Here is a 71,153-nt window from a genome sequence, read left to right on the forward strand (position 1 = left end):
ATGACGGACGATTGAGATATAAGAGAACATCAAGAGAACCTTATTTGACTTATGAGGTTCTGATTGATGTAATCACGTTATCTAAGTGACAACACAAATGTATACCAACGGCCCATGCACGCAGTAAAAGGTGGACGAACATGATATGACGAAGGTTAGTCGAATATGGATCTTATTACATACTGCATAATCATGTCCAGCATTACATTATGAACAGTTAGTACATATCGCGACTTACAACACTGAGGTTATTTAAACCAGTCAAACTAGAATCCTTCACGTTCGTACAGAGATAAAAACACAATGATCCCTTTAAACGTGATTTAATGTAGCCGAGACCTACATCGGCGCGACCTTCGGATCCACCCTAATCGCGAGGGCGACGCGTTCGCACCCCCAAAAGGTACCCTATTGTGTCGGGTGTCGGCTTAATCAGTTACGTTTTGAACCAATAACAGAGTTATCAGGGTGGTGTAAAAGTTTGCGTGGTGGGGACGAAGTAAGGGTACATCCGCGACCTCCAGACTGCTCGTAGTCGGCACAAGGGCGTCACGATGCCCTTGCATTGCCCAACGTCCGCCCTTTCGTCTCTACACATTGGCTGCACGACTGATTTTCTAATGCCTCAATTGTCTTTGTGCGATCCGTCCGATGGTTAAACACATCGCAGTCATAAATATGTCGGCGGCATGCGGTTTAAGCTTGTTTATATGCAATTTGGTATGGTTAATTAATTATATTTTCTTTATTTCAGTACTTAGGATTTTTTCTTTTAAGGTTTGAGATATATAAAATACTGTCATTTAAAAAATGCCTTAGCCCTGACAGCAATGTGGAGATCGAAAATTATCACATAAGGCTATAGAAAATAAATAGAAATTATATCAAATCTAGCCTCTAAAGTAAAAACCCTCTCTGGTCATTCGGTAACAAAAAACTAAAGCTCAACTGCCCAGCGGGGTACGGAAGAATTTAAAATACGAGCCAATAAATAAGACCCTAGGTATTCAAACCTACAACCCAACCACATACGCATTGCGTGATAACCTCAACTAATAAAATGGCTAAAACACGACCACAACAAAACATCATTAAGGCAACACAATTGTCATATTTTAACGTCAGCCGAATAAAGCCCCGTGACTGCAATCGGGGAGAAAGTAACACAGCATTATAAATTCATATTGTGAAATCATATCTGAATCATCGGAATGAGAAATTTTTTACACGCCGAAACAAAAGCTATTTTAAAATCGTCATTAATTAGGTGTTTTAATACCTCGTTATTTAGCAAGGTTTCTTTCAACATATGGTTTGCAAGTAAGTGTGCTATTGCATTTCGTAATATTGTGAAATTGCCATGCGAATTCCCCACCATACCTTCGATTTATTTTTAAGGAACCCTCGATTCCTTTGATGATAACTAACAGGAGCGGATCGAGTGTAAGGGAGGCTAATTCTAGCTTAGGGGCCTGCCTAATTAAACAAACAATTACCATATTATCAAAAAATATTTTTAACGGTGTAGGTACGCGACGTGGGAACTAAAAGGGGACAGTAAAATATGTTGCCTTTAGAATGTCAGAGACACACAAACAGCAATTATAAGGAATTATTGTGAATTAAATCAACAATTGTGGTTGTGTTAATTACATATACTTTACTGTTATAGGTAAAGGTTTTTGTCTCTTTATTTGAAATACGGCTTAGATGAAGATTTAGAGCCCTAAAATCCACGGAGCCTTAGGCGACAGCTCAAAAAACAACTATATCGATCCACGCCTCGTACCAACTGGCCACCTATGCACTCGTCTGCAAACTTTCTACAAAAAAAACTATTTGAGATCAAAAAATTTGCAAACAAAGGCTTAATTAAAAGAACTCTTAAGCCATATTGCTTACGTGATGCTCGTACTAATGCTCTTCGATTGCGTGCGTTCGTCAAATCTCAATAAAGTTTCATCTAAAAATCGGCAGCACGCAGACGGCTTAGTCCAGCGCTAACGAGTAGGTATCCTAGCGTATATCCTTTACACTGGATGAATTTTAACAAGGGCACGTGCCACCGGCCACGCTACTGCGTCGCATGGGAATTATTTCATTTGTTTTGTTGAATCTAAATCGTTGCCTACTTAGCGTGTCTAAGAAGCTTGTAAAATACACTACACCAAGCTCTTAGCACCCGGTTGCTAAGTCGTGTTATTCAAATAAGCTGGATAATGATCCAATAACTCTCTAGTAATGTGGTTTTTGCTCAGAATAAGTACTAAACGCGTAACTACTTCAGAAGCTGAAGCGCGACGTAATTTTATATTTTATACAAGACTAAATGTAAACTATTTTAACGTCGTCGGATAAGACTGCATCAGTCTTCAAATATAGCTTACCCACAGAATTCAGATACTAATAAAAATCGAAATAAAAATCACGAACAACCAAGAGTGAGTCAAAAGCACATTAGAGTTGTACAAACTGAAAAGGTGATCGCATCGATACACGTCGCGGTCATCAGTCGTCACTCGTCAACAATACGTCGCCCGTCGAGATAACGTTTCGCAACGTGTCCGCGGCGAGTGGCCGGTGTTGTGCAACGGCGTGGACGTCACTGCGCTCGGTTCCGGCTTCACTTTCGCGAAACACTTTCACCGGTCGGACGGTGGCTGGGCGCCGACGACGGCGACCGATAGCGTTTGTACTCCGTACGCCGCATCGGCCCGCCTATTGTCATTCCGTGCGCGAGCGCACATCGCACGCCCGATATCGACACTAACAATAATTATGGACAACACTATTGAGAGAGTTATTGATCGAGATCCATAAATAAGATTTGAATACTTTTAATTTGCTATTCTAAAATTATTTTAAGTTTAAATGTCACCTTTTGAAAACAATTGAGCTAGTTTTCCCATTTTACAAAATATGGCAAATATTTATAACTATAATCAATTGAATCAACCCCTTCGTCCTTCTACAGGGCGTTGGTCAGTCAAACATCACGAATATAAAAAAGAATAAATGAAAGTCAATTTCTAAATTGAAATCGTGTACAATACAATACCGAATACGTGAATACCAGACAGTACATAAACTAGTTAAACTGATATTATTCCAGTATTTATGAGCTATGTTAGGCAAGTCACGCGTAAACGGCATTTTCTATCGACATTTGTCAAATATTGAGATAGTTTACGTACAAGAACTCTAGACACAACTCTTTATTACATTTGCAGACGAATGAAATTTGAATGAAAATATTAGGCCATTGTTTTCTTTATTGCTTTTCATATTGTGTCAAAATATGGCCAAAATTAGACGTTTCAGTTTACCTGTGCACTAGATCTGTATTCTATACATAAACTGCCTAAAAAGAGTCGATTTCTCTAATAAAGATAAACGTAGTCGGGTTGAATTTTAGTCACCACTTAATATAGAGAAGACTATAGGTCATTTCATTCACGAAGACTATTCCACTTCTTAAACGGGGGTGTTTTGGGGACCCAAGCACTTTCCCCCACGTTCTCCATCGTATTGTGCGTATGGACTTATGCTACCCACACACATTATAAGCGATTAGGTAAAGTAGTGAGGCGTGTCTTGTTGGAAGAATTGATTTATGTAACGATGTTTATGAAACTGACATCACATTTTACGCAGTTGATAGGTCAACACTCATGACAGTCGATAGCCGCGACTTATTTAAAAAAGAAAACAAAATAGACCTTGTACACCCATAACAACTATCTCTCATCTAAACAGCCGTCCCCGTACCGCCAAGACTACAGACAGGCCGATATTAATAACAATGTAACATGACCATATCAGACTATTTCCATACGTGTACATTCGTCAGAGCTATCTTACTAATCATTGATGATCGCTCGTCAAATCTGATCCACGTGAGCCATTACCAGAGAAATATATTTCACTAAATAACCTACAAACGACTGCCTCTGTGGCGTAGTTGTATTACGGTACGACTGCAGTGCTGAGTTGTCGGGTTCGATTCTCGGGTTGGACAATGATATTGGATTTTTCTACTCGGTATGAGCTCGGAGTCTGAAATTTGTGCCCGATATGGCGATAGGCTCGCCCCCTATCACATTTTTAGACGGTACACACATGGCGAAAAACAGGTGGCATGGGTTCGATTCTCAGATCAACCAACACAAAGTGATTTTTTTAATAGATTCATCTATCATGTTTAGTGACGGATATGAATTCAGTGAAGTATGCATTATTACGCTTTTGTCTGATCCTACGAAAATAAACGCTTATGTATGTACCTACCGTTCATACTTTTATTGTAAGATTTATTATGAAATGCGCAAGGTCAATTGTGTTGAAGCTAAATAATTATAATTACAGACTTGTATTATTTACTGTACCAATGCTGGACACAGGCCTCCTCAACTACTGAGACGGATTAGGCCTTAGTCCACCACGCTGGCCTATTGGAAGAATTCACATACCCTCAAATTTCCTATATAAAGTTTCTCATGTATGCAGGTTTCACCACGATGCTTTCCTTCACCGTTAAAGCAAGCGATAATTCACAATGAATACACACATAATATTTTAAGTCAGCAATGGGTTTTGAACCTGCCGACATTCGTCTCGGCAGTCCGCTCTCCCAACTAGGCTATCGCCGCTTTGTGTTGAAGGTTAAACAATAAAAATAATTTCTTGTCTGTCCATATTCGACCCAATAGACTTTCACCGGCAAATGAGTCACAGAATAAATGCTTACTCAGAAAACGCAATTTCTACAATAACGTTGCAAAATATTCAGCATACATCAGCACCTCTCGATTCTGATAAATTTTTCGTTTTCTGTGACTTATGATTCGGTATTGCTTTTTTTACGAACGAAAATAAAATAAATAAAAAGTACGAAACTTTTCGCTTAGGTATAAAATGTTAGGTATTAAAGTTATTGCTAAAAGAACTTATGAAATTTTTGCAAACGCGTCAGTAATACATTCGATCTTTAGACCTACAAGAAATAGACTTTATAACCTTTAACATTCTTTAATTTTATTATCAATTAAAATTCTTTTATTGCTATACGATTCTTTTCTTATAATCACGGTTAAACCCAAATTAAAACAATAAAATTTTATAAATTTAAAATAAACCGGAAAATCCTATAATAAGTAAAACATAAACACTATACTTAATTATAATTAATTAATTCATTTTATAATTTAAAGCCATGAAATGCATTGGCATTTATTGAAACGTATCTCCGGTCACCTGCAAGACAAGGCGAGTTCAGATTGTACAATTGGTTAAAGTCCGTTTGTTGGCAGGCAGAAGGAGAATTTCACCAGTCCGCGCGTGCCCAATACAACGTATTGCGCAACCAAATGAAGCAATTTATTATTACTAACACGCAACGCGGTAAACGTTCGAGTTTCTTATTGTAAAGCCCGGATCACGCTGTGGCGACATCGTGACGCCAAAAAGTCGCTTTTGTAGCCTACATTAGATTGTAAATTGATTTAAAAAAAATCTGTATAACGTTTGCACCTATGACTGTATTTTGAATTTCAATTTGATTTTATGAAGTATTAACCGGTACGTGACAAGCAAATTAAGGACTATAGAAGGCGGCCTACGATTGTAAAATATATAAAAAAAAAAACATATTAAATTCTAGGAACCCGTAATTAGAAAACTGCAAGTACTCATTGCAATTATTACTTCCAATATATTTTAATAGCCAAGGTTTAATAGTCTTTAAAATATGACACCAGAACGATCAGTGACATCTCAAAATTAAATGAACCTTGCAAAGCGTATTTTGCAGTTAATGGAAATCGTTGTACTGCTAACTACCTCAATGTGTATCAGGTTTTACATTCCATTTGAATGGCGAAATGATTTTGAGTCGGTTCTAATATTTTTAGTATTATATTTATTACGATTCATAAATATTTGAATACGAATTTAATTTAAAATAATATATTTATAAATGAAGACAAACAGTATGTTCATTACAGACGAAACGAGTACCAAGATTTTACGCAAACGTGAATTTTTACGTTAACGTGTTCACATAATGATACCTATTTCGTCAGTCTCAATATAAAACAAGTATATAAAAGGATTTACGTAATACTATAAAGACTTAACATTAGTGATGTGACATTTATTTAATTAATTATTGTTTAGAGATTCGCATTGAGCATCGGAATGTTTGCCGGCAAATATGACAGTTACATGACATTACGCGTGTCACGGAAAAATAACCTTATTATGTAGTATATAATAAGGTTATATTCCGGTGACACGCGTAATGTCAGGTAGCTGTCATGTTTGCCGGCAAACATTCCGCAGGTAAATGGGTAGATTATCGTACTAAAACAATTCTAAGTCGTAATCCTAACAAGCACAAGGCTTAATTCCGATTTTTCAGATGATAATTTAACTATAATTAACGTCATTAATTTTTAAATCGCTGACTCATCTTACTCACCCAAAAATCTTACTAAGCACATTAACACTAGTCCGTCGATGTAATTCGACATCATTTTATATAAACGTCTATCAGGCGACGTGTGACGTCTGACGTCCAAGTGCCAGACAAAGCCTGATAATTCACTAAAAATGAGATAATTAAGTAATGAACTGAAATTTTAAATTTTTCTTTTTATATCGAATCATCTTCTTTTCGTATTAAAACTATAAGTTTAATTCTTACTAGAAATATTATCTTTTTAACCCCTTCATATAAAACATTAGCTCTACATCCCGTCATTCTCGGGGCAATGATGAAAATACTATACGGAAAAATGATCCATATACACATCATAAGACCGCGATCTTACGCATAATTCAACGTATCTTGAGCAATAAATGATCAGCTGCATTACTAAAAGAACCACGTTCCGCCACTGCCATGTGTGGTCAAAGCTTTATTAGACGTCAGTGATAAACCAGACTTGCTACGTCCAACACGTCGAGACGTTGGCGTCAAAACAATAAAGCGCCAGACAGTGTTTAATCTCCGCTTGACGTCTGATCTGACCCCGCACTAACTGGCCTCCGCTGTTACACTCGAGAAACGTATGATGAAAGTAATTGAAATTGTTTATTGAGTAAAGCCAAGAGGCAGTGTAGTTGTTTTTTAGCACGTAATGTTAGTTAAAAATATGTGCGTTTAATTGTCTTTGAAAGGCTGTGTATTGAGTGTATTTTAAGGGATTTCTATGTTAGCATTAATCACGCATGCGCTCCTTGGACTGTGCATATTATACTCAAATTTAGGTGATAAAGCTAGGATTTTTAAACATATAATATTCGGAGCACAACTTGAGCACACTATCGCATTATGAGAGATATTTTTGTATGTAGTGTAGCTGTACTGCGTATAAAAAAAGACCCAATAATGCGAAAATGCGCTCTAGTTGTGTGATGAAAAAGAGCCCACAATGCGATAGTACGCTTAAGTTGTATGCCAGCTCTTATAACATCTAAGGCTAACGGAGATTTTGTAACACGCACAACGACTTTTATATTGAAGATAATCATCTCACCCGCTATCTACCACTACTGTTACCCTTTAGTCTCTAAAACAATAACTCTAACAACATTCGTGACTGGTTTCAGGCTGACAAGTCGAATTGCGCGTAGTATTATAAGGAACACGGCGACGAAAGTGCTTGTAACAGATTTAAATACAAAATTACATTGACATTTCTGTGTTAAACCCTACTGTACCTGTGTACAGTTCAGCCAGAGGCGAAGGACTGCGCACGCAACGAACGAGCAAAGAATTTCCTCACCGTTACTCACAAAATTGTTCATATATTAAATGTCAAAGCGATTGTGCGACAAATATCTATGAGTATCTATAGTATTTTGGCAACGGCTTGGATGTCTCTGGCATTGCTTTAGTCCATTGGCGGCGGATGATGCTTACCATCAGGCAGACGGCTTGCTCGTTTGCCTACCTACTAAGACAATAGAAAAAACTGCTTCTTGTAAGTTGTATTGATATTCTTTACAACTATGGCGATGGCTTTACCTATCTCCTTATAAAGCAAACATAAACAAAGTTGGTCACACACACACATTGGACACGTAGACAATTTAATGGCACTTATGAAACTCCATACTGACATTTCTATGTCCAAAATAACTTGATAATTTAACAAGAGCGCTCATTCTATTCTCTATGTCTAATATCTATGATTTCATCAAACTCTTAGCGGTATGTGTGACGTTATGCCACATGTCTTTAGAGAGCTTAGAACACCGACAATGTGATAACAAACTGAGCCCTTCCAGCCCGCGATATTTTAATGCCATTTGACCGAGTACATCTCGAACCCGTAACAATCTGTTTTCGATAGATAATATAATTGTATTCTTTAATGGCATACTATTTTAAAATAATAGAAAGGATATCTCGGGTTCACGATCAATGTTACAGGTCATTAGCAAAAACTTTACACATTCCTTCCAGAAGCCGGTAATAAAAAAAAAACACATTTTAATACAAAACATCAAGGGGAGAATTTAGACTTATTTCTATGTACTCTATAAAACATGTAATATTATCTTTATTAGTACAATCACACGTGTAAGTTAGGTACTGTTTTTTTTATTTTATTTGTGGGGCTCACAGCTATCATTAAGCAACAAATATAGGACGAAATGAACACGAAAGATAAGCCAATTATGACCCACCGCAGCGAGCGTTTAAAATTACTTAATCCTATCGTCTTGAATTCTAAAAAATAAGTTAACAAAAGTTTACTAAATTCCATACTAAAACTTAGGTTATTTAAAAATATAAAAAAAATAAAAAAAAAATTAACGCCGAGTAATTATCAAACCGATAAAAAAAAATTTAAACTAACTACCTAGTCACCTTGATCCTCCATAAAACTTAGTCAAAGCATTTCTCTTACTTACAAATAACCGCATAGTTCAACTGATCACAATATCTATCAATGTTGAACCGTGCTCGTTTCGCATTCATAGTTCAATAAACCTTCGTACATATAAGTGGTTTGCGGACGGACAGAAAGACAGCCCGACAGACAGACGCTCCATTTTATAAATGAAGCCTATATTTGTTTATAGACAGCTACTTAATGTATATAAAGCGTTATCTTCAATAAAGGGCTCGTATATTGAGTGATTTATCATCTAAGTAAGTTAAGTGCGTGTGACTTCGACTCAAACATTAAGAAGTATTAGAAATTTTACTCGAAGATATTATATGTGTAAATAAGGAAATAAAAATTATGACTATAAATAAAAAATCTAATTGCATTCCGTGTACTTTATATAAAGTCTCTTCATCTTTAATTTTACGTAGGTTAAGTAGTACGTTTTTTTAGCATGAACTAAGAGTAAAATTTACGACAAAATATGTTCATTAATGGATCTTACACGCCAGCGATCCGCAAACGAAATATTTATAACATCAAAATGGACCTTTTTACATTTCATCAAACATCTTTCAATTGTCACACGATAAAACCTAATCTTGCCGTATTTGAACGAATATTTGCATTATTCGGCCAATGGTACAAAGTCGATATTGCTTTGGCCAAAATGCGCAAACATAACGCCGAGCTACTGCCAGCATAAACTTTTGTAAGACAACCAAACATTGTCAAAGACCACCAATCAACAAATCCGGCGTATCGAATCGCTCCCACAACAGTTTCTCCCACAACGGCCTCGCCAACAACGAGACAATGCCGCGATCTTCTCACACTTTCCAACTGCATTGTAACAATAAACATTTCATTTAAGAATTGGGCGTATACCGCAGATCAGTGTCAGGGCGGTGGGACAACAGGGGCCTTCGAGAAAAATTCCTTTTCTACGGTCGTTAGCGGTTATAAAAAATAAATTATGAGAATACCATGCCATAATATACTGCATTTATGGTGCAGCCAATTGTTTATTGTTATGTAACAATATGTTCATGCTGTGACAGCCTGGGCCCTTATTCTGTATGATAGTGTAAACGCGTAACGCGGCCGTGTTATGTTATCTTCGAGAAATGTGCGTGGAATGGTATTCTGTAAGTCAAATTTCTATAGTCTTAAACATGACGCGTTGTGTTACGTGCTTGTTACGCACTGTCAAAATAACGTGCGGGATAGAGAATAAGGCCCCTGTAATTAAAACAGCACTGCAGCAATTACTTACTGAATTGTAACAAATAACTATGTAAGGTGTATGTTTTGTTGGGTGTTCAAATAAGTAATCAATTTAATTTTTTCTTCTATACTTCAAGTTGTGTTAACATACTTTTTAACACAAGTAATAGTATATTTAAAAATCAGGCGTCACAAGTCTGTCGTATTACAGTGATTATTGCAATTTGAAATTATATAAATATGTTGTATACGCTATGGTTCTATTAAATAATAAAAATAATAATATAAGTCACGTGATCAAAGCGAACGACTATTCGTTCGTACTTATCTATGATAGGAAAGATACTTTAGAAAGAGAATAAAAACGTCTGAGAGAATAAAAATTTGTCCAGGGCTAGACGTATCGTTACTATATTGAAGTTGGAGAAATCAAGCATAGTTTCATGCACGAAAGTACGCCCTGGTACCACATTGTTTCTGCAATGCAAGTATGTGATCGAATGAAGCACATTGTAATTAGGGTAATCACTTGGGACATAACATTTAATGTTTAGATAACTATGACAGTCTAATACAGTTTTGTAATTCAAATTCTAGGCAGTTCAGGCGTTCGCAGATGCGTTTACCATCAAACGAACTTCCATACCTCGTTATTAGTTGTACAATAAAAAATATTTTATCATTAGAATACTCCCCATATTCTATTTGATCGCGTTTATAATAAGCAATGATATTTTTTTTATCAATACTGTCGATCTACCGCCCGGCCCCTGACCGTCTCTGTGTTCACAGCACCATAGCGACAGTTTGCACTGAAATCGTCGAGTAGCGAATAATAAACTCCGTATTAAAAACTTTCATTTATTGTTTACGGAGGCGTGAAATGTACGATTGTGATTGTCGCGTCATTATCACGTTTTTGACAATTTTATTGTTTGGACGTCGTTTTGGTTAACAAATAGATTTCTTTTGAAAGCGTATTGGTAAAGAATTCTTAGACAAAACCGTTTTTGACGTATTGAATACGTCTTTCATCTGAAGATATGTCGAAAACCGTGTAAAGTAAATGGGGGTTTTAAATATTTGGATATTCCAAATACGTTTCTTCGTATAATCATATTCCTTATCAGATTTACAAAGAAATCCTTAAGGGATAACATAGCAAATATGGTAATAGATTCGCAGATATCAAAAATATATTTTTTTCTAAGAATTTTGACCTCTTTACGTGGTCACAATAAAAAATGCAACAATAATTTAAAAAAAACCACGATTGCAGGAAAACGTAAAATCCAATTTCACGACTACTTTCCGAATAAAAATTAACTGGACCAGTTAAAATTTATCTCATTTAAAAGTCGTGATGTCTCAAGAGGAACTAAATTTAATTTATTAGGTAATGAGAGCGGTGCTCATTTAAATATTATTGTGAAACGCGCCACGTGGCGACATCTATATTAAGTGTTCGGTACTCATTTCATTATTAGTAGAGGATAGTACATATTCGTGTCAATAGATGGCGTTGATTTGCAAACTCTTTAAAAACAACAGACTTATGAAATAATTGTTCTATTATATTTAGCGTGATTAAAACAGAAAATTTAACGTCTTAAAAACTACAGACATCGCAGCCACAGTGGTATTTCATTAAAACCGCGTCTTGACCGTTAAAGAAATACAATGACGTTCGAAATTCAAAATTCGAATTTCAAATAAAAAAATAACCGCCTCCAAACAAACAAGCCACTTACCTTGCAAGTTGTCGAGCATGTACGTGAGCAGCTTGGCGGTGCCGTTGGAGTCGTTGTACAACGACAGCATCTCCTTGTTGAGGGGGTTCCCGTGCAACCCCAGCAGCTGCAGGTGGAACAGACGGCCGAGCTCGTAAGGTAACGCGCGAAGGTAGTTGTTGTGCAAGTGGAGTTCTCTGCAATGAGATTTTTTTGACGTTAAACTATACTGATTTGAGTTGCGTATGAAACAACTTACTTATTTTTACTGAAATGTTAATTTCAGCAACTTCATTTTTAATAAAACGTTACTAACATGTTTTTTTTACGAGGGGGTTCGAATTGAGCTGCCACAACTACGATTGGTCGTTAAACAAAGCCACTGTCCAACTGCAACCGCAAAACCGTACACTCTCCTATTACCAGACTTAACCAGCCAAATCTGCGGAAACCTTTTTGTTTTATAAAATTACCATGAGGCGACCGAAGCATTCGTCTGATAGTACAAGATCGCGACTGAACAAAAACAGCAATACTATTAAAATTAAACTACTTTTCGGATTCTATCGCGATTTTTTATATTTTTATTTTCTCCCGATGCTTCGAAGACTTTAGAGCCTTCATGGTCATGGGACAATACCAGTACTTTTCATAAAAGCTATGAAATATAATACGTCTTAATGTCTAGAAACCAGTCAGGCAAGACGGCAAGAAATAGAGAGCTTATTCATTCAACTATTTCGACTATGGTACCAAGAAAAGCAAAATTAAATATATAATATTTTTTTCAACATTACGTATAATTTAATAAATAATAATATAAACACTAGCTTTGTTACAATACTGCCTATTGCCGAACACGGACACTCTCTACAGAGAGGGTTTTATGCCTTAGCCCGCCACACTGGCCTGGTGCGGACAAACTTCACATACCCTCGTAATTCTTATGGAGAATTCACAATATTTTTTTAACCATTAAGCGAAATATAATTGATAAACAATAAATGCGTAACTCTAAAAAATCAAAAGTGTGTGCCTCGGGTTTAAACCTGCAAACATTCCTATTGGCAGACCGTTCTATTTCCAACTAGGCTATCGTTTACGAATAATTGATTAGGCACGAAATTAAGACTGATTAAGATATTTAAATCTTTGTATAGTATATTTCCTTTATAAGTTTGTTATGAGCGATATCATAACAAAGCAATATTGTTATTACACATTATTTTACGAGCAAGTATATTGGAATAATTAAGATAAATATAATTGTTATTTTGATTTTTATTTAACTTATATAATAAAAAATATTCACAGTATATCAACATTAACTATCACACGAATTATAAAATATCTCCTTACATGGCCCTATCCCAGGCCAATGTAGTCAACGCAACAGTTCTATACATATTATAAAACAAAATCCCCCTTTCTGTCTGTATGTTATCGATTTTCTCAAAATCAACTGAACGGATTTTTATAAAATTTTGTATGGAGATAGTATAAGACCCTGAGAAGGTTATAGGCCACTTTCTATTGTAGCGGAACAATTATCCTAGAAAACATCACAAAGGCGAAGCCGCGAGCAAAAGATAGTTTATGTTATAATCAAATTAATCGTTAAAAAATATAGCACTTACACAGTCGACAAATTATAATCCGACAAAATCAAAAAAATGCACACGATTGCAAAAAGTTATCATTAATAACTCGCATTTATGTAAATCTTCCAACATCAACAACGCATTCCTAACGTGAAAACATTCATAGAAAGATTAATGATTGCAAAATCCAAATCTGTCTCGTGTCCAATAACAATAAAATTATACACACAAAGTTATTAAAATGAATGTTCGATTAAATTACTAAAACAACTAACCGTGTACAAATTAGCATCAATGTTTGGAGTTTGCAAAGTCGTTCAACTTTTCCTAAAAAGGCATCCACGACATTAACTAGAGACCATTGTTTCGTGAAGCAATTATTCACAATCTAAATGTGTCTATAGTTATTAAAATAATTATAAAACTTACGTGTTGTCATTATGAGCATGAGGATATAAATTTGATATGAAATTAGGAAATTATCGGATTTTAAAATTGATAATACACTTGATTAATTGTCTATTTGTTTCCTACTTTTGATGTTACATAAATGTACTATTTAGTGACAGAAGCTAAATTAGTTTTTTTTCCGTTATTTACGGTAAATGTCAATACAATTGCATTGACCGACCGCCTATTCATTTCCTCTCATACCCTTAAAATATATTTATTTACAAAATCCTAAAGTCCTATATAGCTTTTCTATACTTAATATTTTTTCTTTTATCACTGTTAATAGCAACTATAAGAAATATTATAATGTGAGCCCTTCTGTGCTATCTTATCAACGTCTTCTATCATCTGGGTTTCGAGATTAATTAATCAAGCGTAACGACCTAAATATTACTTTTTTAACAACTGTATTACGCTTCCCATTTCCGCGATTGATAACAAACTATTATTTCATTTCATAATCCACGAAATTATTGTAAAACTCAATGATGACTCAAAAATAGTCATCGACTAAGAATAACATTACTGAAAAATCAACGCTTTATATCAAACAAGTCATAAGATTCGCAAATACGATAAATATTAGCGATTTGAATGGCAACGCAGACGAGGTATGTGGGCACGCGATCAAGGTTGATGAACCCGAGCCAGTTATGGTAACTAACTGAATCGAATTATATTTGTAAACACGGCTAACAATTCGTATTTTGCGAATTTCAAACAACCAATGTGTGTCGAATGTTATCGCGGTTATGATCTGAATATCGTACCAATTACTGTAAACAACGCTAAATAAAATTCATAACACCATTCTATTATACGCCTGGGTACAAGTCCGTCTATGTGCAAAAGTAGTCTTGAGATATTCGCATGAGGTCACCTCAGTTCGCTCGAAACTGCAATGACGTCGCCTAAACAAGACAATTTGTTTTTGTTACACATATTGTTCACAAAATTGAATTTATCGAGTCTAGCAAATATATTAATTTTACATTTCTTTTTCCCTAAAATATAGGTCCGATTCGACTTTAATCTTAAACTTAATATTATTTTTAATCGACATTAAAAAAGGAGGTTCTCAATCCCACTGCATTTTTTTATTTTTGTTAGCTCAAAACTTTTTTACATTTTTTGTTCCTCTACAATATAGGTCCGACGCATTATTAGATAAATATGCATCAATAGATAAGTCAAGAGAAATTGGCGATTCTAAAGGTATAAAACCATTACAATATAAAACATGGATCAGTTTTAGAAAATATGTAAGTAACATCAAGACCATGATAAATTCAGTTTAGATAATTTGTATTTAATGTAAAGCTAAATTGCAATACAATGCAATATGAACACGTTACTTTTAAGTACATCTTATATTTGTCTTCTGAATGTATGATAGTGACAGGCCGTAAATAGCTTAAAGTAATAGCTAAGTATACATTACTACTCTCAAGTAAGGTCTCTTTTTCATGGACGCATTGACCTTAGCATTTTTTTTATCTGACCCCTCGAAATAGCCGTACGCCGTATCACCGTACTCAATTTTGGGTTTTGGGCAAAATCTCTAAAGATTTGATTTAAACCAAAAATTCTATGTGGGTAATCCCAATAATTCGACATAAGTACATACTTTAGTATGAATATATTTGGTATAGATTATCGGACGGCATCGTGCGCCTTGCCTCCACCAACCCACGATCATAAACACCATCTTTCACTTCAAAGCCTAGAAGTTTCAAGTAGCCAATAAGAAGTCTGTCTACGTCGCCTCGCGAACACTGAAATTGGACTATAAAGTAGTTGTGACCTCGTTCGGGTATCAGCAAAGGTTACACGGTTAGATTGACGGTCGGCGCGTCACGACGTGGCGTGCTAACCGTCTTAGATACAAAACTAGCGTCATTTTCTCATTTCCTGAATTAATTGCAAATTTACGGCTCACAAGTCTTGTCGTCAATTTCTGTTAGTTCGTTTACGTCTACTTCTACAGTCTTACTTATAAACTTGTTTTAGCGTTAAGGGGTTAGGAATTGCTTAAATAGCTGTCAAAAACACCACCGGTTTCCTAGTTTAAACCTTATTAAGAGGCAAGATGGTGGGTTTTGACTTTACAGCTGATCGAGGAAATTTGTGTTTTAACTAAGCATAGCTTTGCGATTCTTTTATAAGTAAGGCTGCTACTGTCTAGATCATTCCTACAATGGATTTCTTCGAAATAGTCTAGTGTTATTTACTTCTGTTTAACGTATGTTTTAGTTTATCGATATAAATGTTTGTATGATTCGCTATTAGGTTACAGGTTTGCGATTATGATCTTTCTCGACACTCAAATATAATACTGGCGCATATGAGGCTAGGAATACGTGCGTACTTATTTGCAATTAGTTGCTCTCCTGTCTCATTTCGTGCTATTTGGTTGCTTAGTAGAACGAAATCAACCGATTCTTGTTTATTCACATCGTAATCTAAATACCTTCCGACTAATGTTCTATTGTTTAACATAAATACATAACATTATAGATATTCGTAATCGTTGATATGATTATGTACAAACAACATTTGTTTACTTAGATAAGGACAGATAAATTGTTATTATGGATACGGAGTACTAGGAAGTAATTCGTATCAGGTAATATTTTAAAACATCTTTTTATTTTTTTATTATGCCTACGTATTTTGTTGGTGACTTTGATTAAGATATGTATCTTAATTTGAATTATATTTTAGCTTATTGCATCACATATCAGATGAAGTAAAAAAAGTAACTACTGGACATAATAAGACTTAACATCTCATGTCTCAGGATGGCGAGCGCAGTAAAACACCAAACAATATTCTGTAACTCAAGGTGTTGGATGGTGTTTCTACTGTTTATGGGCGGTCGTATCGCCTACCATCAGACTAACGGTAAGCTCGTCTCGTCATTCAAAGCAACAAAAAGAATAGATACACAGTCGATTAAAATTTAGCACAAATTGAAAGATTCATAGTTCCTTCACTGATCGAAACTAAGATCGCAGTTACCGACGTAGTCTGTTGAGACACGGATAGTCTAAACATGACAATGTTATACTAAGTCTAACACCACAAATGCCATACGAAGACAATAACAGCCAGGCGTGGCATCGTAACTAGGTAAATGCTCTGGGAACAGCGCAGAGATGACCAGATCAGAACTTTAATTTATTTATTTCCTATTGTAGTTACTAGCATACATACACTTTTATTACGTATATAAATGGTCAATGTGATCTCACCCTATCCTATTTATATGACACATTGTGAAACAATCTTGAAGAAAAGTTCGAACGGACGCATATAACGCTAGATGCAGCACTAAACGTAGTTTCTCCAGTGGAAGGATTAAAAAAATCGGCCGCTGTACGTCACCACTTAAAATTACACACACAAACGGCCGGAGGTCGCCCGGTCGCCGCTAATGAGATGGATGGATGTCAAGCTGAAGATATCATCAAACGAGGTCGAAGCATTACTATTGTAATTATTTCATTCATGTACCTACGCGAGGCGACCTGACTTTGTCGTTTACAGCGTCTAACAAAAAGTATGTTTATTTGTATTCCAAACACTCATGCCTCTTTATCCTCCTAGGCAGACGCAAACAGTGCATTCACTTTTCGCCATGTGAATTCCGTCCAGTGATGTGATAGTGCCTGTGGCTACATCGGACATATTCCAGATTGAAAGTATCTTATAATTGCCTAAACGCATCAGCAACTTGAGTAGACCAGTTAAAGAAGTTCATTAACGGAAGTATCATCTAAAACTATAACAATAAGATACAGACAAATAGTGAGAGCAGCAATCTATTTGTTTTAATAATATTCAGAAAAAGCCTTTGGATAATGTCATGTTACTGAGTTCTTATAAAACTATTTACCTAAATATTAACCTTAAATCAGACCACAATAAGGATAGAAGCGATACACGACAAACCAGTTACCAGTAAATATAAATATATCACTAATTAATAAATTCGTATTGTAACAGTAGTTATTCTGCTAATATAGATAAATATTTCAGCCTCACACGGCCAGAGATCCTGGCGGAGTTAATAACCCTGATCACAGAGGAGCCTCCGCGGAATGTGGAGCTCGCAATGCAGTATCGGCACGCGAACATGGCGTGCGAGGTGCTCACCAGCCACCTGTCCATGCTCAGCGACCGGCTGTCCCTAGGCGAGGTGCAGATGCACAGACTGTGTGACTTCCTGCTGCGGGATCCGCCTCTCAACCCACTGCTGGCGTCCTACTTCAGCAAGACTATAGAGATGTTGCTTATCGGAACCCAAAACAGGTCGGGTTGTATTTTTGTTTATACAAAGCAAGACACTGCAAAGTGACCCTGCTGCACCTGCTGTTAAGTGGAGTGGGTCCGAATAGTGTTGACAAATGTGATATGATTAATCCACAGTAGTCTACACAATATGCTGGCCTGTTGGAACTGTTGGAACAGGCTGAGGCCCGGAACGCCACACACTTCCCCCTGGGCCATTATGGCGTGTTTTAACACCTTGTCTACAGGGGTTGTTATCTGGGCTGAAATAAAATATATTCTACCACCAGCATTATGTTTAAAAAGAATCAGTTTCTTTTGATAGAATTGTTTATTACATACTACAGTATTTACATATGGTAATTCGCATTTTGCTTGACCATTACTCTAGATTCTTATTGAATTCACTGGAGTTATTTGCTAGCAACTTCTCACCTTGCCTGACACAAGGTTAAAGATTGTTAATAACAATATATTAAATACCTTAGTTGCAATCGATTTTATAATGTGCCTCTCTTTAACTTCAAGGAAATTACTCTATGAACAAGGTTATATTCTACCCACCACCACATAGAGTGATGATTAACGACAATAATTTGTGATCCTACAGGACTGGTACCTGTACCATATAGTGTGCTTGCGGGTGTTGGACTTTTTCCCGTTCCCGTCGCGACTTCCTGCCGAATCTGTTGAAGCACATCTCCACATCTGCCATCGCAGACATCTTCAAATACTTCATCAGGCTGGACCAGTTCAGTGAGATTGTGCTGGAGGTGAGTCTAATATATCAGAACATACATACAGTATGTGTTACTATTTACTAAGCAATAAGAGGCTGATATCTTCAATGCGATAGCCTGAGATTGTATCATCTTTTTGTGTTTGTTACTAAGCAGCAACCATCAATTAATGAAAAATTAAAAACTGCTCATAACAAGACGTAGGTTTGGTTTATTTTATTAACTCTTGGTCTCTCGTGGCTCGCCGGCGAGCCAAGACAGCTACATGACATTTGCGTGTGTCACGGGATTATAACCTTATATACTACATAATAAGGTTATTTTTCCGTCACACGCGTAGCTGTCAATGTTTGGCGGCAAACATTCAGCTACCTGTACATATTTGAAAATAAAATTTTGACAAGTCATGACGGGTTAAAGAACTGAGTTCATTCCTGTAGCCATATATATATTTACTAGCGACCCGCCCCGGCTTCGCACGTGTGCAATATTTCTCCACTATTTAATGGATGTTATTATACATATAAACCGTCCTCTAGAATCACTCTATCTATTAAAAAAAACCGCATCAAAATCCGTTGCGTAGTTTTAAAGATTTAAGCATACAAAGGTAGGGACAGAAAAGCGACTTTGTTTTATACTATGTAGTGGTGAACCACATAAACTTTAAAGGGATTGTGGATTATATTACTATGTTAAACTAAAAGTAGGCAAGAGACCCAGAGTTAGTTCTTTTTCATCCCGAAACAAAATGAAACCATTTCGGTCGCATTCAATTATTGAATGTGAATTTCAAAATTAGCTTGATTATGTTTAATGGTGTATGCTGGTCAGTAGGCCATAAATGCCGCCCACTAACTATGACTATATATATCTATAAATTACAATAATATGATGTGGACGAGGTAAATAATTGTAATAATATTCCACACAGATAGTTCTGCTGGGACAGATAATAAACAATAACATGCTATGTTTTGCCTAAAGCAACGGTCTCACTGCTGTGTTATAAACAGATTAGTAATAAGATAAAAATTTCTGTATGCGGACATTTTGCAATGTTTTTTGACAAATATTTGTAATTATGTGTGCCATGTGACGATTGGCCAGCTAACCATCAAGCGACTCTTATCAGATAATAATAATCAGAATTATACCTCACAGCAGCTATTGTCTGGTAATAATATAATGTGAATATTGGATAAGAATTAATGGCATTTATAGTTGGAGTAGATTGTAATGTATTTCATTACATTAACAGGCTTGATAGGGAGAGTATAGGAAATAGTCAACCATCATTGTGTATGCAATGTTGTTGCTGGCCGTATGCGACAAAACAGTACACTTTCAGCATTTCATCAGCAATACTTTGGTTTTGTAATCTAGTTGTATAAAAAATGTATAATAAAATATTGTAAGAAGGATACTCCATTGCGCTCCACGGCGGGTTGGTGTAGACATACACGCCATCTGATTCACGCCGCCAGCACCGACGGCGACACGTGATGTTGATAAACTATCGCACACCGCGTCTGCTGCAACGAGTTGTTCTTTGTCATACATATTATGTTTATTCTGGCATAGGAAAATATAGTCCAAATATATGCATGAACGAAAAAATTCGAGGGTGGTGATTAGGGATTGCAATCCGGTACAAACTTAAATCCGGCCGGATTCAGCCGGAATCGCGAGAATTCCGCCGGATCCGGATTATTTTGTGTGTGCAACATAGCGCATATTTCTAACTTCATGGCATAATATAAGGAATAATCTACGGGGAAAAATAGAAACGATTTTGTGCGAAAATCAACTCTTATTTATTTATAATTATTATCAGTCAGTTATTATATAATAATCAGTCTCAAAGATTACAAACAACAGTGAATTATTTATGGTTTAAATTAAGTTAAACCTGTTCATAAAAACTAAATTAAATCAACATCATATTCTTCTATAATCCAAATAAAAATTTCCAAAATCAACAGCTTATGGATACTATACCCATGCATTCATTACAGCACAGATCACTTTTCTTGTTAGAAATACGCTCTTAGAAAACAAATTGTATTAATAGTATCATCCTTTAGCCTACTTCTCAAGGAACTGCAAATATAACCAGCGGCCGAAAAGCCCTTTCAGCTTCAACACTGGTTGGTTTCACTAAAGTCAAAAAGTCATACATTAGAGACAAGTATTTCCCTCTATCTCCTTCAGTTTCATAAGCGCTCATTTCTTTCTTAAGTTTTTAGTACTTTCGCACGGTTTTGACAAGAGAAATTACGTTTTTCCTAATATATCGGATCCGGCCACCGGATCCGGTGATATTGTTGATCCGGTAGGCAACGAAAACGTACCGGATCCGCCGGATTACCGACCGGATCCGCCGGACCGGATTGCAATCCCTAGTGGTAATTGAAGCAGATAGTTCAGCCGGGTATTGTAGCCGTCATATAACTTTATTAGCAATGTACGACGGTGTGGTATAAATAGCCGTAATTCAAGTTCTGCGTAGATCGGACCACCAACAGCTAAAAATATAAAAAGTTGTGTAATGATAGATACTGTAACTTTGACTTTGCGGGTCAGTCCGCTTCGTGACCACAAAGGCTGCCAAGTCTTCGAAACGTCGGGAGACAATTTTAACATAAAACCCCGATAAAATCCGTAAAATAGTTTTATTTTAATAATTCAAGTTTCTTTTGTGCTTTTACAGAATTATTATCAGGTTATATTATGCTAACGTATTTTCATTTATTTATTTTTTATTGCTTTGAATGATGAGACGAGCTTGTCGTTCGCCTGATGGTAAGCGATATGACCGCCCATAAACAGGAGAAACACCATCAAACACCTTGAATCACAAAATATTGTTTGGTATTCCACTGCGTTCGCCATCCTGAGACATGAGATGTTAAGTCTTATTTTGTCCAGTAGTTACACTGGCTACAATGTCCTTCAAACCTGAACACTACAGTGACTGACATATGTTGCTTGGCGGCAGAAATAGACATTGTGGTGGTACATACCCAGACGGACTCTCACATATGAGTGACCTACCACCAGTAATTGTGTACAAAGATGTTTATTAAATAATGATATACTGCTATAAAATCTACTTAGATAAAAGCAATATCGATAAAAATATCGTGTTCCAATTTAACTCCTTCCAAAACCTAGGCTTAAGGTCATAATGCTATAATATATTGGCAGGACCAATTGTAATGTAGTACCCGCTTTCCTCAACGCCCTCAGGTAGTTGACAGAATTAATTTGAAGAGAAATATTGGATATTAGTAGTCTAGTGGTTATATCATCTCTCTAATGAAGTCTAAAATATGAGTGCATGCATGCAAAGAAATGGTGATATGAGTGGCTGGAAACATATATGTTTACTGTTGCAATAATTTTTATTATTTTCGGTATAAAGTTAGCATCAAATATATAATATGTAGGTATACTAATATTAGAATTTGTCAGTTTGTAAATAATAGGCATTGAACTTTACTCACACAGTCATGAGTGTCATTTGAAAGGTTAATATCTAAATTGTTCTTTTATGAGTCATATAATGAAATATTAATATTCTTTATATTTATGAGTCACAAAACGATATAAATATCAATATTTCTAAACTTTATTTTCCTTTATAAGTTACAGGTATTCCTTATTCCAATTACTTTTCCTTGTGAATAAGATAATGAGTTATTAATGTTTCTAAGGGGTCACATAGGACAATAAATAGTTTTTTATTTATTATTCGTGTACATATCGCTTTATATATTTATATTCTAAATTCCACCCTTTTGTATGAAAAATATTTAGATTTTATCATTATGCGCATTGTTGCTGAACATTTCTGGTATAAAAGTATTTTTTCAAAACTTCCTATACGATTAATACTAAGAAGGGTAAAAGTTTAGCTGTTGATAGATGTCATATTTTGATGTGCAGTGGTTAGACGAGCACCAGTTCCTGGACGCGTTGATCCAGATCATCTGCGGCTCGTACGTGCCCGAGGAGTTGGAGTCGAGCGGCGGCAGTGCCGGCCGCCTCAGCCACGCCGGCGACGAGCACAACCACGACGACAGCGACGCCGCCGCCGACGCCGACACCACCCAGCGCACCACCGCCACCACCACCGGCACCACCACCGCCACCACCACCGGCACCACTACCGCCACCACCACCGGTAGTGACACGGCACACGCCGATACAGGTAACGGGATACGGAGATGATGTAGAATGCGTAGTGTGTGTGTGCCATGTGACGTGGTTTTGTGGCGCAGAGGGTCGCGGCCGGCGAGCGGCGAGCGCGGTGGAGGTGGTGGGCGCGGTGCGCACGGCGGTGCGGGTGCGCGGCGGCGGCGGGCAACGCGGCCGCGTTTCCTCACCGAGCTCGTGCTCACCGCCTGCGCGCCCGACGGCAGCCCCGCCAGGTACCCACTGCACGATACTAACACGAGCCTAGGAATGATGTGGAACGGGTATGGTAATGCGTTGTGTGTTTGCGCAGGCCGTGCGTGGGCGCGGTGCTGCGGTCGCGCCTGCGCAGTAGCGGCGCGCGGCTGCTGCTGCAGGGCGCGTTCACGGCGGGCGGGCGCGCGCGGCGGACGCGCTGGTGCACGCGTGCCGCGCGGTGCGTGCGCTGCTGCAGCTGCCGCTGCTGCCCGACGTGCCGCACGCGCCCGACGCGCCGCAAGCGTGAGTAACGCCTTACAATACCACTACTCTCTCTATTTACAATTATCTCTACTCCTTGAATTACTGAACCCGAATGTTGCAGCCTACGCAGAATTAATAAAACCTCGTAATCCTCATTTTCCGAGGCCTGCTTGGCTTTCCTTAAAAGTCTACCAGCCACTCACAATTCCTTTCATGAGATACTATTTATTTTAAATGTTAATATTATGTTAATTCGTCACGCCTACCACCAGGTGACTAACTCACTCATTTACAGGGGGCAAACGAAAAAAAGTCCACGACTCGTTTACCCAAGGTACTAATACACATGTTTGGTGTCAGGGAGGAGGAGAGCGCCGATGATCAGGTGGACGTTGAGTTAGCGGTCGCACCGCACCTGCCCTTATTGCACAACGCGTTGCTAAGGGACCCGCAGCGCGACCTCGACGTGAGTACAAAACGCATATCTACAATACAATATACATACATGGCCCAATGACATGCCCATTGAATGCGGACTTGCAAAATTAAAGTTTGTAATGTCAAATAAAAGAAGTCGTTATACATAACTCGTTTTATATACTTATTTACTCACAACAATGCAATTATTAATATTATAAAATAATTTATTTTTAATCTATGCAGGACGAGGAATCAGACGGCGATAAGGGGAAGTCAGTAGAGTCAGAGAGCGAGGGTGACAAAGAAGCGGAGACAGGCAGCAAGAAGAAGGTGGTGGGGCAGGCGCGGGTGGAGGTGGCCGCGCTACTGGCGCAGCTCGCGCGCGCCGCGCGGGACGAGGTCTGCTGCACCATGCTCACGCTCGGTACGTACACACTGTGTCATGTGGGACTGGTGGGGGGGCAGGCGCGGGTGGAGGTGGCCGCGCTACTGGCGCAGCTCGCGCGCGCCGCGCGGGACGAGGTCTGCTGCACCATGCTCACGCTCGGTACGTACACACTGTGTCATGTGGGACTGGTGGGGGGGCAGGCGCGGGTGGAGGTGGCCGCGCTACTGGCGCAGCTCGCGCGCGCCGCGCGGGACGAGGTCTGCTGCACCATGCTCACGCTCGGTACGTACACACTGTGTCATGTGGGACTGGTGGGGGGGCAGGCGCGGGTGGAGGTGGCCGCGCTACTGGCGCAGCTCGCGCGCGCCGCGCGGGACGAGGTCTGCTGCACCATGCTCACGCTCGGTACGTACACACTGTGTCATGTGGGACTGGTGGGGGGGCAGGCGCGGGTGGAGGTGGCCGCGCTACTGGCGCAGCTCGCGCGCGCCGCGCGGGACGAGGTCTGCTGCACCATGCTCACGCTCGGTACGTACACACTGTGTCATGTGGGACTGGTGGGGGGGCAGGCGCGGGTGGAGGTGGCCGCGCTACTGGCGCAGCTCGCGCGCGCCGCGCGGGACGAGGTCTGCTGCACCATGCTCACGCTCGGTACGTACACACTGTGTCATGTGGGACTGGTGGGGGGGCAGGCGCGGGTGGAGGTGGCCGCGCTACTGGCGCAGCTCGCGCGCGCCGCGCGGGACGAGGTCTGCTGCACCATGCTCACGCTCGGTACGTACACACTGTGTCATGTGGGACTGGTGGGGGCAGGCGCGGGTGGAGGTGGCCGCGCTACTGGCGCAGCTCGCGCGCCGCGCGGGATGAGGTCTGCTGCACCATGCTCACGCTCGGTACGTACACACTGTGTCATGTGGGACTGGTGGGGGGGCAGGCGCGGGTGGAGGTGGCCGCGCTACTGGCGCAGCTCGCGCGCGCCGCGCGGGACGAGGTCTGCTGCACCATGCTCACGCTCGGTACGTACACACTGTGTCATGTGGGACTGGTGGGGGGGCAGGCGCGGGTGGAGGTGGCCGCGCTACTGGCGCAGCTCGCGCGCGCCGCGCGGGACGAGGTCTGCTGCACCATGCTCACGCTCGGTACGTACACACTGTGTCATGTGGGACTGGTGGGGGGGCAGGCGCGGGTGGAGGTGGCCGCGCTACTGGCGCAGCTCGTGCGCGCCGCGCGGGACGAGGTCTGCTGCACCATGCTCACGCTCGGTACGTACACACTGTGTCATGTGGGACTGGTGGGGGGGCAGGCGCGGGTGGAGGTGGCCGCGCTACTGGCGCAGCTCGCGCGCGCCGCGCGGGACGAGGTCTGCTGCACCATGCTCACGCTCGGTACGTACACACTGTGTCATGTGGGACTGGTGGGGGCAGGCGCGGGTGGAGGTGGCCGCGCTACTGGCGCCGCTCGCGCGCCGGTGGCTGGACGAGGTCTGCTGCACCATGCTCACGCTCGGTACGTACACACTGTGTCATGTGGGACTGGTGGGGGGGCAGGCGCGGGTGGAGGTGGCCGCGGTTGTGGCGGAGATGGGTATCTCCGCGCGGGACGAGGTCTGCTGCACCATGCTCACGCTCGGTACGTACACACTGTGTCATGTGGGACTGGTGGGGGGGCAGGCGCGGGTGGAGGTGGCCGCGCTACTGGCGCAGCTCGCGCGCCGCGCGGGACGAGGTCTGCTGCACCATGCTCACGCTCGGTACGTACACACTGTGTCATGTGGGACTGGTGGGGGGGCAGGCGCGGGTGGAGGTGGCCGTTTATAGCGGACAGACGCAACGTCTTATTAGTTGATATTATACTACACTAAACTATTGTGAGCAGGCACGCCGGGCGTCCTGCTCGACATGTTCTTCGAGTACCCGGACAACAACTTCCTGCACAGCGAGGTGGCCGCGTTCATCCGCAACGCGCTCGAGAACCCTCCCTACCGCACGCAGTACGCGCGACATCTCGTGCTGGAGTGCGACATGCTCACGCGGCTCATGGATGCTTTCGAGGAGAATGAGAACAAGAGGTCAGTACCGGGATGAGTTTTATGATGGGGTTGAGTTGTTATTGAGATTATGATTCATATTTTAGTAAGAGAAGTTTTAGAAATTATATTTAAAAAAATAAGGATTGTAAATTATTATAGTTGTATGTTAATATTTTTGTATAATATATAGCGGATTTTTACCATTTTTTACTGTCGGTAAACTTCGGGAAAGTTTTATTTTCTTCGAAGTATTACGGTAGGCTCATTGCTGGAATTTTTAATATACAAATCTAAAAGGTAAAAAATAATATTTTTCACCTAAAAAGATATTTTAGCAAGTATTTTGTAGTAAATGGTGTCGTGGCCTGCAGGCCCGGCGCGGGCCGTGCGGAGGGCAGCCCGCCGCCGCGCGCCGCGTACATGGGGCACCTGGTGAGCGCGCTGCGCAGCGCGGCGGGCGCGGCGCCGGCGCTGCCGCCCGCACTGCCGCCCGCGCTGCAGCAGCGCTGGGCCGCCTTCACCGACCACACGCTGCGCCCGCTGCTGCACCACCACGACACGCCGCTGGTTAGCACTCTACATACAACACTACATACAACACTACACCACACACCACACCACACACTACACTACACTACACTACACTACACTACACACTACACTACACACTACACTACACACTACACACTACACACTACACACTACACACTACACACTACACACTATACTACACTACACTACACTACACTACACTATACACTACACTACACACTACACTACATAATACACTACACATTACACTACACACTATACTACACACTACACTCTACTCACGATACTCTACACTTGCCATTTCATTTTATCCGTGGTACTTTACAACTGGCTTTTCTAAATGCAAAACATTCTCGTGAGGAAATACTACATCAGCGAGATACAACATCGTCGAGTTATTACTTTAAACAACGCAACTTTATTTGTATATTTTGTTCTCCACAGGGCGGCTATCATCCCCCAGAAATCATTTACAAGGTAACTACACAATATTTATTATACGTATTATGCTATTTTATTATGTAAACTTGTATTTTATTAATATATCTTGTGTCGACAGTTGGAGAATATGGAGGGCATTATTGCGTCCAACTACGATGTGAGTTTTTTTTTATATTTTTTACAGAATAGATGTTATTCTAAGGGTATTAGAGTCAAGAAAAATATAATATGAATCATAAATAGAACATCAATATTTAACTTAATATCGCCCTATAATAATAGGAGATTCAGTTTCACGCAAACCGTTCAAGAAAAAACGTACACAAAGTATTGCCCAGCTAGGATCATAAGAACTCATATTATACTACTAGTAGATATATGAGCATTATTATTCTACTCTTAATCTCTCTTAGACTGTGTCGTCCCGTATAAGGATATCGTACACTTTCAGTTCACTGTTGTGTTGCAGTTCGGGTGCGACATGGCGGCGACCGCCAGCATGGACGAGCTCGCCGACGAACTGAACGCCGACTACATCAACGAACTCAATGTACGTGCAAACCGCTTCACTCATTACTCTATTTGATTCAATTCTTCTTAGTTAATAACAGATTAGGTCGTAACGTGTTCCATTGTCGACCCTTGCTTATAGGAGTTGCAAAAAAATTCTATCGTGCAAAATATTTCTATAGTCTGATAGATTGTTAATATATGGCGAGTGCAATTATAATATTTAGCACTAAGCCATGTTTTTTGAATGCATCACTATATCAATAATATGTTGTGTGGTGTGTTGTGCAGATGGGAGGCGGCAGCGAGGGCCTGGAGTCGCCGGAGTTCGTGGCGGACGGTCTCGGGCTCGACGCGGACAAGGTCACTGCACCGTACATACTGTCACTGATATTGGTGGATGCGTATGCGCATTATCCGTTGCGTTACGCTACGTTGTCGTTTGACTAAAGTGTTATGCGATATTATAAATATTATAAGGAGTTACGTAATAGCAGTTTAGTTAAATTTTTCACATAAACTACAATCATTATTGTAGTGCATTATGGAACTTACTTTATCTACTTACTCCACGGGTTCAGCGACCCAAAATTAGTGTGGCTTTTGGAAAATACAACATAACATGGAACTCTTTTAAAGTCTCATTTTCACTTGTAAATGATATCAGTTAGTAGTACAAAAAGAACGAGCACTATACATAGGTATATTTTCAGATGGCAGTCGCCAAGAACAACTTCCTGGAGCTCGCCAACCAGAGGTTCGATGACGAGTGAGTACAGCGACTAGCGAGATATCATATAAACAATTGATTTTTGTTGTATTATCTATTGAGAGCCTTTTTACTGGCTTAGTTTAGGGCTGGTGTTAGCTATTTTTACATTTTTATCCAGTGTACATTTTGCATTTATCCTATATTTAAACTTATTCACATATTACTCAATTCTTAATACACGTCATTTCCCCATAATTGAATTTAATGCCGGAGCAGCCTCGAAATTTTGTCATTTTTTGTTCCTAATACAAATCCGTTCCCGTGACCAAAAAGTACCCGTAGCAATCGGTCATATAGTATAGCTTCTTATTAGTGAGAGTTTACGGAGGCTGATAAGTAGTTTCAGAAGATTGCTTGTTCAAAAGAATTTGAATACAGTTTAAGAAAGTATGTAAGAGTAGAAGACAGTTGCTCAGTCTCGGCCAGCTTGAAGTTTGTCACGAGTCACGACACATATATAGAGCTGGTGTTGTAACTTCGAACCGGCCGAGACATGGCCGCTGTATTGTAATTATAATAAGCTTCGTGTTAATTAGTTATATAAACACGAGTGAATGTTGTGTGTCAGCATGTGGGACGAGGCGCCGGAGGGCGACGACCTCGACGAAGGTGAGGAGGGCGACGCCGCGGGGGGAGAGGGGCCGGAGGGGGGAGTGGGCACCGCCGTCGCCGTACACCACGTACTCGCGCAGCCATCACGTCTGTATCGCATTGCTTTTGACTTAAATAGATTGCAACAGAGGTGGAGGCTTTCATATTGACAGATTTCTTTTGTTGTTGAACTTATCAGTTTTTTTTATTGCGTCCACCAAAAATTTATTCATCTGACTATATAATTTTATGCATTTTATTTGTTTATGAATTGGCTCTAGTTTTAATATCTATATTGTTCTATTTACTTATGTATAATATTTATTGTAAAGAAAGAAACTTATAATGTGTGGGATGTGTTGTAGCGTGGGAGTCGTCAGGCGGCGGGGGCGGGGCGCCGTGTGCGGAGGGCTGGGCGTCGTTCGGCGCGGAGGGCGCGGAGGGTGCGGACGCGTTCCCTCCCGACGACGACTTCGCCGCCTGGCCGCCGCTGCCGCGCCGAGACGGTACTCGCTGTGTCTGATACATACACAACTTCACGCCGGGTCAAATATATATTTACACCATTCCTGATGGTGCAGTTTAAGGTCAATGTCGATTCATTAGATATTCGACTAACTTGTTGATCCGATACAATTATGGTAGTACTATATATAAACTAGGCTTCGGAATACGACTCATTCCGATGAATATAAAAAAATATATTTTGTACCACTTGGACTGTAGTGATCTAATAGAGTAAGTTTTTCATGAAATATGCTCATTCCAAGGATTACAAAAAAAATATTAGTAGATATTATGTTGTTTACAATGATTTTTATATTGTCAGACACATCGGTCGCGGAGTTGGAATGTGGCGTGCGTTCGCTGAGACTGGAGCGGTCCTCCCCTCCCGCGGACGACCCTTCGTCGGTGGAGCTCACCAACAACCTGCTGACAGCCATGAGCGCCATGTCGCCGGACGCCATCGCCAACATCGTCAACGCCAACATGACGCCGTTCCCGGTGGCGGAGGCGACGGGCGCGGCGCCTGCGCAGTCCCCGGCGGCGGTGTCGACGACGGTGGCCGCGGCGGCGCCCGCGCCGGCCGGCGGCGAGGCTGCGCGGCGGTGATGCGGCTGCGCGGCGCCGCGCCCCGGCTAGTCGCGCCACGGACACGCGCCCGCACGCGCCCGCACGCGTCCGCATGCGCACGCACGCGTGTGTTACATTGAGATGTAAACATTTTGTATGACGTACAGTTGGCGACTCATTCCCTGTCGTTCGGTTGGAGTGTGTATGTCGTGACTGTCGGTGTGCCCTCCGTTGTATATATCGTAAGACTACCGCCCAGTGTTGCACGGAGTTCCTGTACGAGGTTGTTCACGCTCCCCCATATATTTGCTAAACGAATTGTACAAAATTGTCAATGTTTCATATACTTGTAACCTATAATAGTTGAATATCCATTGTGTATCCATAGTTGTTGATATGTGAACAGTCTGAACTGCGACGTGTGTTAGTGTTATTGGGTTTCCGAGTGTAGTGAAACCCGACATGAGGAGCCGCTAGAGCAAAAACGGTGTGCAAACTTGATTTAATAAGACTGTAAAAATCTTAGTATTTTTTTAATATTAGTGTATAAAATCGATTGGGCTTATAATTAAGCTTTTAAATTATAACCCTTATTACAAACTAAATAAGGATTTGTTATAACCTGTACTTGCTTAGCACTGGTTAGACCGTTGTTGCACTCGCGGCCTCGATATAATTAGCACGAGCTGTATTCATGTTTATAGTCCGAGTGTGCAATCATTACAGCAGATTGATTTTCAAGTGTCGATTTGCATTTTGTACCCTGTGATAGAACCACTCGTGTCAACTACATCACTATGTTTAAGTTATATTCGATGTAATCACAACACTACGTCAAACGATTCAAAACACCGAATTTATATGAGATACAACGATCGGGAGATATGTATGTATATAAGGTAAGTGTTAACGGCGGTTATCGAGCTTTGCTCATCCCTAACGTGTATATCGTGTAGGTATTTATTTGTCACCTCACTAGAGGGCTGTCACCCGACAAACTATCGAGCTTTCTTTTGCAATATGTTTTATATTTATATAAAGGTATTTTATGAGACAACGCACTGGGACCAGACATATAAAGTGCTATCGATTTGTGCAAATGCATGTGATGTATTATTATATTTAATTCGGATCCGCCCACGACAGACCAATGTGTTCGGCGAGGAACTGATCACTCGACCGTTGGTCAGCAGACCCCCACAAGATGTGAATGTTCCTTGAAGTCGCTATGACGTGTTGTCTGCGATCGTGCGCACTCAAAGTAGGTCCCGTTGTCTGCCAAATAATCATTCCCTATGATTTTGTATAAAAATCATTGTCGAATTGGATGAAATTAAATAAATTAAGTGCTTTTAGTTTGTAATTAAGATATAGTTATCGATATTAAATTTTATCGATAAATGAAATGTTAAATATCGATATGTTCATTATCTATTGAAGAGAATTGATAAAGTCAATTCGAGAGTTTTAATGATTATGGTCGTTTTATATTCTACTTAAAAATTGTATTATGCCTTGAATATGAGCCTCAAATTAACTTGAATCGAAGCGCTGTGTACGTGTTAAATGACTGCGTCGAAATGATTTAGAGAGAAAAATTATGGATTTAAAATCGTCAATGAAATAACTTTAGCGTTTATGTAGTCGATATAGTTCAGTGGGGTGTTCAGTGTCGCCGGTGCCGACGTCACACGTCGTACTAACTTGCGTTGCCGGTCGTTATTGTGTGGCGGCACGACGGAGTGCGCTCTCACTCGATCCATATCCATAATTATATCAATAACATATCGGCACTGAGACGAGACACGCTGGGTGGATATTACGAAAATCTGTAGTTTCGATTCTGTTATAGAGAAAGGTGTGAGTGTATATTTGTTAAACGGATGTATTGCAACATTAATTGAAATGTTCCAAATTTTGTTATTACTTTAAGATTTTTTATATTTGTTGAAAAAATGTGCTATCAGGCAAAATATATTGGATTTTCAATTACGTTACTTCGTTTTTCGGAATAGCCATCCCAAACAGACCGCGCGAGCGCTCTTCGTTCTGCTGACTTTCTATACAAAAACAAATGTTTGTTTGGCTGTTCGTATACTGCACGCCACAGCGGTCGATATTATCTATATACTATCGATAAAACTGAACGCCACTAGAGTGCTTGTGGTTCATTGTTAGTTAGGATAATATAGTTAGTTTCAAATCAAGTGTTGAGAGAATAAGAGCGGAATTTTTATTTTTTTTTACATGCGCAGAGTTGTATATGATCTCATCTGTTTTCGCGCAGTCCAGTGTAGTTATCGCTTGCTGACCCCTTAGTCGATATTATAACCGTGAATTATATTTTACAATGTTATCGGTTCCGTCGATTGAATAAGAAGAGTCGCCACAGTGGCACGCGTCGGAGTCAGTCGGTGTAGTATATTGTTACATGATGCCGAATCGCGAGACTTATACTATCCCACTATGTTCCCACTGGGTGTTATAATCGGAACGTATACCGGGTACACTCCTACAATCGAGTTTTAATTGTATTATCTCGATATGAATTGTTTATAAATTCGTCCTCTTCCATGTTACATTATCTTCGGACACGTTACGTTAAGTTTATCTTAATGTGGATATTACTTTGTACCAAGTATATTGTAGTTTCGCGTTGTGCGGCGACTGTTGTTTCCAATCGACTGACTTCTATAAAGCTAACGTCGATGGGTCTGAGTTCGACTTATAAAAACCCTTGAGAATTATCACATTGGTAGACGAAGTTGCTTTATAAATGTCAGCTTACATGTTGGACATATCCGAGGTATATCAATAGGTTAACGTTCAGTTTGTGTGTAAAGGTGTCACTACAATAGTGGCCCGCGTTCGACGCCTACTGTGTGGAGATTTGAATCAAATCAAACAGGCGTTTATTTCGAATGTTCTTGTTTATTGCATTGTCTTATTTCTTACCTCGTTACTTAAATGTTATCAATTAGTTATAAATAGATGTTATCCCATTATTTGTTGGCATATACTGAATTAGAATGTGGATTGCATTTGAGTTATGAAAGGGTTTATTTAGACGATGTCATTTAAAAGCGCAGTGTGCATGTTTATCAAATTCGACATATTATTTATTCTGCACGACATGTCCACACTATGCATGCTGTCAGCTGATCGCTTTGTAATCTAAAACAGCATCGTCTATATGAATCTTAGAGCGCAGTCTGTCAGGTGGGACATTTTGGGCGTGTATTGAGCGATTATTGTACAAGTGTATTGTGTAGATGAACGAGTTCTGTCCGCATCGCCGGGCTCGCCTGCGTGTTGTGAACTCACCCAACGTATCCGTCGCCGAGACATTTCAAGTTCAACCCGACATATTGTGAACTCATATCGTATTGTTTAGTTGCACACGCGTGCAGTACATTCATATTTCCAAGGAACAAATTTTAGTGTTTACTTAATTTTTATAACAATCTTGCGTAAGGCTTTATTTTATCATTATATCACTTGCGCCGCTCGGCGTATAACAATTATGTTTTTATTGAGGTGAGGTATCGGCATTAACTTGATTGCTAGCTGTTGAACATGCAGAAATATATTACGAGCTACTTTACTAGGGGAGCTGTTTACAGTTGATTACAACAAAGCATAATTGTAGTCTGTGCCTTTTACCACGATTTCGTCAGGAATAGTTATATGCCGATACCTGTACTAGTAGAATGTAGTTGTGAAGTGTTTGTGCGCCGCGGCACATGTGTTGTGGCGTCCCTCGCGACGGACGGACGCATGTGACGCGGAGGGCGGCGCCGCTCGCCCCCCCCCCCCCCCGCACCTCCCCCGCGCCTCCTCACGCAGCCTCACTCGCTAGCGTCACCTACTTCTATATATTGAAACAAAACACCTGCAGCCAGATATTGTGGCCAAGTTAGATTCGTCTTCGTCTTACTATAAAGTTAAGTTCACCCGTTTCGTATATATAGCTTGTCTGATCGCATTTTCTGAATGTACCCTTTATATTTTTCATTTGCCACGTTGTGTCCCTCGTCGAGTGGAAGGCGATCCATACTTATTCATGCTTTAAGTCTCGCTAGACGCTGGAGCGCGGGCGCGTCGCCCGAACGGTGCTAATGTACGCTATGAGTACAGCAACTAGATATTGTCAATATGTGATACGACCGCCGGCCCCTCTGCTTCCGATTGGAACTGTTGATCAATAATATATGTGGTCACGTTTCTTTAGTTCAATTTTAGATGTCCCGCTGCTAAGCAAAAAGTAACGTGGAATTAATTGATACTAACCCATTAATCATTGAGTGCAGGTAAAGGGGACCTTAAAGGATTTCTAGTAGTAGCTATTAGGATGTAAATGAAGTGAGTTCGGGTTCCATACAATGAACGTTATATTAAAAATGCATAGAGTCTGTCGAAGCGGCGCGGGACGCGCGGACGTATCGCCATTGAATTTTAGGAAGACTTGTTAGCACCAATGTTTTATATGTAGCTAATTATTGTAGGGATGTGGACTACAAAATATATATTGTTTCATGATTATAAGCAGCGTACAAAGACCGGACAAACATTTAACACATGGTAATTTCAAAGCTATAGAACTTGAGGTAGATATTTTGAAGGAAATTGTATGGTGTCCCGCCTCACAGATTTATGTATTGCCGCCGATATGACATTTATTTAAAACGAATGTTTAAACTCTTATAATCATTGTCAATGTCATTATTAAAATTGTTTATTCTGCATTAAATGCTCGAATTTTTAATGTATATATTTGAATAATAAAGAATTGTCTACATCCCTATTCGAGATACGTTGTTTGAATACGTTTGTGAGATGTCTTCCTAAAATCCACACGTAGATTAGTAAGCTTTGAATTATTAGTGCAATCGTTGCCCCCCGCGGGACGCTGTCAAATGTATTTAACTAGGCGATTGATATCCGCGTGTATAGATTCAATTATACCTCTTTGTATATAATGCAACAAGTTCCATACCAGTGCAGACTGCAATTATAAAGAGTACGCGCGCGTCTCTCGCGTGGACCAATCAGAAGAGCCGCTGCGCGTGCGCACCTCACTGACACTAGCAAGTGTAGCCAATTGTATTAGGGTTTTATATAGTAAACTCGTTTTGTTGCCTGTCTTATGATGTAAACGAATATTATTGCTAAGGAATATAACTTGTATTTGGAATTGCTTAGTGTTATTATAACATTTGTTTTACATGATTTGTTATTACCTGCGGGTCTAAATAGGCCTCTTCAGGAGATGTTAAGAATAACATACTAAGTTTGTATAACAATTTTAACAATAACACATTTAATTTATGTTATATACCTAATACTTTAAGTAAGTAACGTAGTATAGTATTGCTACGGAAGTATGATCTGTGTATCTGGTATCATCTATGGGACAGGTGAGAAAGCGAGTAGTAGTGCTAGCGTGCGCACTCTCTACTTACAGAATATTGTGATATCAGTTCGACTCTACCTTCTGCTAACTGCGACCGTCCTCGATGTTATGCTTCATAGGTTTAAACGACGCGTGTCGCCGTCTGTGTCAAATTAATGTCTGGAATACACACGCTAGAATAAAACGTCACACTTTCGGACTAAAGTCACTTATTGTCGTTGATCAAAAGGAGCGTGTTTGCGCGCCAGCGTTCGGATATTGGCAACGGAAATGGAATAGTTTTGGTAGCGTGTGTATTCTACTTCGCCCACTGGAGTGACATTTTTACTAATGAAGACTTATTTTGAGTAATAGTGTAACGGGCCCGGGACAGTGGCGCGTCGACGGCAGTTTCTACATTTCTACAAGGAAATATTCCTCTTGTCAATAACTTTTTTGATATAAACTAAACTATAGCGTCTCGATAGACGCGCTGAGTGAATCAGTAGAACAATCCCGCACCGTTGCAGTGTTTGCGTATGTACAAATATTTTGTATTCTAAAGTGAAGTAGCGCATGCGTACTGCGCGCGGGGGCGTCCGCCAGCATGTAAACGTCTTAGAGGTCTATGGCCATTTTAGTTAAATTAAGCGAGAAGAGAATTTGCTAACATCAATTTGTTAACATCATCCGTATTGCGTCTTTCCATTAATTTAGCTGAAGTGGCGTTTACATTCGGAATGGTTTTAATGTGTCGGATGAGCCGCGCGTGGTGCGCTGGCGCCGGTGTGTGTGCGGGCGCATAATGTCCGCAGATAAACGAGAACTGTGCCTTCCGGGCGCTGGCGGCGCGGCGACGTCCCCCCGCCCCCCGCCCCCCGCCCCGTCATCAGTCTCCGTGCCAGACACGCCCGAGACATAATAAAAGCTCGTAATGTATTCTATTGTATTATATCATAGTTAAAAGTTTTATTAAAAAAGTTGCTCAATACTTGTGTTTTTCTTGTCAACTATTCCTAATATTTTATCTGATTAACGAAATTAGTATTATTTTGACATATAAATATAGAAGTCATACTTTCCATATTTTAGGTAAAATAGTAATGTGTGAGATGCCAGAATTTCACCTCACCATTAAAACTTATTTTTACTTAAGAGGCATCCTTCATTTTCTTAATTATTACAAATGAATAAGACGTGGTTAATGAAATTATGTACTTATTTGTAATCTACTGGATTCAACAGAGATATAATATATCGTGCTAGGACATTAATATATAAGGAGTTCATTTTCTGGTTGAATAGTAGAATTCACATTTAATGGCCTGATGGAAGGTTTTGCGTCATGCTAATAACCGATATATCAAAAGATATTTTAATGATAAAACAGCTATTTCTTCCTCCGTTAATTTCAGGATAGGTAGTTACGTGATTAAAAACATTGTGTCCATTACATAGTTTAGGTATATCTCCCATAAACTTAATGTTCCTTATATATTTATTTATTTTATTTATTGCACTTAATATACAAATGTATACAGGCGGGCGGGGTATTAATATACAAATGTATGCCATAGGCATTCTCTACCAGCCAACCTTAGGGTGGTGCAGAGATAATCATGGTAGGTGCATCACGGCAATATGACACTGAGAAAGAAGATAAATATACAAAATACCTATAATAACTATAAATACAATATAAGTAACATTATAAGTATCAGAATACATAAAATACATATTATAATTACATAAACATATACATATAAATATACATATATACATAAGAATATAATGCAATATTATAAGATAAGGTGGTGACTATTCCGCTTCATTTAGCAGTAACTGTCGAACTCTCCTTTTGAAGGCAAACCGAGTGGTCAACGATCTGATTTCGGTTGGGAGTGAATTCCATAGAAGAATGGATTGGACAGCGAAAGAGCAGTGAATAAAGTCAGAACTATGAGGTGGGCATTTAAGGAGAAGATTGCTAGCTGAGCGGAGGTTCCTATTGTGACTATTACAGAGGAATTGGAAATTTGAAGATAAGTAAGAAGGAGGAGTAGGGGAGTTAAGAAAAGAGAATAAAGTCGTTAGTGCTCGCAACGAACGCCGTTGACGTATAGGCAGCCATTTAAGTTGTAGACGATAGGAAGAAATGTGGTCATATTTACGGAGGTTAAACACAAATCGAATGCAGTTATTTAGAAGTCTGTCTAGTTTGTTGAGTAAGTCTGCATTCAGATCAAAATAGCACAAATCACCATAGTCGATTATAGGAAGGATTAAGGTTTGCACCAGCAGAGTCTTGGTCTTGGGCGGGAGAAAGTTCTTCAGACGGTAAAGAGCACGAAGGGTACCGGTGACTCTCTGACAGACAGACGTTACCTGGGGCCTCCAGCTCAGAGTAGAGTCGATATGCAGACCGAGGTCTCGAACACTAGAGCTCCAAGGAATGATTGTGTCATTAAATCTAACGGGTGGAATGATCGTATTATCCACCTTGCTGATCATCCTGGAACTGCCTACAATAATGGCCTGACATTTCACAGGGTTCACCGATAAACCGAAATTGTCGGACCAGGATTTAATCTTAACTAAGTCCCTGTTCACCCTGTCAACGGCCGCAGACACGCTATCGACTCCATCCTGAGAATATAATTGCAAGTCATCGGCATACAGATGGTACGCACACTGAAGTTCTTGAGTTAAAAGATTGATAAATATTGAAAACAACAATGGGGAGAGTATGCCGCCTTGAGGAACTCCAGAGTTTATATGGCACCAACTGGACGAGGAATCGCCAAGTCGCACCAACTGCTGGCGTCCCTGAAGATAAGACGAGAACCAATCCAGAGCCGAAGGAGAGATCAAGAGGTGGGAGAGGATGGCTAGAAGGATGTCGTGGATGACGGTACCAAAGGCGTTCGAGAAGTCAACCAAGGCCAATACAGTGACCTTGGTGTCCTCCATGCCCGCACTAAACTCAGACAATTGTTTATGTGCACAAGCCTCAAGCACTTTGGAGAGGAAAGGAAGAATGGATATAGGACGGAAATCTTTCGCATGGGATGGGTTAGAAATTTTCGGAAGAGGAATCACAATGGCTTTCCGCCACAGAGATGGGAATATGCCAGAGGAAAGGGAGCCATTAATGATGTCCGAAATGGCTGGGAGTAGGTGATCCAGGATAGGGATTATCATACGACGACTGATGTTATCGCAGCCAGTCGCATTGGATTTAATGGAAAGGATTACCTTTTTGATGTCGCCCATCGAAACTGGGGAAAACTGAAAATGGTTGATATTAGGCCTAGGGAGACCGTCTAAGAAACCAATGGTGCGACGTATAGTTTGGTGATCAGTCAGGGTAGATGAAGAGAAATGACGATTAATATCATCCAAACCAATAGTCACCCCACAGGGATCTAAATTTTTATCCTTGCCAATACCTAGAGTCCTAAGGAATCTCCAGATACTGGCCGTAGAAGATAGTGATATATTGCTGAGAATATGACGGCGTTTAGCATTACGCACCAGCTGATTGCACCGATTTCTTGCAACTTTGAAAAGGCACCAGTTTTCCTCCGAACGATTTCTCCTGTACCGATGAAAGGCCCGATCCCTACGTCTCATCGCCATTCGAACCCCTCGAGTCAACCAAGGTGCAGGGGGACGCTTAAGTTTAATTTTGCGAACAGGGGCATGAATATCGAAGAGAGCAGTGACAGAGCGATTGAAAATGTCGACTTTATCATTTATAGATGGAGCTGCAATCAAATCATCCCACCTACAATTGGCAGCATCTCTGTCAAGCTTCTCCGAATCAATGCGACCAAAAGTACGCAAGTACAGCACCTTAGGAGGAAATTTAGGTGATTTTAGGATGTAGGAAATATAGATGAGGTCGTGGTGAGAGAAGCCAGGAGCCGGAATTTGACCATGTGAGGAAACGAGGGAAGGAGCGGAGGTGAGGAAATTATATACTTAAAAAAAAATTATATACTTTACGTATCTTATCCAGGCGGAGTTTTAGCGACAGAGCAGTAGGGGCAGCTGGCAAACCCAGCATGGTCCCCTGTCAGTAGCGTAGATTGCCGTAGAGGGGCCCTACATCTATAGGTGTTGGGGCTCTTCAGGGCAGTTCCCTGGGCGGTCGTCGAAAGTGACAATCTCTGTTCCTATTGTATAATTTTGTCTTTTTCACGTCCTAGGGTTATAGACTATGCTTTGGAACGTCGTTATTTAACAAAATCAGATAATAAATAAATTTTGAGTTAGGACACTTAAGGTCCATGTTAAACCTTAGTTACCATGTTCTGTTATATTTTGTCTTTATTCTTCTTTATGTCGCCTACAGTTGACCTGCCTGTACCAAACTTATGAGCAATGATAGAGTATCCTCACCTTTATCTAACATTTCTATAATACAAATAAATAAAATAAATAAAATGCTTTATTCATCACGTAGGCGAACATAGTTGCACTTATGATAAGTCAAGGTACATGAGAATATTTAATTATCACTTAATTAAATTAGCTTATATAAACAAAGACAATTTATATTGAAAATAAAATAAATATAATTCGCAATTTGTCTTATTATTGTTGAATGTCTACGTGGCGGCGCCATGATGTTAGCGGGCGCGCTAATTGACACTGTAGACGGAAGGCGATAAACAAAAGACTAACAATAGATTGACTTATGGCAGCGCGGGTGTAGGCTCACCCACCTCCCCTGCGGACCCCGTTGGCCGGCTGGATTACAGCGATCACCGGACAAGCTGGAGTCCAGATTAACGAGGCCTTACGGTAAGTATCACAAAAGATTTTGCTTGCCCATTTTCGGATTGACAGTAATTTTTCATGCTAGCTCTACTCACTGGCCCGTCTCAAAAATCGACTGCATACTTAGGTAAAAAGTGGCGATAAGCTAGTTGGGCGTGGAATGGACTGCCGAGACGAATGTCCGCAGGTTCAAAACCTAAGGGCACATAAATCCGAGTTTTCTAAAAAAAAAATGTGTGTATTCTTTGTGAATTATCGCTTGCTTTATCGGTGAAGGAAAACATCGTGAGGAAACCTGCATACCTGAGAAATTCTCTATAGGAATTTCGAGGGTGTGTGAAGTCTACCAATCCGAACTAGGCTAGCGTGGTGGACTAAGGCCTAATCCCTTTTAGTAGTAGAGGAGGCCCGTGCCCAGCAGTGGGACAGTATGTAATACAAGGCTGATGACGATGATACTTAGGTAAAAAAAAAACTCAAATTACTTTGATATAATTTTATTTTCATATTTTTATAATTTATTTATATATAATGACTATAATAATCATCTACTAAACTAAATAATCAATATAATTCAACAGCTTCCGTTATATACAATATGTATAGTAGTGGCGCGAGGCGCCGGGCCCGCGCCACGGACCGACCGACAAAACAATCCAAATGAATCTACACCATCGTACAGATAACAACGTCGTAATTTGCCACAAGTTTGCTTTATTATTTATTTACAAATCTTACATTTATCAATTTAGTCCCATAATTTCCAAATGAATTAGCTTTGAGAATAAGCGAACGAAGAGCGAATGCGACGCGACGTGGCGTACACTAGTAACATGCGATAGAATTGAGAAACTTAACGCGTCCGCGAACAGGACATGGACAGTGGTAACAACGACTAGATGGCGTATGGCGACTTCAGTGCCGCGCCCCGGACCACAGTTACTGACATCTCCTTGTCAAACGCACAATGGCCCGACTTTTTTTACGGGCTAAGTGCGGAAAAAGGAGCCCATAACCAATCTCCTTGTCAAAAACAGATGACTCCAATTTATGCTCGGTTTGAAGTTAGTCACTTCCCCTTCCATCTGCGCTTCATATTTGCGGTCAACCTCAAAATATGATGTCTGGGTTACCGCTCGTGACCAACTTCAATCCACACATAAAGTTTTACTTGCATTGCAAAATTACAAGAACGTTGCGTGGTTAACTGTGATTCGAGCCGCAACAGTAGCAACAAAACACATGAACAATACGATACAAACTACAAGAAAGTGAAGGGTCACGCGGATACGCCGCGTGATGCTCAAAATAAGTCGAAACAAACTTACTTATCACAATAGATGGCGCTAAATGATTCGCCTACGTAGGTACATGGTGCGTTACGTAGAAAATATGGTGAGCCGCGGAAAACTATACGATCTTAGGATAAGAGCGCGAGGGTCGCGGCGCTGATATATGACTCCCGCTCTCGGCTGATATGCCACACGTCACGCGACGCGCTGTGCTCGCGTCGGCGCGGGTAAACTGCGCCATTAAAATTTGGTAAAACGTGTTATGAAAATATTTAATTTACTAATATCCGAGTTGTAATACGAAAATAATTTGGTTAAAACATGTAATAAAACTTGAGATGCATGCACCAGAACATAGTCCGGTACAGCGCTACAGAACCTGACTACGTAACTAATATAAACACAAGAGATGAACGACGCGCCGGCTCCGGTCGCGCCACACCTCGGAACATACTATGTTTGGCATTCACACGTAGCACAGGATAAGATATTACAACGAACACTCGACGACTCGACCCGTCTCCGTTCTGTTCCAAATATATTTCTTTCTGACGATCAAAATAAAAACGTTACATAACAGCAGTAGCACCACTAGAGATATCCAGAAACGCGTCGAGTCCTCAACCTCGCCGTTACTTACAATAAAAATAACTAGCACGCCTACAGAGTATAAAATTTGAAGCTAATTAAGGCGATTAACTGACGTTTGGACGTAAGTAGTAAAGTTATAAAGGAAGTACGAGTTACGAGAGAGAAGAGAAGCAACGGAGGGCGTTGTACGGCGGTGATACAAAACTATTATTGCCATGCGATACACACATATACTACACTACTTAGTTAAACGAGCAGGCGGCACTCGCACACACACACGCACGCTCACACACACGCACGCACACACACACGCACGCACACACACACGCACGCACACACACGCACGCACGCACACACGCATACGGCTACGTACAAAGAAATAAAGTTACTTAATTGGAGAAAAGATTATTGTTTGTAACCTCACGGGAAAATATTCACCTTTGTATCTATAAAACATTTTTTTCCTTATTTATTTCTATTTCTTTAAATATGCGGATAGTAGAACAGACATTAATTATAATGTATATAATTAAGGTCGTGTATATCGCATATGGATTTCTCTATCTAATTGTAAGTGTACATTATACTAACACGTAAGGTTGTTTGGAGGGCGTGGTGTGAGCGAGTGCCGTCCACAGATCACTTACGTTACACTGTAGCGATATACATGAGCTTTTATTCAATAGTTTACATTATCGCTTTATCATTTAGCTAGCAACACCGACACGACACCGATTGGTCTGTTTGTTTAGGCTTGCAACCCGTACGTTGTATTGCTATCATTGCGTATTGGTGAATGTCACCGTGACGTCATGTTAATATAAAAATTAATTAATAAATAATTACTAATTGAATCGACTAAAATAAGGAATAAGAGGTGCGACGAGTCCCTTTAGGAATCGATTATAATTAGAAATCGATTTAAATTGATTAATATTTATTATAATAGAAAAGTCTAAATTTGATAGATTATAAGAGCCGCTACCTCTTGAAGAATTTAATAATAAAGCAAAATAAATATAGAAAATAGAAAACCTGAAGAGAGGAAATGAGAAACAATATAACATAAACAAACATTCAATGGGTAATATAACAAAAATTATTGTCATCCAATGCTTAAATTTTCAATCTTTATAATGTATACATATATATTTACTTAATAATTTATACAGATCAACATAGTGTCTAACATTATTGTTATATTCCATCTCGTATCTATAATGTACATCTACAGTATCATAGAGGAGCAACGATAATAATCTCAAGTGTACTGAACACTAACCAAACTATATACCATCTGACAACAGATACGCAGCAACTACGCCGAAATAATACGAATTACACATAAAGTAACGTGGCTACAGTAATGTAACTATATCTCTTAATATTTAAAGTGATTTCTGTTAAGAGGCGTTCCTGAGAGATCTCTCGACTGCACCTGCTCGTGACTCACTTCAGAGCGTATCTTGCGCATGAAGTAGAGTCGAGTCGGTAGTGTTTACTGTTTAGCTCGTCGAGGCGCGCAGCACGCGACAGTGACGGACACCATGCGCGGCACACAGGGTCGCCGGATAGTATGACTAGGTCGTCTTATATTCCAGACTACCCACAAAAAGCTTAAAATTAAGCAACACAATAATAAAATTAACATATTTCGAAAAAAATCTCCATGTATGAATATAAAATTTGAAACGTTATAGCTTAGTCTAGTTTTAAAATTTCAGGACTTCAGAAATTATAAAATAGACATAATAATTATTGAAAGATAAAAACATATTATACTGTAGCAGGATATCGGCTCCATACTTAATTATAAGCACTTTGGGGCATTTCGTCTCGAGTATAAAAGTAACATTTTGAAGGTTGAGCTCGAGCCCAGTAAACAATATCAGACAAAATGTCCGTCACGTGTTGTGACTTGCGCACCTCTTGTCAAACGTCCAAACCGCAGGCTCACTAAACAATATAATGAATATTACTAAAGTTGACTCATATCCAACTGTCTGTTTCCAATTTCCAATTGTTGTCACAGGAGCACCTCTTAACACACAATATAAAGTGTAACGTGTCGGGGGGGCGCAGCACCCCTGAGTCAGGGAGCTGCGCCCCCCCGCACGACAGAGGCACGCGCGCATGCGCCACCGACGCTACTGTACGTACCTTGTATAAAAAGAGTTAATTAACTTAGTTAATATTAATGCTTTTTGAATTATATACATTATCACATCGTGTGAACGAATGGGGAGCGAGCGGCGCTATGTACACCGTGGGGGATGAAGTGGGGATGGGTTTGGGGTCGACCCCACACGATAGGGATTTGTTTCATGCGCTAGTGAAGGCGGCGGTAATATCGACATTTGGGGACACACTACGGATCAAAATATTTTATTATTAACATTCGACTAGTCGATAAAATAATTTCGCTAACATTTTATTAGCTACACTTTGGTATTTAAGTAGATATTAACTCTACAGTACTACGCAGAGTCTTCTCAAATGGGGATTGTAGAATATTTAAACAAGCATTTGACTCGACCACGTGTGTATATACATATTGGTTTTAAATTTATTTTAAATATATTTTTGAGACAATATTTTACTATAAAAACCATCCGTCAGTTCGTTTCGTAGTCTGCAATATTCCCAGAAAATTGCTCAATAGAGTTGTAATTTAGTACTAGATGAAGCGAGCCATGAGTGGAGAGGAGGGCAGCGTGTCCGCGGATACTCTGCGGCGACGGCGGCACGTGTGGGCGCGCGGGCGAGCGGGCGAGAGACAAGCTACAGCAGCGACACTGGGGTCGGGTCGCGGGCGGTTTGTGCGTCGATTCCTCGCCACGCCACAGAGTAAAGGCCCACAAGACGCATGCGCGGGGTGAGGGGCCGGCGGCCGGGCGCTTCAGAGCTGGTACCACTTCTTGTCTTTGTACTTGAGCATGAGCTGGTGCGCGGAGGAGGAGAACTCGGCGGCCTGCGAGTGCATGCGCTCCGTGCGCTCCTCCAGGTGCGAGAGCTTGTCGCCGCGCTCCAGCACGAGGTGGTGCGCGCGCGCCACGTCGCCCGCCGCGGACGAGGCGCGCGCGCCCAGCGCGTCCAGCGGCGGCGGCGCGGCCGGCGGCATGTGGCGCGCCACCGCGCGGTTCGGCTTGCCGCTACCCTCGCCGACTGCACCACCACACGCAATCGTTATGCAACATACTCATCTGTCAACTGCTTAGCACTATGACACAATCTGAGATACTCCAAACTCATCCATCCACTCCACATCCTTCTATATTGTACAATATATAGATAACGATAAAAAAGAATTATATCTCCAAATGTATCATTGGAGCAACCCGATGATGAAGTATGACTCACAGAGTTCCTCCCGGTCGAGCGGGCGAGCGCCTCCGCCGAAGAGGCCGCGGAAGAAGCCTTCTTTGGGCGGCTCGGGCATGTCCCGCGCCAGGAACACCTCGCCCATCATCTCGTTCAGCTGCTGGCTGCAACATGGAACATTGTACATGTACTTACAGGTATTTAATATTTTCTTTACCTTCAACACTGCAATAGGAAAATAAAATCCTGCTTTGGGACGCCAGTTTTTCTTTTCCATATAAAAGTTAACGTTGTTAGTACAATAAATTAGTCCCATATTTTACAACATAGCGAGATATTTTCATTTTCCTGATCAGGCTATAGATTAATATTAGAAAAGAATGCATAAGCCGGTTAATAATACTAGAATAACACGAATAAGCTAGAACATTGTAGCCAGTGTAACTACTGGACTAAGACTTAACATCTCATGTCTTAGGATGGCGAGCGTAGTGGAGTGCCACGCAATTTGTAATTCAAAGTTCTATGATGTTGGTACTGTTTAAAAGTGATCGTACCGCTTATCGCCAAGCGAGCGGCATGCTCGTCTCGAAAAAAGAACCGATATAGGACACGGTGACTGACTACGGGAGGTAGTAGAGATACTCACCAGAACTCTGCGTCGATGGTGAACTTCTGTATCTCGGAGGGCGAGGCGAGGTAGAGGCCGTGCCCGCGGTTGCTGAAGCAGAACGTCTTCGCTATCCTGTAACACGGCGGCGATCACCACGTGCACCACCCGAGCATGCTCGAGGAGACGCCGGGCCGACACCGGATCGACACCGGACCGACACCGGACCGGCATCGGACCGACACCAGGCCATGACGCGAGTAGGTCGAAGGCGAAGAGGAAGGCTCAAGAAATCAGTACAGACAAGATATAGTGGGGGAAAGTCATAGATACAGTTATTGATGTGTCTCACCTCAAATCCTTCGCGGCCGCGTTTGAATTCTAAGGACAAATCTAACACAAAGCGTGACTAACATCCAGAGTCAACTTGCAACTACTCACAAACAAAACATCGAGGAAAATTGAAAAAACTTCGAAAGCCGGCATGCTCAAGCGTAGAGAGAAAATACAAAATAAACATAGCGGAAAAGTGCCAGTATGTGGGAGGTATGTGAGTGGGGTGCGGGGCCGGGGGGCGGCGCCCCGTAGCCCGGGGCCAGGGTCGGGCGGCTTGTGTCCGGAGGGGCCGCGACCGCGACCCGGACTCGGGCATCGTTACTGCCACTCTATCACTGCACTACGATTTAAACTCTGGCTGTACAGTACGAGCGGCTGACAGTTTACATAGCTGGATACTTATAGATATCGTTAGTTCGCATATCAGCTCTCGACTCCGCCCGTCACAGCATGAGGCCAGACGCCGTCTCGTAATGTATACCCAAGTGACTAGTAATTTATTCAATACATTCCGAACCCGTTGGTATAACGAGCAATAACTTGCCCGAGTCCCGTGCAGGCAAACATAAAGGGAGATGGTCATGGAGGAAGAGCGGTGGAGTGGAGGGGCGAAAGGGCGGGGACAGTAAAGCGTCTCACAAAGGGTAACAAACATGGTGTAGTGTATGCAACAGGAGCGAGCGACTCCACAAACAGTGGCTGTAAATGCATGGCGCATGTCATCTGCATGGACGACTTACTGGTCCGTGTCTTCGTTAACAATGAGCTGCTGACCCCATATGGAGAGCATTGGGTCTACGATACCCCTCTGTTTGCACTGTGTCTGGAAGCTACCGGAACACAGACACCGGTCAGCGCGACAGTCGCGGCGGGCGCGGGCCTGCCTCGTGTGCACGCGGCTGCAGGGGCCGCGGACACACGAGCGCAGGGGCGCCGACGTCAATCAATATATATACAATGGCTACGGGGCAGATCGATGCGGGACTAGTGTCGCGTGCGCGTGCGCGGATGTCGGACGGATGCTGCGCGGATGTGGCGGGTGTCGCGTGCGCCGACAAGTCAATGGTCACACACGTGCTAACAGTGTTTAATATTCATTGTCAATTTGGATCAGTGTGCGTGTCTGGGCGTTGTCCAATCGATTCGAATTAACTGAAAAATAGAAAGAGTGCCAAATATCGGAAGCACAGGTGGTGCTCGACAAGTTTGCCAAATTTTGTCTACATTGTGATCGGAAATAGCACAATTTAGCCGCTAGTAGCTGAGTGCCGTGACGTCTCAAGAAGAGAACACCGTCGCTTGCCCGGTGCAGGACCGCCGCCGCTCAGCCATCAGATGGCCTCAGAATACATTATTGAAAAATGAACTAACTTAAGCTATGAGAAATACAATGCATTTTCCAGTGCTGTAGTGATTCAGCCTGAATCGAAATTTAAATTTCAAAACAATTAATTAATGTTATAAAATGTACTGTATAGCACAAAATGAAAGTTCATTTTCCAGTACAATGTTTTGAGGCGATTTATTTCCGAACCGACAAGTTTGCCTCAACCCGAGTCCTGCACCCAACAAGCTCACTGTCTAACATCGATCGTTTACAGGAAGTCTGTCTTTAGGCTCCCAAATGATAAAATAGCGAATGAACGTACAAATTTTGCGAATGAACAATATTAATGAATGCGAGATTTCAAAAATGACCAAATATCATCGAGCATACGAAAACTGATGTAAACTGCGAAGCTATCTCTAGCTATGTAGTTCTAACAAGCCGTTTATCATTTAGTGCCTCGGTTTGGTGCATAGAAGTCTAAGTGTCGAGTGTCACGGGACAGTAGGCGAGCGGCGGCCGCTCCTGCGGTCCACTCTCGATGTCAACACGGCGGCCGGCGGTGACGTCACGTCACGTCACGCCACATCACGTCACGTCACGCCACGTCACGTCACGTCACGCGCGCTCGTGCTGCCGCCGGATATGCTTACACTGACAACATGACGAGATGGCGCCGTGGACTCGTCCGTCACGCGCGGACAGCAGCACGACCGCGTACACTTGGTGGCTACACCGATAACTCAAACCAACAAACGAAGTTACGAAACGTAGCAAGAGTAAAGTAGACGGGAAATAGCCCTCAAAATAACATTATTTTATTGGCTCATTCGTGCCTTACTCCCTCTACATTTTGAAATTTCATTTCGTTTCAAGTTTCGGTCCAGCCAGTCATTATCGCGGGTAAACGTGGCGGTGATAATTGACAACAGCACCAAAATCAGGCTGTGCTTTATCAGAAAATTTGGAAAAGCTAGCGTGTTCACATCAAGACTGAACGAAGTCTGCCGAATGTGGCGAGTGACGAGAGACGAGGTCGCGTACCTGAGCTCGGACAGCGGCAGGAAGTCCACGTCCACCAGCGGCCGCAGCGACGGCAAGCTGTACGCCACCAGGTGCCCCGTCGACAGGTAGTTCACCAGGCACACGCTGTCTGCAACTCACGATACACATTGCTCATGACATGAGACACTGGGTGTAGACAGAGGGGGTTAATGTTATTTACAAAATTATTCGTTTTCTCTATCAGAAATCTCAAATATTGCTTAACCTCGGGTTCCAAAGAGGATTGACAAATGGCAACTAGACCCGGGTCATGCCGAGGAAAGTAAGCTTTGCAGCATCTTGCACGGTCAGAGACATTTCCCGAAGTCCGAGAAACCTATTTATGACACAAAGCAATGAATTGCCAAAAACGGAAGCACACCATTGCTATTCTCACTTTCTGTCATCTTAATTGAAAAGTGGTCGTAGTCACCTTTGAGACTGACTATCTCAGTCTTGACAACGAAGTCGGTCTCGACGATCTGCTGCCGGTAGACGCAGTTCTGGCTGGGCAGCGCCACGACGCGCGCCTGTTTCTCGGAGGCGATGACGACGAACTGTCGGTCGCCGGCGGCGGGCGTGTCGGCCGCGCCCGGCGTGGGGCTCATGCGGCTGCCGCTGCTCGACGAGCTCTGCTTGGTCGGCGTCCGCTCCCGACGCTCGCGCACCTGGGACACGTCACCGCCGAGCAATGGCGAACTCATTGGTTTCAGGAGCAGAGAACTCTATTCGTGCATGTGTATTGGTGCTTACCTCTTTACTGTCGTCCTTCCAACTCTCATACGAGTAAGGTATTAAAGCACCGTTGCAGTCCAAAAAAGACATCGTCAGGATTGAACCCTTTAACCTAAATATGGGACCACCTGGAATGAATAATGAAAAACAATTAATTTACTTCATTAATGTATTAACACGCCTTTGATTATAATCAGGTCATCAATCATCTTTTCCCTACAAATATTATGAATAATACCTTCATCTGTCATTGGTGATCCATTTCTTCTTTATCTTAATTAAATTTGAATTCCAAGGCGACATAATTTCCATTACCGTAGGACCATTCACAATTATTTTCCTTATACTTAGTGGGAATGTTGATGGTTGTGTGTCTTACCGCTGGTGGAGACGACGACCGGCTGCGTGTGCCTGAGGTCGGCCTCGGGCAGATTGATCATCATGGTGAGCACCGAGCCCAGTGTGGTGCCGATCCACAGCGTCGGCAGCAGTGTCGTGGGGTCTGCAACGTAGTTTGGGCTTACTTGACTTAGCTCATGATTGACACGTCAATTTACAGGCTTTAGTACTTGGATTTACTAAATGATACAGAAGATAAATGCTCACCCGACTTCTTGGTATAGCTGTCGGCGAAGGCGAGGCACTGGATGCCCTCCTGCGAGATGTTCTCCAGGCTGGACATGCTGCTGGAGCGGGACCGCGAGAAGGAACTATCCAGCTTGTCTATGCGGCCAGTTGGCAACAGAACACACGAGTTATTGCGTCCGCCCGTCCGTCTCGGGGCTCCGCCCGCATTGGCGGTTCAGATTCCTCTCCACGCCGATCGACCCGCAACCAAGTTACAACGTACGGAAGAATCTAAACCACCAAGCGTGCATCGGCTACACTACGGACGGTACAGCAGACTAAAGCTAGCTCAGCTCACGACAGTGTGGACGGTGCAGTTGTGGAAATAGCTGAATCCAGTCCGGTGCGTACATTCGTGAGGTGCGATAGAACACAAGGCGACGGTCATGCTACGGGCCCGGGTTGAATGTCCGTCCAGTCTCAGCTCATTTGCACAACTCCTCTCGTATCGGTACAGACTAGAGTATCGAGTGTAGGGTGCGTGCGTCAGAAGGCACGTGACTGGTGAGGTGTCTCTAGCGTCGGTGCGGCGTCAGTGCACAGCGCGGTCCGAGCACCGCCACCGTCGGGACCTAGTTAGTGTTACACACACGACAGCACATACACACGACTACACGATGATAGTAGCGGATGAGGGGCGTCACTAGTGAGGGGTGAGTGATGCGCCAACCGAGCACGCGCAGCCGATGAGATGACTGACGTCTAGAGTAGATGTATAGAGGGTTGCGGGACGTGGTGGAGTCGTATCGGGGTCGCGTGGACGGACATACAAGAGGTTGTACGCGAGCTACGGTGCCAGTTAGGTGCGAGCGAGTGAAGCGGCGCGGCCGCCAAGCGCATGCAACTAGTGCTTTGTTAGTAAGAGTACCGTAAGCATACATAGACACAACGACAGCCGCATATAGAGGCAGCCAAAAACGAGCCATATAAACTGTTTGGTTTGTGGGCGCGCTAGAAAAAGAAACAAGAGTCATGTACTCAACAGCGGTCAACATCGTTAATGATCTAGTGATGGTCGCTGCGAGGGTCGAGCTCGGGCCGTCGCGACAACGGCAACGCGCGGGACAAGACGCGGCAAGCCTCGCGACACGCGAGTGATGCACATACAGTATACACGTACATATACATACATACATACAGTTATAGATATAGGTACATAAACAGAGTCCGACGATCGCAACATACAAGTGATAGAGGTCATACATAAATAGTTTTGAGTAGTAAGTCACCTTTTTGCTTATTGAGTGAGTCATGCGCCGAGGGCGGCGAGTGCCAGCCGTGTGTGAGAGACAGTCACATTCACAGACACAGCCACAATTTCAACCATGAACACTACCTACGGTGAGAGATCGTACTGGGCGACCGCCGACCGCCCGTGACAAGCAAATAAACGTACACCTCAAACTATATAATAATAATAAGAAAAGAAAATAAAACAATGCAAATGTCGTTCGAATACCATTGGGTTGCATTATGTGTAAGTACTCCATAGAGGCGAGAGTCTGCGGAACAGTTGGTTCTGTGCCAACAAACAAACCACAATATGTTACAAGCAGAGCCGCGGGCGCGCGCGCGATCCGCCTCCGCCGCCGCGTCCGCCCCTCGCGCCGCGTCCGCCCGATCCGCCCGCGCGGCGGAGGCGGCGGCGGGGGCGGAGGCGGCGGCGGAGACGCGCGCGCGCCTCCGCGGCGACATGGACATTCAGATGCACCACACACGAGGTGACGGGCGCATTCCGGGCAGAAGTTGACAATGACAACAAAGGATGTACACTACTATCATGATACCACTAAAGAATAACATATTGTAACCAAAAAGAATGCGTGGTAGTATATTCCAATGGTTACCTATTAAATGATTCCGATCTGAAATTGGAAATTGTTCAAGTAAATACGAGTAAGTTCAACATTTACAGAGCTCCGACAGATGGGAGGGTCTGGTGACACTGCTCATTGTCTTGTTATCGTGTGCGCAGTGCGCGGCACTGAGTGAATACTGCACACCGTGGTACAAACACGAACTCATCGATGCAAACGTACCAACTTGTCTAGTGACTAGTTATGTTATATTTGTAATACATGAGCGTACTGTTCTACAGCGCCGCGAATTTGAAGATCGTAGATGAGGCTCTCATATTGTACATAATTATAAAACGGGTTCACTGATTCAGGTTTGATAGAGGTAACTTTCAAATTCAAGACGTTGTAAGAGTATTTTACTTCATTTAGTAATGGAAATAGAAGTATAGTATAGTGAAGTATATGAGTGTGAAGAAACAAAAGAAATGAACGTAAAATTTAATAGAACAGAAAAGAAAAGAAGAGCTCGCGGCCCGCGGCTATGGCCTCTCGGCACACGCAGCCAACGCGCACGCATGGTCATGCATGTTCGAATTAACATTAGTCGGTTTTAGCGAAATTGTTTAAATTTATAACATGTGTTCGGAAAAGATTTTAGAAACTGTCTAGGTCTAGCCTAGATAATATATAAATTACAATTAAATCATTAAAACTTATTGCCAATTATTTTGCGACGTCAGCATTTAATACAAAGTAGTATGCACGATGCACAGCGCAGCGAGCATGCGGCCGGCCGAGCCGAGCGAAACTTAACAAAACCAAAATAACGAAAGGAAATGAACAGAATGAAGAAATTGCGACTGCCTCAAACGGAAGGGAGACGAGGCCGATAGTGACTTAAGGTGACTGTACTACCAAAACTGCAATACTGGCGCGTGGTGAGCAGCGAGTGCTGCGGGGCGGGGGGCGCGGCGCTCGCGTCCGACGCGGTGGACAGGCACTTGTGCAGTTTGCGGGTACCTTGCGACCGCGAGCGGCGCACCGCCCGCGCGCTGCCCGCTCCCGCCGCCCCGCCACCCGCGCCGCCGCCACCGCCGCCGCCGGCCCCGCCGACCCCGCCGCCCCCGCCGGCCCCGCCGGACCCGCCGGCCCCGCCGCCCGGCCCGTTCATCTACAACACACACCACACCCTGCCACCGCCGCCCGCCACCACCCACCGCCACCGCACCATATTACAGTAGTACAACACGACACGACAGGGACCGTCTGCTGCCACACGTGACACGACGCCGACATTCGATTAGAGCGTGATCTCTGTGTGTGTCTGTGTGAGTGTGTGAGTATGTGTGTGTGCGTCTCTGTATGTGTGCACTGGTGTGTATATGTGTGTGTCATTAGTAACACAGTAGAGTTAACACGCCCGTGAGCCGGTGTGATTCGTGGCCGTTAGTGGAGTGGGGGTCTCGTACCTAGGGCTCGGGGCGCCGGGACGACCTGCTCGGACGCTGCGCCCCCCTCGGCGGGCTCGTTCCTGGTGCAAAGTCTGGCTACAAACTCTCCTGGGGACAGTGGAGGGCGTACACGTGAGGCCGACGCCTGCCGCTCGCCGCTCGGCGCGAGTCTTATTGATGTGAAGCTACTAAGCGGAGAGAGTGGTGCGCAGCTAGTGACCCACTACTTGGCTCTTTAACATTAGCACTTCGAAATCATCTCAAACGGACATCAACAACACAGAGATCACCTACTTGTTAATGCAATCATTTACGATTATAATAATATGTTATATAATGAGTTGTCAAATTACCGAGGAAGTCGGCGAATAGATATTTAAGGCAGTTAGAGTCTTCATCGGACGACTCCTTGTCCTTGGGAACGGGAACAAACAAACACACGTCAATATGCGAGGGCTTGCGGCGAGGTCGCGTGTGCGGTGCGGCGCATGTGTCAGACGAGAAGGTGGGGGGAGGGGGGAGGATGAGCACACGCGGCCTCGCGCCTGCGCGGGACTGTACATATACACTAATAAATAAAATAAAAAGCAAATATCACAAGAAGCGTGAAGCATGTTCGTGTGAGACGCGTCCACTCGCGTGACGTCACCGCGGGCCCGCTCGCGCTCCGAGTGCGGCGGCCGCGGGACCTCCTCCGTGTCTAGTTCCGTCTCAAAATATAACTGGATAGTAAAAAACTAACTACCATCACCTCTAACGAGCCAAATCTAAATTTACCCTCCATTACCAAACACAGCTACGTTATCAGTGAACCAAACAAAATCGCCAAACCATTACCATTCCAATCGAGTCGGAGGCGATCGAACGCTAGGCTAGTGAGAGCGGAAACGCGCGAGCGAACGTGCGGACGCGCGAACGCTCGCGGCCGCGGTGAGATGCGATGGGTGACTGATGGTCCGCGGTGACGCAATACTTACTGAACCGCCGCATCAGGTTGCCCGCGAACGACGCCTGCTGGCTCGACGCCTGCTTGCGCCGCAGGTCCTTCACCGACTCTTGCTTGCTGTACTTTATGTTGGGCACGGACAGTAGCCGCTGGTCGCGTAACTCTCTTTGCTCTTTTTTTTCATTGTCGTCCTTCTTGCCCTTGACTTTCTGCCTGGGAGGGCGCACGGGCGCGCCGTCCTCCTCAAACAGCGGCAGGTTGTCGGGCCGCGGTGTACGCTCTTCATCGGCCGGCACGGGGCAGCTGTTAAAGTGTCCGCTTCTACTCCCACCTCGACGCGTTCCTTGTCCTGCCACCGTTCCTGCAGCTCCTTGTGCATTCGGTCGTACACGTCGGAGGACCTCTTCTCCTGTAACTCGCGATGCATCCTCTCGAACACATCGGAGCACACCCTCAAAGGAGAGGAGAGCCACTGCGCTCGGCGCTCTTGACGCCGTCATTGTCCGCCTCTAGGTCTTTGTCTCCTCACTGTCTGGGGACTCGGCATTGGACTCCGGCGCGGGAGAGGCGCCCGACTTCTCGACTGGTTCGCAGTAGAACTGGGAATTGCTTTTCTCCTCGATCACCTCCTCGGGTTCGGTTTCGGGCGGCACCGTGAACGCAGCCTTGAACTTCAGGTCGACCTTCGAGAGTTGCCGTTTGAGATTGAACGTTTTCCAGGAAGTGGACTTGCGTCTCAGCTCCGGCTTGGGCTTTTCGTCGGGCGGCGGCGCGGTTTCGTCGGTCGGCGCGGGTGCGGGCGCTCCCTCGGGACTGAGCGCGGGGGAGGGCCGCGTCGCACTCTCCTCCAGCTTCGCAACGCGGACGGGAAAAATATGAGTGTGAAGAAGTGTGGCGTCACCGACAGCCGTCCGCGACGCGCTGGGGCGCCGCGGCCGCCGGTTGCGACATTGGGACACGATACGGATGTGAGGGAGAGATCGATGTCCGAATGTGAACCTGCGCGGGGAGGCGGGCGGGGCGGGGGGCAGAGCGCCACCTACGTGCTAGCTACCAGAGTGGAGAGTGAACAGGCGGATGGGGAACAATCTACCGACGCCATGCTGTGACACTACGGGACCAGTGGGAGGCCGGGGCTGCTGCGGGCGCTCAACATAAACGCGGGTCGGTAACGTGAACTGAAAGTGGCGTGCCCCTGCCGGCTAGCAAATAATTGTAACTAAATAAAAATGCAAATCAAACATAATGTGAAGTAGTCGTGGTCACCCGCCACTAATGTCTACGTCTCCGAGCGTCCGGTCCGGTCGTGTTCTACTAGTGCCGGCGTGGCGTCTCATCGATCGTTCCTCTGTGCTCCGGCTAGCGTCTACCACGCAGTGTGGGACAAACACAAGTTACCACCATCATATACACATTTTACTAAATCATATCTAAGTAAATATAGTGTCAAATTAAATTTTATATTTCTTTTTATATGGCCAGATCGTGACTATGAATAGTTGTATGTATTGACTATTTGAAGAAACTATAAGCTTAAGTTCGACTCTCATCATTTCAGGACAGTATATATATTATTTTAATAATCTTACTGTTCGAGTTTTATTGATGTCGAATATAGAAACAACTCCTTGTGCTGCCAAAACGATATCAATGAAATCCGAACTTTAAGACTATTACGATAAAATTTAATTTTAATTTTCCGTTCTATCCTATCCTTAAATGCCTTCGCAGTAGTACTACGCGGCGGATGCTTCAGAGGAACGCGTGTGCGCGTGTCAGCGCGGCTCGTACCTGGTCGAGGCTGGGCGAGCGCTGTCGCTCGGCGTGGCGCGGGCGCAGCACAGTCCGCGCCGCGTGGTACAGCGCGCCGGCCGCCAGCGCCGCCACCACGCAGCGCCGCCACACGTCCACCACCACCACGCCACGCTCACCACCCCACGCCATTCTGACAAACAATGCCGTCATGAGCAAACGACTCCGAGTACAGACGCGGTGCGTGCGTAGAGAGCGGCGCTCACAGTCCGTATGAGGAGTTGATGGTGAGCGCGGCCACGGGGTGCGGCGCGCCCTGCTGCAGCGCCACGAGCGCGGGCTGGAACCCCGCCGCGCGCCGCACGCCGCCCGCGCCCGCCGCGCCGCGCACGCACCGAGCCCCACGCGCCGCACGCGCCCCACGTGCCCGACCCGCCGCCACTGGGAACCTGCCGCGCGAGTTGTAACAACTATCATTTACTTTCATAAGATGCCATACCACTGATTTTATAAGACAAAACCTCTACTTCAAGCTATAACAATACGATTGGACGACCCCCGATCACGTATATTTAAGTCCTCCTAAGTTTTTGCTGCAACTTTTAATGATATAGACGTGTATGACTAAAAGCGCTCACTCTTCTGCTCTCTCCGTCGGTGGAGTCCCGCTGCGGCTGAACGACATGGAGCGCGCGCTCTCCGGCTCGGGCGACGTCTCCTCTTCTAGCGTGTCACTTATCACTGGAATTTCTAGTACCTGCCGCCCCATGTAAATATATATATTAGTAGCCAACGAAAGTTTAATATCACAACACACCATTACAATCGATCAAAATGAAATAGCGGGATATCGCCATTTATGGTCCTTCGAGTCAGGTTACAACTTTGCAATAGGTGTCATAACAGATCAAGTTAGAAAAACGTGTTTGTCAACTCTACATTTTGCAAAATCGACAACGCACCGACTGTCGGCCGCGGTCCATTATAATAATTGGTCGTGATGATTCATCACGCGCCCTATTGTGACTTTGCCGACCGTTTGCTATAAAACATGTGTGATCTCACATGTGTCTCGCCGTGCGTGTCCGTCTTGCGGAACTTGAACAGCACGACGTGTCCGTGCGGCAGCGCCACGGCGAGGCGGCGCGACTCCGCGCACAGCGCCATCTGCTGTATGGCGAGCGGACTGTCCTCCGCTGCGCTCCGCTCCGCCCGCGCCGCCCGCGCCCCCGCCGCGCCTCTCGAACACTGACAAACAAATTCAGACTTAAGGTAAGGCTCTAATGAGTCCATTTTAGCTGGGTTATAACAAATACTTCATTAAAATTCATACCCAATAATAACTTGAATATGGATTAACTAAAATGAAACTGACCTTTGGAACATTTTAATTTGTACAATATTTGTAAGGTGCCCGCACTCGCGTCCCAGAACTTGACGCTGCCGTCTGCATGTCTGAAAAAGTATACAATTTAATGGAAACAAATATATCAAAGAATAGAGAAAAGATTTTTTATAATTTCAAAGTCCACTGATGAAAATATACTTTACGGTTTTTATATCAGTTAGTCGTATTCCAGAGTTAATTGGTAAGCGTCCAATGAAGGAAACTGCGTCGTATTTATCAACTTCATATTTTGATTGCACTGTACTTATTATCAAGTATAGTACAGAAACAGTTTGGAGCAAAGGATCACAAGTAGTCTTCAAACATACTGTCTAGTAAATTAATGGACTCTGAATGTGAAGACGTATCCTGAATAAGGTTGGGTAATGTCGGATGGGGAGGAAGGCATCATGTGACTGACCCGGTGAGTATGATCTCGCTGTAGGAGCAGGAGGCGGGCGCCCACTCCCCACCGTTGATGGGCCACAGCTTCTCACTAAAACCCGTCGCCTTCTTGTTCCCCTGCCGGCCCACTGAATAGAACGCCGGGATCTGAAATGTTAAAATTTAAGATCATAACAGTAGTAAAATTGCAATAATTATAGATAACAAGGGAGTTTTAATGTATATATGCTGTGTAAGATCGATGGACTGGACAGCAATGACCTCGCAGATGGTAAAAATTAACCATAGAAGATTGTTTTTAAGAGTCCAATTTGCATCCCTGCTGGTTGACTTATAGTAATTCTGGTGACTATTTAAGGTGTAATAATATCTTTTTACTCATAATGTGCCGTAAAGTTACCCTTTGTTTTTTGTTTTCGCGGAGAAAGTGCCTTATGACGACTGAGCGGTTATGTTGGGGTCAACGTGCCTTACGGCCCGGCGTTGAGCCACCCGGATTTGATCTTGACCTTCGGGTGACCGCCGGGCCGAGTCCCTAACCTATATAACGCACGGCATACCAACTAAAACTCCGCGGTGGCCGTCTTCGGCGCATTAGGGACGACTGTGGGCTTCCTCCGTCTGAAATGTTTTAAGTTTTCGTCCGCAGTGCGTCCTGCGCGGGTGCCGCCTGTTGCGGCCCGTCTCCTGCCGTAAAGTTACCCTGCCATGCCAGGGAGACACAACTGTCAGTCATTACTCACCAGGTCGGAAGGACAGTCAGCAAAGTAAGAGCAGCAAGTGACGGGCGACTCGTGGATATCCATAGGGTAGGGGTTCTCGAAGCAGGGGTAGCCAGGGGACAGCAGGTCGATCACCACCAGGTCGTTCTGCAGCAGCACCACTATCGCGTACGGCTCCTGGTAGTCTGGAAGTAGCAGGGAAACAATGTTTATTATTTTCATCAAGGTAAAAGAATATCTTAACTGGTAACTTATTTCATAATAGGGAACCGACTTATGCTTGATTTTGTACATTGTTCTATATGTAGTTTTTAATAATACGAAAAAGAAGCACTCTTGCAAAAACTACATAAATATTAGTTGAAAAATAGCTAGTAATTCATATTTCAAATATTGTAACGTGCAGAAATAGGCGCATTATGAGGATATTTCATCTCTTTCTTTCGCGCATCGTAATTCCCGATGACGCCAAATGGCTTGCCCTAAACTTATTTACTTAAGTACACAAAACCGAATATGGAACAATAATTATAATTTGACGCTCTATTGGCACTAATGTTAGTAGGTATACCCGGAGGTTTTGGATTCGATTTTGAGTTTAAATGTATGGGATGGCTTGTCTCAAAAAGGCTTAGAACTATATTGAGCATATACTAGGTAGTAAGTAACTGTTTTGCATCGCGTCTTGATCTGTGGAAGTGGGTAGGAAGGTCTTGGGTTCGATACCCGCGAGAAAGGTTATCCTCTGGAAAGTTTTCAATACCATAATCAGTAAGAGGTCACTTCATGTGCATACTACTTATATATAGTAATTAGTACATTCAATAACCAAACAAATTATTCTGATACAAAATATATGAGACTTCTCAACTCTTCAAAACAAAGAAGGTTATCAAACTCGAAAACAATAAAATATTATCTTTGCGATCTTCAAATGACTTTGTGATGGAATCATGAGCCGTGACGGACTTCGAGGGTTGACTAGCAGCTATATAGTTATAGTATATTGTAGAATTTGTTTAAATAAATGCTGCTATGGCGTAGTTGTGTTACGGTACGTGTGCAGTGCTGAGGTCTCAGGTTCGACCCCGGGTCGGGTTTTATTACTTAGTATCAGCCCGGAGTCTTGAATTTGCGCATAATGGCGATTGGCTTCCCCTTATAACCGCCCAGATATACCAGACAAACCCGACCACCGTAAACGAGGTGTATAATCAGACATAATGACCCACGTGAGTCGCGTTCCGAGATCAGCCTGTGTATATCCGTCTCAAACAGGCTGGGATCATTGTGTCGACCGGTGAAGGGTACGCTCTCGTCAGTTGACGCGGCACTATCTGGTTCCTACTCGACTTATCATCAGGGGTTACTTTGCCCGTAAAACAGAAAATATCTAAAGCCCTCCACAATCTTACGCTTTTATAGAATTAGTAAGGTAACGGAACTATTGCCTACTTCCTTAATTTTAAAATCTATGTAAAATTATTATATGAAAATAAAAAGGCATTTTTAAATTACAATACATATTATAGAATTTAATAAATGAAATAATTATTTGAAACTGTAAAATGTTTAACATTATTTATTTTCCGTCAATATTAACTCTACCATCAGTTCGGAAAGCAGTTCTCACCAGAAAAGAAAAACAAGAAACTATGGACAAAATATTACTATATTTTACACAAAAAAACGAAAACACTGATGGTGGACCTTGTTAGGAACCGGGCTATCTTCAATCACACTACTTTAATAATATATTTTAATCAACATTCAGTTCTTAATTTTACTACTATTACTACCTATAATTTGGAAACAAAAATTAATTTGTATACCGTTATGCAATTAAGAAAAGCAAGAAATTCAATACATTAATGTCATTAAAATAATGCATTTTAGTATCGATGATTGCAAGTAATAAGTCCTTTCAAACATTGAAAGTTGCAACAGTACTTAATCAGGCGCGCATTCAGTGGATATGTAATGGAGGTCGATTTTAAAGGTATTATTTTACTAAATAAAACTACTTTGGTAGCATAGTCGTTAGGGTACTGCAGTGCTGAGGTCTTAAAATCGATTCCGGGTCGGGCAATATGGTATTGGTTTTCAACTCAGTAACAGACCGGAGTCTGGAATTTGTGCATAATATGATGATTTCTTCGCCCTATCACATCATGTTACGTAATACACACGGCGGAAAGTACGTGCACCTGTTGCTTCTTTGCTTACACCTTCGGGAGTAAAAGACGTGACTGTGTGTATTTTTTCAAATAACTTTGTAGATACTTTAATATCATATTATGTTTATATTAATAGTAGTAAGAAGAACGTCTTATCCAGGCAGCAACAAAAATGCGTTTAAACAACTTTAGAATAGAGTTAAATTACGGAATCATTCCTCAATATCAACTTCCTTACCTACATACTTATAATATTTTTCATACACCTATTAAAATAGTTCATAAGAACATAAACATTAATTATTTGTAATAAACAGTAAAATCCACGTTAATTATCTTATCATTTAAATGTAGACTAGTGTCCCATACCCCCCGCATACAAAACCCAATTCCAACCCTGCATTTTTATTTTAAATGCAGTATCAAAGTGGTATTAATGCATACATTGTTTGAGCATAATTAAAGTTAATTACCTTTTTATATGTTTTACTCTTTTCAACACCACTGTAAGGTTCCGGTTAAGTGACTTTGCATCGGTTAAACTGGCTGTTAAATAAAATTATAATACTTTTAGTAAAACTCATTGGTTTCACGGAATTTTCTGTGAATTCCGGAATTTAGTGGAATTTTACAGGTGGTATGTCTCTCACATGTGAGAGTCCGTCTGGGCAGGTACCACCGCAATGTCTATTGCCGCTAAGCAGCAGTGTATAGTCACTGTTGTGTTCCTGTTTGAAGGACATTGTAGCTAGTGTAACTACTGGACACAATAAGACTTAACACCTTATGTCAAAAGAAATAAGACATTATAGCCGTGAGTATTGCATTTACCATTCCTCTGGCAAAATAATCGACCTGATATTTCTCATATAAATAAAATATTAATTACCTACTCTGAGAGGTACCTTTAGCCGTGGAATGATGGGGTTTCCGAGCCCACAACAGCAGCGCCGGATCTAAGGGGGGGTGGCCGGGGCCCACGCCCCGGGCGGTGAATTTAGAGAGCGGAAATTGGCAGACGGATACATAACTCATCATTAACGCAACTTTGACTACTGAGACGTCCAATACATTCAACACATTAATTATTTTCCACGAGGCGCAAATAATGATGATGATGACAAAGGTAAAAATATAGGTGGGGGCGACATTTTCTAAATTTTGCCCCGCCTCGAAAAATTCAAGATACGGGGCTGTATGCCAGGATAAGGCCTTTGAAAACTTTGAAAACTGAATGTTCTCTAGAATAGCAAAAATGGTTACCTATTTTTAGCCTCTGTGGTACACGCCCAACCTGAAAAATTAACCTAACTTCGTTCATGACAGTGCCATCTTTTTTCGAAATAATCGCTTTGTAACACCGTATAAGTCCGGGAGGCTGGGAGGGGTAACTCCGGATTACCGGACAACCCCCACGCCGTTGTACTAAAACTTATGACTTTTCACATTGTCTCAGAAAAGTATACAATAGATCCTCTATATTAAGCTATGACAGTAAACCTGGTCTATAATTTTCCCATTTTCCTATTCACCCCGTTTAACGATTATTTTTATTTGCAAGGAGATTCGCACATGAAATATCACTGGCCGTAATTCTATCAGTATTCCAAATTCAAAAATCTGCGACACAAACTCGATTAATCAAGTCCCATAAAATGCCATTAAATTTATCGGTTAATTAATGAAATAAGCAAGTGCGCGCTGAACGGACGGCTGGGCGCGGCGGGGCGCGGCGGGGGCGCGGGGACACAGATAAAAACTTAATTATTCCTTTGAGACGCCGGCCCGTAATGAGGACTTGTTCGGACGATTTTTAGTCGGGTGACTTTTTGTCGTAGAAGGTGTGATTCTGTGCTTTGGATTAGGTAGCATGCTTTTAAATTGTTTATTGACTAGTCTAGCCAACTTCAAATTAGCATAATGTAGTAGTTTGTCACCATCTATGTTATATCAACCGTTTATAAATACTATGGGTGCAATTATGATCCATTATCAATGTTAAAAAGGCCTATGAATTTTCTAATTAAAATTTTATAGATAACAATAACAAAAATATATATATATATATTGGACATCATAAAATATTGGCTTCTAAAATTAGTAGGTAAACTTTTGTATAAATTTATTTCGTGATATATTATTTACATTTTGCTATATTTTGTTCGCAAATTCATGATATAAAAAGTCTTATTGTGTGCTTTTCTAGCATAAACACTATTAAGTAAGTATAATATTATCTTAATAGATAATCCGAATCTTTATCCAAGAATCTGTGTACCTAATTGCATATAATCGTTCGGACGTTCGGTTCTAACGAACATGCAACCATCAGTACGAACTTCATGGATTCCATCATCAACCTTCGCGTTTATTACTAAGATTACAAGGTACTGGTATACTCCCACTATCTACATTTAACTGTTAAAACCAGTTCTACTAAGTTTTATAAACTTAATTACCATAATTATCAAAAAGTCACGTACGCGTTTATTAATTTTTACTTGTTTACCTTACTCGTTTATAAAAAAATAAACGACGTTCGAATTTCGAACATCCTCACGCCTCCCACGGGAGTGACAGAGAGGTACGATGAGAGGAACGGCGCGGGAGGGCGCGGCCTCACGCGCCACGCCTACAGATTATCGATTTGCTGCGAGTAACATATTCATAATTCATTTTATAATGTGACTCGGTGCGTTTTGCTCCTACAGACTGATTGGATGACGTCATAGTTAACAGATGTATTTGATAAGCTGCATATCTATAAATACCTACATTATGATTATATCATTCGTCAAACCGTAAGGTTTGTTCTAAGTTTATAGAGATTTTGGAAGCACGTGTTACTGAATTGTTATGTAAGCTCGATACAGCGATAGGCTGGTATAATATGGTCCCCGACAAGCCGCTGAACTAGTCGTTAAAACATCTGGTAACCTACTAACTCGATTACCGATGGTAAATGTATTTATTAGATTAGTTTGCAATAGGAACAAGCCAGTAGCATTTTTAAGTCATCTATCTCAGAGATGAAAGCAGTGTATTGCCAGGAACGGCTCGTTCGTAGTGCGGGCAATCTAGGCTCCAAGGAGCAGGTTAGGTCCTCTGGCCCTTGGTAGGTTTCTAGGTGCACGCGGTGCTGTTAGTGTCAGTAGGGTGGTGGGCAGGGGGTTGCCCTGGTCACTAGGTCCCAGTGAAGGTGCCAAAGATTTAGAAGGCGCCATGGACACATAATTTAATCTAAAAAAAGTTGCCAAAAATATTTCGCTCGGTGCGTCCGAATAACTCAGGCCGGCTCTGTGCCTCGCAGTGTTTTATAATTAAATGTCTAGATAGTATTGTTCCGGTTCCTTGACTGTCTTGACATTTAGCAACAGACGAGCGTACTCGCCTCGTCATTTGCTAAAAACTATTTTATTAAACTTCCGAATCCACTTGAAATTTGCATTTACAAAATACTTTTTTGGCCGCAAAAATATCTTTTCAACAAAAATTAATCTGCCTTCAAAAACCCCTCTAAAACCTAAAAATAAACAAATCAAGTATACTGGTTACCAATATTGGAGTCGATGACTTAAAAAATAACAATTGGACCCAAAAAAAAATACACATTAAAATAAAAACCTTCCTTTTGAAGTCGATTAAAAAGCATACGTCACTTATAAACTCTGTTTATTCATTAGTATTAACCCCCATTTTCGTCCACAGAAAAACTCCGGCTGTCCTTATGCGTGGGTTGCGGTGGTCAGATCCACGACCAGTACATCCTGCGAGTGGCGCCGGACCTGGAGTGGCACGCCGCCTGCCTCAAGTGCCAGGAGTGCCGCCAGTTCCTCGACGAGTCGTGCACTTGCTTCGTTAGAGACGGGAAGACTTACTGCAAACGGGATTATACTAGGCAAGTCAAAAAATCATTGTTGTATCTAGTCGACACATTTTTATACAGACAAGGTAGTGACCCTACAAGTAAATTATTAGTACTAATACTAATTATAATTAGATTTTATATTATACTATATATATATATATATATATATATAGAATGAATGAATAAATGAGTCCCTATTTCCCTTGGTCACGCCATCACGCGTGAACGGCTGGACCGATTTCACTATTTTTTCGTTGTGTTTGTTATTGTCAGGAGAAGGTTCTTATGAAATAAAAAATTCAAAAAATTGCGCGGAAAATTTTAAAATTTAAGAAAACTTAACGAAAATATTAATTTAATATAACTGTCAATTGTTTGAAATAACTGTAGCGATTGACAATGCGCGCTGCAAATTCATAGTTATGACGGGACAACGTCCGTCGGGTCAGCTAGTTTATTCATAAAAATAAAAATTATTTTAATAGTTTGCTTACATATATTACAAAAGGGAAGCCGGTAGGAATCGGTTAATATAGACTTTTCTCCATTGACCCTATTGCACCTGTTAATAGTGATTCAGATAGTGTTGACTGACGAGATGTCACCGCTCATCGTACAATTGCTTCCATAATACTTAGCCAAGTTTGAACCAGCAAGAACTTCCAGTTATGTTCAGATTAGAGGCGATATTTCAATAATTCTATACACCTGCGACATATTTGGCAAGCTTCAGAATTTGCAAAAGTCACCTTGCCATGTTATACACGATAATTATTGCTTGCTGAAGATAAATTCTGCAAGTTTTCTTGCTAATCTAAACCCCGTTTTAGAAGACTATTGGATCCGAGAAAGGGGAAAGTGGTGTCGAATACCGGAAAACCGGAAAATCTATATCTATAAAATTCCGGTTTCTAGAAGTTTATAAATCTGTGTGTTTTAATCCAAAATAACTTCTGCAAGTTTACTTGCTAATCTTAATCCCCCTTTAGAAGTATAGTAGGTCTGATAAAGAGGAAAGTGGTGTCAACTACCGGAAAACCGGAAAATCTATGTCTAATAATTCCGGATTCCGGAAGTCTATAGATCTGTATCTTACTCTATATTCTTCCAGCTATTTATATGTTAAATTATAAACATCGAAACATTCACACACTTACGCATCACTTGAAGGCTAGTAGAATCGTGTTATAAAACTAACATAAAAACTGAAGGGATTATAAAATACCACATCAGTTTGTTTACATTGTCTATTAAAATATAATATTGTGACTCCACCTGTCTTGTCTGTACGTCATGCAAAAACATCATGCATCGCGTGTTTGTAGCCAGCTTAGCTGTAGAATTCTTTTTAATTACAACTACACGGTTACCACGGTTTTTCTTGCGTTCGAAAGTTCTCGAAGCTAATAATACGGGCATTATAACTGCATAAAACAAAAACAACCATTTTAATTAAAAATATTCTGAAGGTACATTCATAATTTTAAACACATCATATTAAAATTCAAATAAATATTTCGTGTTAGCGATATGAACAGACAAAGAAATAAAACATATTTATATCCATCTAGCATTTTTTTCCTTTTACTAAAACGGGAATATCATGTTTACTGCATGTGTTTCTTTGGCAGTAATTGTCTGGTCATTCGCGGTTTGCACTTGTATTCAATCTATTAATAAACCACAGAGTAAAATTGAAATACCATCGAGAATAACGGAAGAAAAGTCAACATCGGCACTTCATACCAAATGTTTACACAACGGATAGCCGAAAAGGTATTTCATAAGCGGACGCCAATCACAAATGCACTGGCGCCATTTTTTACACAAACTCCGGACTACGTAGACGGATTCACTAAAATAACTTGCATGTTTACCTTTTCACCCTTCCATTTCTCGCGGCAGAAATATAGTATTACGCATAGACAACGTATACGTGACAGCTGTCAAACTGACACGTGATGTGTGGCGTTTCTTACGCCGATAGTTTTAAAGGTTAGTTTCGATTGCACAGGATTGCATTATGTTTTAGACGGACGGGTTATAATTGTGCGTCGTATCTGTGATGTGCCGATGAGAAAACAAGCCGCCTCGGTCGGGCATTATGTATTTTGGCGCCAAAACAAACGTCAGTTTGACAGCGCGGCGGGCGGCGGCAACTTGATATGTCTATGGTAATGTTTGTTTCGGTTTACACCCGGCCGGATAAGCGGGTTTTCTATTACTTCTTTTATTTCGTATATTTATTTACGTAATAAAACTATGGATGACATGTGCATTAGGCATATTTCAAGTAATCTTATCAGAGATTAATATTGTTTGTTATTTCTGTGTCCTGGAGAATTTTGAAATCTTATCCCATACTCTTTACTTATCAGAACCCTGCGGCTTATGGACGTAATTGTGTTAACCCTATCTGAACTATGGACTATCTTTGTTTTAAATCATTACCTCTGATAGGTCACGTGTTTATACCGCACTCCTTGGAATAAGGTTTGAAAAAGAATTGAAATACATTTATTATGCGGTAGGTATTCATATCGGAACAAGAGTTGCAACTCAAACCAGAACAGCTTCACAAGTATTGCGAAAAAGCAATTAATTCTTAATTACTGAAGACCCGAACTTACGATATTAGTGCAAAAGTACTTAACCTCATTTTTATGATGATTCATGAATACCTATCTCCAGACAATGAATTAACAAAGGTATAAACATGCCATACCCTAATGCCTCGTTTAGACTATCGGCGAATAATTCGCAGAATAACCTGATGATATGACTGAATCGTGAGTAAGGATCACAACCGAATAAGCTGTTTACACTATATTCGTGGCTGTTTATCTGTACCCGGCAAGTATTTAAATCAGGGGTAACAAATGAAAAAAAAGTGTTCAAACATACACATGCACATTTTTTACATTTTCTTGTCATGTGAAAGAGTTCAACTAAAATATGAACTAAAGCAGTATTCGACTTATTTAAACCAATGTGAACAAATAAGGCAACTACTATAATATGTTGTATAGATATGTATATAATCGTCCCAATTAGGACAGTTTTAAGTCTTCAGATTGCGCGGTCTAATGACATATCCACTTCTTAATTACATCATTGGCTAGCAATAGATCGATTTATTGGTTGCAATAGCCTCCGAGCCAAAGCTGTAAAGTACTTGTTAAAATTCTTCCAAACAATTAGCGATAATGAACTAAAAGTAAACATTTGAAGTAGGATGCCGTTAATTACGGACGTCGGCTTCCTAAGGATGTTTTAATTTTCAATAAACAGACAAAATTATTTGTTTTCCTATGGTCTATTCCGGCGCTACATTACACACAATTGATTAGTTTACGTATCCTTTTGTATTATAGCTCACTTTTCATCGGATAATATTCGTTAATTACTAACATCATTTGTGAATTAACAGGCAGTCAGACTGTATTGGTTTTTATAGGTACTTATTGCTTTTAGCTTTCGGCTTTACTGACATAATATTCCGTTGCCGGTACAGTATTGTGCAATTTCCTGGATAAAAAATACTTTATAGTATGCCAATAAAACATGAAGTAGGCATAACCATCTAGACCAAGCAAACCCGTGATAGAGCAAGTGCTATTTATTATGAACACGTAAACATATCCCTACATACATATTATATAGTACAATATACCCTGTCGCCTCTGTCAGAACGCGATAAACTCTAAAACTACCAAACAGATTGCGAAGAAATTTAGTATGGAGATAGTTTGAGACCCTGGGATGGTCATAGGCTATTATTTATCCGGGAAAATATATAGCAAGACTTTAATCCCGGAAAAACTTTTACACGCCTAGCTAACTAGTTATCGCATAAATATATCTATCAATATTAATATCAATCAACGTACCTACAGACTGCAAAATGGTCTAGACCAGGCAAAACCTGACTAGTCTAAGTAAAACCGTAGAGGATGGTAAGTTATACCTCCTACCGCCGCCCTCCGCCCTGCAATTAGCGTAATGCGATACCGCCGCCCGCTCTCCGCTTACTGTTGTTTTAGTACAGAAATATCTTCGTCGATTTGTGAATTGTACGACTGTCATTTTGACATATTTTCTGTTGTTAATATCGGCTTTAAATATTGCTGGCTCATTATAGTTATGTTATATGTTATGTGAACTAATATATAAATACAATTATACACGTGCTTCTGTATTTTTTTTCTTTGTAAATATCCAATAGTCCTGATAGATAAATATAAGGGGATCGATAAATTATTTTCTTTTCTGATTTTATCAGAATAATTAATTCGTCAAACATAGATACACATTACATATCTTAAATAAATAAAGTAGGGCTCTATGATTCGACTTAAAGCGTACAAATATTAGTTTAAATAAATAAATAAATAAAATGCTTTATAAATCACGAAGGCGAATATAGTTGCACTTATGATAAGTCAAGGTACATGAGAATATTTAATTATTATAACTAAAGAACTACCCGAAGAAGAAAGGCAGAAAGAAACCCCGGCCTTTTTTGTCATTAATTGTCCAGTTTGTTTGTTACCAACATGTACATTTTAATTTTAAATTTTGCAACATAAGTAAACATTAACATGGAACCTTACAACTTCAGCCATCAATATGTAGAAAATAAAAAAAAAGTTTTTAGCGTTGTACGATGTCGAACTACTTCAAATTTATGTTATTAACTTTAATAATTATGTTAATTACTTTGTTTAACAGTCGGTATGCCTTTCAACTCTTAATTAAACTTTATCTTAATAAAAACCATAATAACGGGGAGCAAAAAATCTTTAACTCATATCAAAAAAGAAATATTAGGTACTTAAAATTTTAAGTACATAATATTTTATTCTGTGTAAAAATCAATAGTGACAAACTGTTTACAAAATTATCTCAGTAGGTGTTACTCGCGGCTTCAAACAGGGATATATAAACCAATGTATACATTTCTGGGATAAAAAGTAGCCAATATCAATAGCGAAGGCTTCATACAATCCGATTCCTGCCGGCTTCCCATTTGTAAAATCAACTATCATTAGAACGATTTGCAGGCCTCATTTATACATATTCGTTCCTAAATATGTTGCGTTTCATTTCAGAAAATATCGCCCTTCGCCACTGTTCTATATTAAATCAAGGACATAATCTGTGTGCCAAATTTCATCGTATCCGAAGATATAATAATATAATAATAATATGAACCCTCTATTAAATACTGTCCCACTGCTGCGCACGGACCTCCTCTACTACTGTGAGAGATTAGGCCTTCGTCCACCACGCTGGTCTAATGCGGATTGGTAGACTTTACACACCTTTAAAGCTCCTATAGAGAACTTCTCAGGTATGCAGGTTTCCTCCCGACGTTTTCCTTCACCGTTAAAGCAAGCGATAATTCACAAAGAATACCCACACTTACCAAAACGATTAGTATAATGCAAAAATTCGTGTAGCGCTGTTCAAATAGCTAGGCTTATGAATTACGAATATATTTTCAAATAGGCCTGGTAATTAATCTTCAATATTGACATGGCGCCAAAATACCTGAATAATAGATAACATTATCGATAAATCTTGATAATCTTATCCGATATTGTACGGCTACATCGCCGAGTTTTAATTATATTTTGATAAAATTGAATTTACTAACTCATTGCCTGCTTATGCTTTGAAAATGTATTCTTATATTTTAAATGCGAATGTTTGTATTTGATACTTAGTCACGCAAGTACGGCTGGATCTTTTTTTTGTTGCTTTGAATGACGAGACAAGCTTGCCGTTCGACTGAGGGTAAGCGATACGACCGCATAAACAGTAGAAAAACCATCCATCACCATGAATTACAAAGTATTGTTTGGTATTCCACTGCGCTCGCCATCCTAAGACATGAGATGTTAAGTCTTATAATGTCCAGTAGTTACAATGGCTACAATGTTTTTCAACAGTGACTACACACAGCTGCTTGGCGGCATAAATAGACATAGCGGTGGAACCTATCGAGGCAGACTCTCACATATGAGACCTACCACCAGTGATCTGGATGACATCAAGCAGATATAAATTATATTCTGGAATAGGATATAGGCTTTTTATCTCGGGAAAATATAGCCGGGCTTTTATCCCGGACAAAGCCTTCAAGCTAACGAATCCTCGAACATAACCTAGTGAAAAATATTTGTGAATTCGTTTAAAGA

General features: G+C 41.7%; 1 protein-coding gene and 1 pseudogene across 1 annotated transcript; one reads left to right on the top strand and one right to left on the bottom strand.

The window, feature by feature from the left end:
• The first annotated feature begins 17,356 nt into the window (after nucleotides 1-17,356).
• Nucleotides 17,357-36,766, top strand: LOC119189852 (serine/threonine-protein phosphatase 6 regulatory subunit 3-B-like). The gene is given in 19 exon segments (XM_037440534.1): nucleotides 17,357-17,406; nucleotides 17,953-18,222; nucleotides 18,811-18,862; nucleotides 18,864-18,977; nucleotides 22,896-23,160; nucleotides 23,231-23,380; nucleotides 23,522-23,645; nucleotides 23,967-24,072; nucleotides 24,270-24,450; nucleotides 26,290-26,482; nucleotides 26,815-27,010; nucleotides 27,440-27,472; nucleotides 27,555-27,593; nucleotides 27,906-27,986; nucleotides 28,238-28,309; nucleotides 28,660-28,715; nucleotides 29,287-29,417; nucleotides 29,675-29,815; nucleotides 30,139-36,766. Coding segments are annotated over 19 exon segments (2,538 nt in total). The 3' UTR covers nucleotides 30,423-36,766.
• A 4,275-nt stretch (nucleotides 36,767-41,041) lies between these two features.
• LOC119189794 lies at nucleotides 41,042-59,095 on the bottom strand (annotated as a pseudogene).
• Nucleotides 59,096-71,153: the final 12,058 nt, after the last annotated feature.

The sequence above is a fragment of the Manduca sexta genome, chromosome 19 (assembly GCF_014839805.1).
Source record: "Manduca sexta isolate Smith_Timp_Sample1 chromosome 19, JHU_Msex_v1.0, whole genome shotgun sequence".
Classification (NCBI taxonomy): Eukaryota; Metazoa; Arthropoda; class Insecta; order Lepidoptera; family Sphingidae; genus Manduca; species Manduca sexta.